General features: G+C 39.3%; 4 protein-coding genes across 4 annotated transcripts; all 4 read right to left on the minus strand.

Annotated features, from left to right (window-relative positions):
- Positions 1–7,069: 7,069 nt before the first annotated feature.
- LOC137944667 (endochitinase EP3-like) lies at positions 7,070–8,157 on the minus strand. Its single transcript, XM_068790384.1, has 2 exons — positions 7,707–8,157; positions 7,070–7,608 (listed from the first exon to the last, which is right to left on the minus strand). The coding sequence occupies exons 1-2, from the start codon at positions 8,122–8,124 to the stop codon at positions 7,199–7,201; spliced, it is 828 nt and encodes a 275-aa protein (XP_068646485.1). The 5' UTR covers positions 8,125–8,157; the 3' UTR covers positions 7,070–7,198.
- Positions 8,158–14,406: 6,249 nt separating this feature from the next.
- On the minus strand, positions 14,407–15,400 carry LOC137944685 (endochitinase EP3-like). Its single transcript, XM_068790406.1, has 2 exons — positions 14,980–15,400; positions 14,407–14,877 (listed from the first exon to the last, which is right to left on the minus strand). Exons 1-2 carry the CDS (start codon positions 15,398–15,400, stop codon positions 14,474–14,476), a joined length of 825 nt encoding a protein of 274 aa, XP_068646507.1. The 3' UTR covers positions 14,407–14,473.
- Positions 15,401–34,087: 18,687 nt separating this feature from the next.
- LOC137944676 (endochitinase EP3-like) lies at positions 34,088–35,243 on the minus strand. The gene is made up of 2 exons (XM_068790394.1): positions 34,785–35,243; positions 34,088–34,682 (listed from the first exon to the last, which is right to left on the minus strand). The coding sequence occupies exons 1-2, from the start codon at positions 35,203–35,205 to the stop codon at positions 34,279–34,281; spliced, it is 825 nt and encodes a 274-aa protein (XP_068646495.1). The 5' UTR covers positions 35,206–35,243; the 3' UTR covers positions 34,088–34,278.
- A 5,037-nt stretch (positions 35,244–40,280) lies between these two features.
- Positions 40,281–60,145, minus strand: LOC137944695 (signal recognition particle 14 kDa protein). Its single transcript, XM_068790417.1, has 4 exons — positions 60,037–60,145; positions 59,487–59,580; positions 59,288–59,397; positions 40,281–40,819 (listed from the first exon to the last, which is right to left on the minus strand). Exons 1-4 carry the CDS (start codon positions 60,037–60,039, stop codon positions 40,655–40,657), a joined length of 372 nt encoding a protein of 123 aa, XP_068646518.1. The 5' UTR covers positions 60,040–60,145; the 3' UTR covers positions 40,281–40,654.
- Between the last annotated feature and the right edge of the window lie 803 nt (positions 60,146–60,948).

Below are 60,948 nucleotides of genomic sequence, written 5' to 3' on the forward strand. Positions count from 1 at the left end.
CATGATTTTGCAACACTGGTCATCGCATCAATGAATCTGCCAGTGTCATTAGGGGATATTTGGTACCTCTTCCTATAAGGAGTAGAAGATGATGCAGACTTGGATTGTTATGATGGCTAGCCTCTTTGTTGCTGCTCATGTACATATTCATTACCACTAGAGAATGGTGAAGGGATCTCGTCAAACAAGGAGAAAGAAATTACTTTCTCCATAAAAAGCAATATGCTAAGTGGACCATTTAATAACAATGGAGATATACGTAAAAAATAACTAACTAAACCCTAAACAAGAAGTTAGCAAATGAACATACCGATAGGCTTTGATGAGAAAGATTCAAAGATAAAATAACTTTTATGAAAATTAACTATCTACCAAGACCTATTTCACACGGTCTGAAATTAAAACCATAACCAATTAAAATTAAACACAAGAATTTTAAATTCAATTAACCCTAAACCCTAACAATTGAAAAACCTAAACCCTAAACACACTGAAATTGTAACTTTATTAACCCTAAAGCCTAACAATTGAAAAGCCAACACATAGAAATTGCAATTTCAATTAAACACAGACATTAAGATTCAATTAGATTACAATTAAACACAAAAAATAACTTTAATAAATCATTAATTGAATTTTTATTTATATTAAATCATCAAAGATTTTCAATAATCAATTAAATTTCACTTAAATTGTATAAATATAGATATTTAATCATCACTTTAATTTCAATTAAACACAAAAATCAAGCATTCAATACCATTCAATCACACATAAATAAAAAAAAAGAATATTGAACATTTATAGAATGGGGGTTAGATTAAAATTCGATTGAGTGTGGTTGAGAGAAATTTTTTAGGGCTTGGGCTATGAGAGAGGGGTGACGAGAGGATGAGAATGAGAAAAAATTTTGGGCTTAGGGTCCGAGAGAGGGGGTGGTGAGAGACAGGGAAGTCGAGGAAAAAAGAGGGAAATCAAAGAAAGAGAGGAGTTGAGAGAAGGTGTTTGGGGAATAGAAAGATTGCGAGAGGAAAGGGTACGGTTTTGAGAGACTGGGTGGAGAGAGGATGAACAGAGGGGAACGAATAAGAAGGATGAGGCTTTTAGGGTTGAGAGGAAGGCATTACGGGCTAGGGCAAGGCCAAGCAAAGGCGATAGGGGGGTAGCGGCCAACTGAGAGGGAAGCAACACGACAACACGATGAGAGGAAGCAACCAGTCGGCGGCGAGAGGAGCGTAGAGAGAGCTGAGAATTGAGAGGGAAGCAGAGAGAGGAACATTGAGCGAGGTGAGGGTTGGGAAGGAAAATATTAAGTTATGGAGCCTAATTAATGCCTCAAGCAGAGCCAGTATGCGGATCAAACTTTGAGGTATGGTCACCATGGGGGTGGGGAGCCACCCTCCCTAGGGGATTCAGGGGTGGAGTCCCTGCCAGGTCTACGATATATTTACTGTTGTTTCATTAAGGTTAGTTTGGGGATTTCACACTTGTATTACGGTTGCCCTATTTTTCTCTTTATATTTGGGGGCATCGTTGTTAGGGTTATCACCCAGAGGAGGATCATCAGTTGCGGCTAAGAGAGGTTACAAACAAATATTTGAGTGTGTATGATTTCTCTTGTAAACTATTTCATCTTCATAGTTAATTACTGCAGTGGTGGAAGACAGGACGTAGTCTCACCTTGAGGCGAACTTGCAAAAATCTTGTGTTCTTTGTGCTTGTTTTTTCTTCTTTTTCTGTGATTATTATTATTGTTCTTATTAGTTTTGAATTAGGGCATCTAATTCCAAACAAGTGGTATTAGAGCTTGGTTTGTGATTGAGAGCAATGGTTGGCAGAGAAGGATCTACACTTGGAATCAACAAGTTTGATGGTATGGATTTTGCGTTCTAGAGGATGCAAATTGAAGATTATCTGTATAATAAAAAGATGCACTCACCACTTTTGGGTATGAAACCAGAATGTATGAAAGATGATGAGTGAAATCTCCTTGATAGACAAGTGTTGGGAGTGGTCCGGTTGACACTATCGAAAAACGTCGCTCATAATGTGGTATTGGAGAAAACCAAAACGAGAATGATGAAGATTATGTTTAATATGTATGAGCAGCCTTCCGCAAATAGTAAGATACATCTCATGAAAAAACTATTTAATTTAAAGATGACAGAAAATACATCAGTGGCAATGCATTTGAATGAGTTTAGCATGATTGTTAATCAATTGACCTCCGTTCAAATCAAATTTGACAATGAGGCTCGTCCTTTAATTCTTTTGGCGTTTCTGCAAAATTGTTGGGTGCCTATGAGGGATGCAGTCAACAATTCTATAGGCAACGAGAAGTTGATCTTTAATGATGTTCGGGATACTATTCTTCATGAGAAAGTTTTTAGAAAAAACTCTGAAGAATCGTCGACTTCTAATTCTGCCCTCAATATTGATACTACGGGCAGGAATTTCGAGAGGAATTCCACCAAGGGCAAAAATAGATGAAAGTCAAGGAACGGAAGGAGCAAGTCCAAATTCGGAAGGAACGTGGAATGTTAGAATTGTGGCAAGTCTTGTCATATAAAGAAGAAGTGTGGAGCACCGAAGAAGGATGAAAACAAAAGTGATGCTACAAATGCGGTGATTGAAGAAGTACATGATGGTTTACTCTTGTTGGTTGATAGCCCTATTGACTCTTGGATGTTAGATTCAAGGTCATGGAGAATTATGTTGCTGGATATCATGGGAAGGTGTATCGTGCTAATGGAGAACCTTTGGATATTGTTTGTATTGGTGATGTCAGTTTGAGGATGTCAAACGGGTCAATGTGGAAACTTCACATGGTGAGAAATGTGCCAAAACTAATACGTAATCTGATCTCAGTAGGGCAACTTGATGATGAAGGTCATAATGTGACTTTTAATAGCGTTGCCTACAAAGTCACTAAGGGAGTCATGGTTGTTGCACGTGGAGTTAAAACTAGAACTTTTTACATCATTTCCAATTGCAGAGACACGGTTGAAATTGCTGATGTTGATACTGATTCTAATTTGTGGCACTATATGGTCGGTCACATGAGTGAGAAAGAAATGAAAGTACTTAGTCCAAAGGGAATCTACCAGGGTTGAAATTTGTAAACAACTGTTTGTGTGAAGGCTGTATTTGTGACATACAGAAAAGGGTTAGCTTTTCTAAGGCTAGAAAAGAGTAAAAAAAAGCAAAATTGGAGTTGGTTCATATAGATGTGTGGGGACCTTCAACTATTACCTCCTTTGGTGGTTCTAATTACTATGTGATATTTATTGATGATGCAAGCAGAAAGGTATGAGTTTATTTTCTAAAAAAGAAATATGATGTTTTTGATACATTCAAGAGATGGAGAACAATGGTTGAGAAAGAGATATATTTGAAGGTGAAGTGCCTGCAATCAGATAATAGAATACATAGATGATGATTTCAAACGTTATTGTGCTAATAATGAAATCAAGATGAAGAAGACAATTCTTGGGAAACCTTAACAAAATGGTATGGTTGAGAGGATGAACAAGACTTCTAATGAGAGTGCTAGGAGCATAAGATTACATGCGGGATTTCCAAAGATGTTCTGGTCTGAGGCTATTATCACCGCTGCCTATTTGATCAAAAGAGGTCTTTCAATACCATTGGATTGCAAAATACCAAAAGATGTTTGGAGTGAAAAAGAGGTAAACCTTTCTTTCTTGAAAATGTTTAGTTGTGTTTCTTATATTCATATTGATTATGCTATTTAGAAGTAAACTTTATGCTAAATCCAAGATATGTTTATTTGTTGGCTATGGTGGTACCAAGTTTGGCTATCACTTACGGGATGACCGAAGTCGTAAGGTTATCAGGAGACAAGATGCGATCTTCAATGAAGGTGCCCTTTATAAAGATAGGTTGGGAACAGATTCTGAGAGCACAAGTAATGAAGCTAAGAAGTCTGAAGTGATTCAGTTGAGAGATCTTCTAGGTATTGAGATGAAGAATATTTCTCAAGAAGACAAGGAAAACATACCCCTAAAAGTAAATCAGAATATTGATAAGGAAAACATACCCCCATAAGTAAATCAGAACATTCCAGTGAATGAACTCAAGAGATCTGCCAGAATTAGCAGACCACCATAAAGATACCCCCCTGCATTGAATAATATTTTGTTGATAGATAAAGGTGAACCAGTGAGACATGAGGAAGTCATGCAAGTTGATGAATCAACCAAGTTGGAGTTGGCCACGAAGGATGATTTGGATTCACTATTATCTAATCAGACATGGTAGTTGTCTAAGTTACCAAAAGGGAAGAAGGCTTTCCAGAATAAATGGGTTTATCGAATAAAAGATAAACATGATGGCAGCAAGCGGTATAAGGCAAGACTGGTTATAAAGGGCTTTGAATAAAAAGAAGGCATTGACTACACTGAGATTTTCTCTCCAGTAGTGAAATTGACTACTATTAAAATAGTGTTTGGACTAGTACCATATGAAGACTTGAACTTAGAGCAGTTGGATGTAAAGACAACTTTTATTCATGGTGATTTGGAGGAAGAAATTTAGATGAGGTCGTCACATGCCTTCAAAACACAAGGAAAGGAGAAAATGGTGTGTAAACAGGTTCCAAGAACTTTTATGGTCTTAAATAGGTTCCAAGACAGTGGTATAAGAAGTTTAACATCTTCATGAGTAGTATTGGTTTCTTGAGGTGCCAGGCAGATCATTGATGTTATGTGAAGAAACTTGATGACTCCTACATTATTCTATTGTTATATGTTGATGACATGTTGGTAGCAGGTGCTTGCAAACAAGAAATAGATAAGTTAAAAAGGGACTTGTCCAAGAAGTTTTCTATGAAGAATTTGGGTGCTGCAAAACAATTCCTTAGAATGGGGATTACTAGGGATACTGATGTCTTGAAACTGTCACAAAAAGAATATGTGAAGAAGGTGCCGAGCAGATTCAACATGAATGATGCAAAACCAATGAGTACTCCTTTGACTAGTCACTTTATGCTATATAAGGAGCAATCACCTTCTATAGAGCAGGAGAGAGCCTACATGGACAATGTGCATTATCTTTCTGCTATTGGCAGTCTCATGTATGCCATGGTGTACACTAGACCAGACATAGCTCTTGCAGTGGGAGTTGTGAGTAGATAACTGAGTCATCCAGGTAAACAATATTTGGAAGCAGCGAAGTGGATTCTCAGGTATTTGAGTGGCACTCTGGACTCGGCCTTACATTTGAGAAAGTCAAACTTGGGATTACAGGGTTATGTAGATGCTGACATGGCTGGAAACATGGTAGGAAGAGTACCACTGGATATGTAAACACATTGGAAGGTAAAGAAGTTAGTTGGATCTTTATGTTGCATAAGATAGTTGGTCTTTCAGCTATTGAGCAGAATATGTCACCATGACCAAAGCTAGCAAAGAGATGGTATGGTTTCAGTATTTCTTGGAAGAATTAGGTCTCAAGCATGCAAAGAATGTGTTGTATTGTGACAGTCAGAGTTCTATTCATTTAGCAAAGAACTTTGTTTATCATTCCAAAATAAAGCACATACAGGTGCATTATCATTTCATTAGATTGGCCATTGAAGATGGAGTATTAGCACTTGAGAAGATTCAAGAGAGTCAGAATCCGACTGATATATTGACAAAGACTCTTATGATTGAGAAACTGAAGTTTTGTGCAACTTCAGTTGGACTTCTATCTGAAGGTTGAGAAGTTGTTTCCGTAGCAAAGGAGACATTGATGATGGATTAGTTTCCTAGTGGAAGATTGTTAAGTTGTGGAGTTTAATTAATGCCTTACACTGAGTTGGTACACGATATATTGACTACTATTTTATTAAGGGTAGTTTGGAGATATCACAGTGGTATTATGGTTGCTGTAGTTTTCTCTTTAAATTTTGGGGCATCGGTGTTAGGGTTATCACCCGGAGGAGGATCATCAGTTGTGGTTGAGAGAGGTTAGGGAAAAACTCTTTAAGTGTGTGCGATTTTTCTTGTAAACTATTTCATCTTCTTGGTAAACTACAACAACGGCGAAAGACAGGACGTAGTTTCACCTTGAGGTGAACATGTATAAATCATGTGTTCTTTGTGATTATTATTATTTCTCTCGTTAGTTTTGAATTAAGGTATTTAATTCCTAACAAAGATAGCAGAGAGTCGAGAGAGATGGATGCAGAGAGCGTAGAGAGTGTCGAGAGAGGGATGCAAAGAGCATCAAGAGAAAGGATGCAGAGAGCGTCGAGAGAGAGGGATGTAGAGAGTGTTGAGAAAGAGGGATGCAGAGAGAGAGAGTCAAGAGAGAGGGAAGCATAGAACTACGAGAGAGCGAGTGAAAGTGAATTGAAAGGGTGAACCCTCGAGTTTCACTTTCACTTTCCCTCGGCATGCACTAATAGGACCGTAGTCACGTTACTGAGATGGACCTTTTGTTTCATAGAAAAATCCTCTTTTTTTAATCTTGTCGATTAAAAGCATTGCCTAAGAGCATTCATATCATGCACAAACTTCCATCTACCCAATTTACTAAACTTTTTCATAACATTTGAGTAAACTACCGAGCTTCGTATTTGTGGTTGTCTCTCTTACTCCTACCTTAGTACAAATATACTCGAATCTAGCCCTTTCATAGGATTTTTTGAGGCTACAGTGATATCTACAAAGATTATCATTGTTACTATCCCTAAAAAAATCATTATTTCCCTATCACTCCATTATCTTCCCCCCATCACTTATTGAACTTACTAACCCTAGTCCACAACCCTCCATTCTAGGACATTCCCAGCCCTACCATCACCTCTTCCCTTTCTTAATGTCAATGGTCATATTGAAATTGTTCTACATACTCTTACCCCATCATCCCCCTACTAGGAGCACGTGCTCTAAAGATAGGCCCCAATCGGTTCTATGTTTTTACTCAAATTTGAGTCTCGCCAAAGCAATGGCAACTCCTTTATTCACTTCTCCTACCTCTGAATGCACCCTATTTCTATTAATTTGGTGCCGTTGGAGTTGGATTTGAGTTTGGGATGGAGACTAGAGTGAAAAGTGGAATTTGGGAAACTACGTCCCTTTATTTCTTCTCTTTTATTCACTATAATCTCATACAGTGGCAGATAGAAGAAAGAGGTACCATATACGGTGGAATCCCCTGGAATGTTATTATGCAAGTAATTTTTCTAGCTCTAACAGTTGAGGTTACCACCTGGACTGACTCCCAGTTGGCCACAGTACTTCTGGAACAACTGAATGCGGCTAGCAGCTTGACCGGAGGAGCCGCCGCATTCGATACTGTTGATGGCTCTGATCGTTGCTCCGAATCCTCGGCCGGACGTTATGGCGGCGTGGACATTATTCATCCAGAACCAGAGTGCCGATTTGAATGACACGATGGGATCAGATGCCACAATCTCCGGATTTCCTAGGCCGTCGAATCCAATGCTCCTTCCGGCAGCCCCGTAGTTATAGTTCCATGTCAGTTGCAGAGGCCCACGTCCGTAGTATCTCTTGTTGGGGTTACACGGGTACTCAGCTTCTCTTTCCCGGTCGCAGTAAGGGTTATTTGGGTCAAGATTCTCTTCAACGAAGCACAATCCTGCGCAACAAGACAAAAACAAATTAAATGTAAAGGTGTATTCTTTTCAAGGACAGACGACATAACGGAAGGAAATGTATGGCAGAGAAGAAACCAACGTCCACTCTCGTGTGAGACGTGAGCGAAGAAAGCGGCAATCTCGCGCTTGGAGTCGTCGGCCGACCCCGCAGTTCCGAAGCCGGTGTAAGACTTGAGGGCCTCTAGAAACGCGGCCCGGGTGTAGAAGCCCCGAGCAGGACAGTCTCCGGTGGCTTCGTTTTTAATTCCGTCGAAGAACGCCTGAGTAACAAGGTCCGGGACTGACACCCCATTGCCACCGGATGGCGCATCGCATGGACCTTCTCTACATCCTAGCCCGCAGTACGCCGTGCCCTTCCCACAATACCCGTACTCGCTGCAGCATAAGTCCGGCGCACACCCGCAATTCTGTCCCAACACGGAGTCCGATAGGAATCCTATTAGAATTCCGGTGAGAACTATAACCGAAAAGGTGCCACTGAGCTTCACGAAGGCCATGGTTTGAGCAAGGGAATAGCAAAATGAAACTAAGACAAGTTTGAAGTTTCCTGTCATTTGAGATTCCGTTGCGTTGAGGTATTTATAGACAGAACGAGATTGCGGTGAGAGAAACGGTTCACAGGCTTGAATCTTGACTCGCAGAAGGCAAGTTCAGGTACGAAACGAAATGGAGAAGATGCCAGCACATTGTGGAGCCCTCGTAGCCCGATCGGTCTAGACTCCGGGGCCATGGACGCAAGCGATAGGATCACAGACTTTGACCTTGACTAAGTAAGAAGCAGCCATGAACAGAGAAAATACCAACGGCAGGTACGCAGGCAACTTGATAAACTTGATGAACAGTACAGACTTTGACCTTGACTAAGTAAGAAGCAGCCATGAACAGAGAAAATACCAACGGCGGGTACGCAGGCAACTTGATGAACTTGATGAACAGTGAAGCCGCATTCATTAATTTCCAGTCAAATCTCCCGGGTGAGTCGGCACTGTGTTGTCCAAAAAGAAAAGTAAATATTTTTCAAAAAAATTTGGGACCTTTTGTTCTTTGCTGAATGATCAATCTTTTCAGAGTTTTCGTTCATCTTGCATGAATTTGGCAACAGATGTACGAAACTGAAAGTGAAAACATGTTAGGTTAGGGAACTAACTTTTTTAGTCACAGGAAAGGTCCTTGGACATTGACATGGAAAACCAGGAATTGTCCTCCTTTTTCGTTCATAATGCTTATTACCTAACTTTATCCTGGAGGTACTTTTCTTCGGTAATTCAGTTCATGTCTATCTTCATTCTGGACTCGCTTTTCTTCGATTAATAAGATATTAGATGCTTTTGAGCTATGAATTGAGATACCAGGTATTGTACATGAGTTGGTTTAATAACACCTATTAAAAATATCAATTAAAAGAAGTGAAAGAAGCTCAGAGTTTTAGACCAAATGTGTAGATTATAGAATCTAATAACACTGTTTTTGCTCTTCCGAATTTAAGGAAGACCTCCATTTCGAAGCCAACGATTGGGATCTACTGCTCCCAATGAATCAGCAAATTGTATTCTTTGCCAATTATAGGAGAAGCATGAGAACAATACAAGTGAGGAGATGGACTTCATTCATGTTATCTCTGTAATTGGTGGGGAACAGTCATCTCTTACTTTCATTAAACCCTCAATTAGAACTCATCTCCTACTCCATTTAACCCTCAATTGGAACTAAGCGACTCCTGTGTGCTATTGGTTAGTAGTAGTGGGTTCAACCCCATTTATGATACATGTGTATCGAGAATAGGGGTGAGCATGGATTCAGACCAGGGTTTAGGTTTTTTAAAATCTGAACCCAAAACTCGAATCCAAAACCCCCTCTCGAAAAAACTCAAAAGCCCAAACCCTAATATTCCATATTTGTTCTTCAATAGCTAATACATACATCTTGCAACTGTTCTAAATCTATGTGCACCTTTTCCTTTTGTTTGAAGGAGGGACCAACCCCACCATGCCCACACGAGGTGGCATGATGAGTCATCACACGAGATGGAGAGGTGGAAGATTTGGTACTCTTCATTGATTAATGTAATTGATTGATCTTCCTTTGATTGATGTAATTTAGCTAATCATGATTGATGTAATTATGGATCCTAAATCTTCATGAATTGTTTCCCTAAATATGTAATGGAAATGGTATTGAATATGGATCTTGGTTGAAGTCTTCAATCAAGCTCTCCTCTTCTCAAATTCGTGGAAGAATATCTCTCCTAGCTTAAAGTCTCTCTTGTCCCTTTTCTCTTCTCTCATCTCTACTCGAGCTCTCTTTCTTTACTCTTTTCTACTCTTCTCCCTCTCTCATCTTGCTCGAGGATTCAAGCATGGGGTCCTAAATTCAACACCCTTAACACAACAATTGTGCAATTTAATCGATATCTCATGCTCATCACTTAATGTGTCTAGTTTAGAGAGATTCTCATTGCCAATTGCATTTAATTTATCTTTCTAAATATTTTCACCAATGAATAGCTTGATCAACTTCTAGTTTTTTTACTAGGGATTAACATTTGACAATTAGCTTATCCACATCATATTCATCGTTTTCAATTTCAAATCATACCTCATTTCCAAGACCATAAGAGCTTAGTTCACCATTTCTTCTTCAGAGGCTTCACTTTCATTTTTTGAACAAGAAATTTTTTTGTGTCATATCTTAGCTTTCAATGACTTCTTTTTGGGTTTCTTAGCTTATTTCTTCTTTAGCTTTGTCTCTTCTTTCTTCTTGAGTGGCCCATTAGCAATAAAGTTATATTTGCTTCCATATTTGAAGCACTTGTTGTTCACCTTTTTGAACTTTTGGCTCGTTTATCATCTTCTTATTGGGTACTCTTTGCTTTTCTTATACCTAGAAAACCTTTTGAATTTTCTACCAAACAAGGCTATGCCATCATCATCCATATCAGATTCACATTAAAGTCATCACTAGCATTTACCAACAAAGCATTTGTTACTTTCTTTAGCATGTTTTCTTCTTTCTCAAATTCTTTTAAGACTCATTTTATATATACGAAAATTCTCCATTAACTCATCAATTGTCACTGGGTTTATAACTCTAGTGTCATTTATGGTTGTAACCTTAAGCATCCACTGCTTGGGTAGACGCCTAAAGATTTTATTCACCTTCACATTTTGTTTGTCAGTGAAGGTAGTGTCTAATAGTGCTAGTTTGCTTGAGATTTCATTCAATCTTTTACTCATGCTCTCAATTGCTTCCTTGGGCTCCATTTTAAACTTTTTCATATACATTTATAAATATATTCATTTTGGTTTCTTTTACTTTAGAAGTTTGGCCATACTTCCTTGCCACTAGATGCACCAATAAGTCTTGAGTTCTACATAGAATATAGAGAACATAGGAGCATGTTCAATGCTTTGTGATTTATGGACACTTTCTTTTAATCCACATTAGTATACTCTCCTTGGGGATTTTTCAACTTCCGTGTCACCTTCCCATTTCATGGGAATGTAGAGCCCTTGAGTAGTATTTCATTCTAAGAGAAAGTGGCAAATGCCAATGAGAATATTTGTTTCCATTAACTCATATCTTATTCTATATTTCTAATAAGAATAATTGTTTCTATCAAACAAAGAGGGTTTCAGTACAGATATGCTAGTGACAAATATAGGGGAAGAATTATGGCTAGATTTTGGTGGATCTTTGATATTCAACCTATAGTTTTTACCAAACTTCAAGAGTATACTTATTCTGATTCTACTTGCAAGGTCTCACAAAGATGAACCTAGAGGAGATCTGAATGACAGTTTTAAAACTAAAGCAATAACTATGAGCAATTTAAACAAGAAATAAGCAATTAACCACTCGCCTCAATTTTTTACAATGGTTCACATTAAATATTTCATATTACTAATCCACTCCTAGGGAGCCCTTGCCCTAGAATTAAAGCATCCATGTACTAAGATTTGCTCAATGACATTTGTTGGAATATATGAATAAGTTGGAGTATCATTGATATAATTACTTTATGTTTTTGGTCTCTTCTGTAATCTTACTAAGGTAAGGGTATAATTGTAATATTAGTACTTTTAGCATCTATAAATAGAGCTTAAGAGGGAGATTTTGGACTAAGTCCTTAACCCAATTTTTTTTTCCTCTTTTCTCCCCAATGCGTGGACTTATCTCTTCTTCTTCCTCCTCTTCATTACCCAAGATGTAATATATGGAGTCTTGAAAATCAACATGGTATCAGAGGAATGATTGATTTTTAGGACCCAGAGCTATGATTTTTTAGGATCCCATCCAATATGTACAATATTGTCTGGTTGTCTTATTTGGCAGACCAAGCCTTTGTCTAAGATGTCTAAGTAATTGTGTTTTTCTATTGGGCGTAAACAAAGACTCCAGAGTTTTGAGTTACTGCTTGTTTAATGAGTATTGTTGAGCACAAGGAAAATCAGATTGCGTATGAAGAAACAACAGACCACCGAGGTTGTGCTTTCTAAAAATCATCTCAGAATTTGGCTCGCAAACTCTGTTTCATGTTGCTGCTACTCCTTATCTGTTGGTTGCATTTTCTACTTTGTACGTTTGCTGCTTTTTATGCTCTAGCTTTGGGTTAATTTTCTGTTACAAAGACCATGAAGCAATAGCTTCTCAGGCCTTTCTGACGTGCTCAAAGATTGTCATATAGAACTCAAAAAGAAGCCTTACACAAAGACGTGAACAACACAGATTTGTTTGTTTGGAAATTTTCTTCTCTCTGGTAAGCTTCTACTTCGTCTATCTTCGTCTTCTTTGTTGTCGGGTAGAAGCAGAGTACGAGAAAGTTGGAGTGATTAGCGAAGTGTGGGAAGACCTCATCAACGACAATAAAACTTAAAAGATGCTAGACTACTAAAGCTTTTGATCCTCTTAATCTGCATTGCTGTTTCAGATGTCCCCATGTGAGATTAAAATTTCTATCTTGGGAGTTGCTATCAATCTTATTTGATAATTGTTGTCGGCATTGGTCCATATGATGAAGAAGTTAAATTACTTAGGAAAATAAAGCACACAATGACTCTGACTTCTTCATCTTATCTTCCTTATCATTCTATTACCCTTTTATTATTTAGCAGCATTTCTTCTGTCATCCTTTATTTAACTCTCGTTATCCCCCTTTGGTGTGTTACTTTGGTTGATTCTTTTTATATATGTGGGTGTTTTTAAGGGTATAATTGTAATATTGGTACTTTTAGATTGAGGGGATTGTTAGAAGATATGAATAAGTTGGAGTATCATTAATGTAATTAGTTTATGTTTTTTGTCTTTTCTTCACTCTTTCTAGGGTGAAGGGTATAATTATAATATTGGTACTTTTAGTATCTATAAATAGAGCTTACAGGGGAGGGTTTAGACTAAGTCCATAACCCTATTCTTGCTCCTCTTTTCTCCTCAACGTGTGCATTCTTCTTTCTTCTTCTTCCTTTTCTTCTTTACCCAAGATGTAATTATGGAGTCCTAAAAATCAACAACATCTAAAACAAAAACCTACTATGGGTTCAATTATCGCACTTGCCCAACACTTAGGACTTATGGCCAACAACTACTAGGTATGCATCCAAGCCTAATTAAGGGATTTTGATCAACTATCAATTAGCTTGATCGAGTCTAGATTGGCTTGCTTGCAAATGCAAGGGTTATTAGTTTATCTAGTCCAAACACAATTAAGCCTCTTGATAAGCAAATGTTACATTCAAACTCAAAAGACAAGATTATACCCAATCCTAAGGTGCTTCTACTTGCAATTCACCACTTTAATGGATTATATTTAAAATAAAAGGCACTCAAAACACTGGAAAGGTGGTAATATAAGGAAGTCTACTAATCAATCACTCAATATGAAGATGTTGAGCCTAATGTGATATGAAAATCAAATGACAAATACTTAATAATCAATAAACCATTTACTGAAAACTGATTTCAAAATCCAAACACTGAAACACTTTGCTTTGACTAAAAATCTTTGCAAATTAGCTTCTTTTTTTAGTTTTTGAGAGGGGCTATAACTTGCAAATCTCAATGGAGGCATTTGGGGGTTTTGAAATTCATCGAGGCATGGGTATCAAAATATTTGGGGTGAGTTTGGTTTATATAGCATGAATATCAACATTCAAAAACTACTTGTTACAAGTGGATAAGGTTATTTTTTGTATTTTGTAAATGAGAGATTCAACTAATGCTTCACTCGCTCTCAACACATATGTGTTATTTTGACTATGTAGAATAACTTGTCATGATGTTGCTTGATGTTGATGATATTGTTATTACTAGTGTTGATACAATTATTATTCAAGAGTTAAAAAGTTCATGTTACATCCTTTTTCTAAATGAAGAATTTGGACTTGTTGACCTATTTTTTGGGGCCCGGAAGTTCGCTCTTTGTCACTAGGGTTATTTGTGTCATAAGAGAAAGATACCTTATAATATAAAAAGATAGAGCTCTCGGATAATTATATCCCTGAAACTCCTATTGAACTCAATGTTAAACTCTGTTTACATAGGGTGAACCCCTTTCTAATTACATTTTATATTGGTTGGTGATTGGTAGTCTTGTTTATTTGAGATTGAGCCACGAGACGTTAGCTATGTTAAACTTGTTCTTCATAGATACTCTGATGCTGATTGGTCTGGCAATATCATTGATCGACACTGTACTATTGGTTTTCTATTTTCCTTGGTGATTCTTCAATTTCGTGGAAATTTTTATGTGAGAGAAGTTCCACTGTGACTGAGAGTGATTAATCTCTTGAAGCTACCATGGAAGCAGCTCAGTTTATTTCATCTGCTTTATTTAGCTTACAGGTACATCCTCTAGCACCGCAGGTTCGGACCAGTGCTCACACCCAACTGGTTACAGTAGCGAGTGAACAACTGAACTCGACTATTCACAGCGCCCGTGTTCCCACCTCCGCACTCCCCGCCATTGATGGCTCTGATGGTAGCTCCGAAACCCTCGCCTATTCGGGAATGGACTCTATTCATCCAGAACCAGAGCGCGGTCTTGAACGAAATAACGGGGTCTCTGGCCACAGTCTCGGGAGCACTTAGTCCGTTGAACCCGATGCTCCTTCCCGCAGGCCCGTAGTTGTAGTTCCACGACAACTGAAGCGGCCCACGGCCGTAATAGCCCTTTCCCTGTACGCATGGGTACTCTCTGTTGCTCTCGTCGCAGTAATCCCTGGAGGGGCCTCCATTTTCTTCGATGTAGCACATCCCTGTAGATACAGAAAGAAGAGTAAGTAAGATTGCTTGTTTGAGCTACTTTCAACTATATACCTCCTCTATCTAAAGATGCGGCGACAAGATGGAACGCTTACGTCCAGTTTCGTGGGAAACGTGAGCGAAGAACGCGGCAATCTCGCGCTTGGCGACTTCGACCGAACCCGTACGACCGAAGTCGGGATACGAATCGAGTGCATTGAGAAAGGCTGCCCGGGTGTAGAAGGTGCGGCCGGGACAGTTACCAGATGCTTCATTTTTTATCCCATTGAAGAACCCTTCAGTGACTACAGAAGAGACAGAGACGCCGCCGCCGCCTGGACGGGTGCACGGGCCCTGCTGGCATCCTTCACCACAGTAGGCGTCGCTCGTTCCACAGTAACCGTACTTGCTGCAACAGAGGTTCGCAGCGCAGCCGCAGTTCTGGCTCACGACTGACTCCGGCAAGAACCCGCCGAGGAATCCGACCAAAGCGACGGCGAGAAAGATGGCTCTCATTCTGGGTGCTAACAGTAACATGAAGAGAAAAGGAAGGATGGGTGAGTTGTACACAAAGAGATCACCTCTACTTATAGCAGCTGAAACAGAGAAAGACAAGAGAGCAGTGGAAGACCAAGACTTAACTTGGGCGGCAGCCGAATAAATTGAACGAGTCAAGAGTGCACATACTCAGTAAGATCAAAATTGAAGCAGAGTCTAGAGTCTCCCTTCCCTGTTTTCATTCGTAAAGTCAAGCTCTTATTAATGTCAAGCTGTTAAAATTAAAATATAGTCTTATCTAGTGAAGGGAATTTTACAAAATTACCCTTTTTTAAACAATATTAACAAAAATAACCAACTTCCAAACTTAATATTAAAAATACCAAACTTTAACAGTGTGTATAGTCCTAGATTACAAATCAGCTTCCTTACGTCACAACACATCAACAACCAAAAGACTTAATGCCATATGTCATCATGTCACCACATCATCAGACATGTGTATAACATATCATTATGACACATCATCAACAACTCGCATCAAGACTCCTTTTCCGCAAACCTTTTTTATCCTAATTTTCTTTTATTATTGATATAAGTTTTTTTATAATTTAAAAATATTATAATAAATAAAATCTAGTTTTAAAAATCTTACACATTTCATTACCTTCTATTTAATATAATAAAAAATAAAAAAATCTTTATTAATTATATAAAAATTATTTTCTAATGTAATCAATACCTTACGTTCTCGGTGTAAGATATTATTTAATGTAATACAACATTTTTTTAAATTTTAATTTAGTTTTAAAATATCTTTTTTGGTATATATTTACTACCACATATTAAATTTATATATTAATTATTTAAAATATATTCTATTCAATTTAATACATTTCATTATTGATTTAAGATATTATAAAAAAATTTTAAAATGAAACAAAAAATTAAAAATATTTTTTCAGCACATGTTTCATTACCTTCTATTTATTTTAATAAAATATAAATTCTATATTAATTAATTAAAAATCTTATTCTAATATTTTTAGCACCTTTCATTATTGATTTAAGATATTTTATAATTTTAAAATATATTATGAAAATATTTATTTTTAAAAAAATTATTTGTCGGTACATGTTTTATTACCTTCTATTTTCAATAATAAAATATAAAAAAATTAAATTAATATTATTTAATAAAATAATAGATGAAAATAAAATAAATAATGAAAAATACGATTTTTGAAAACTAAAATATGATTTTAAAATATTTTAAAATTTTAAAAATATCTTAAATCAATAATTAATGGTATTAAATAGAATAGAATATGATTTTTTAATCAATTAATGTACAACTTATATTTTATTAAAATAAATAGAAAGTAATATACCACGTACCGACAAAAAAAAAATTAAACAATGGGATATTATCAGGTTTGGAATATAACACGTCAGCCAATTTGTGAAATATAGTTTGATTTATCCGGTAAACTTTTCAAAATTTAACAGGTGATTTTTTTAGTGCCTTTTGCAAATACAATGGACCACCAATCCCAAAAAAATGTGGTACATGTTTATAGCAATGGAATAGATAGTATCTTCCTATGGTGAACATAATACTTGTAAAGGCAAACATATATGCAATCTTTTGTTTGTCTGGAATATTTTCCATGGACACCTGCAAACATAATCGCCACAAACACAATCACAACTACTATAATAATTCATGTATATTCCTAAATGTCATAAATACAAACCTATCTTCAATCATAACCTATTTTCAATCACGCCCTTATTTTCAATTATAACTTATCTTCAATCACATAAGGGGGGGGGGGGGGGGGGGCGCGGTCTGGAATATTTTCCATGGATACCTACAAACATAATCGCCACAAACACAATCACAACTACTATCATAATTCATGTATATTCCTAAATGTCATAAATACAAACCTATCTTCAATCATAACCTATTTTCAATCACGCCCTTATTTTCAATTATAACTTATCTTCAATCACATAGAGGGGGGGGGTGTTTTGGTTAGTCCTCAAAGAACTTAAATTGAAGTGAAAAATTAAATTGAACTTAAATGAATTGATTCAACTTCAACTCATCTTTGGGTGTTAGTGTAGACCAGTTCAAGTGCACTAGAAAACAGATTCCAGTATTAGTGCCCCCAAAAGAAAAGTATGATATAAAGAAGAGAATGAGTAATCTTTTATAATATACTTAAATAGAATATATACCTAAACAGATAATTAACCAAAATAAACATGGTTACTACACTTATAAGTGATTTAACGTATAGTATTAAAATATATTGAACTTAAATGAATTGATTCAACTTCAACTCATCTTGGGTGTTAGTGTAGACGAGTTCAAGTGTATTAGAAAACAGATTCCAGTATTAGTGACCCCAAAAGAAAAGTATGATATAAAGAAGAGAATGAGTAATCTTTTATAATATACTTAAATAGAATATATACCTAAACAGATAATTAACCAAAATAAACATGGTTACTACACTTATAAGTGATTTAACGTGTAGTATTAGAATATATTAATATCCTAATTAATGAAAAACTATATTATATTACTTAATGATTATAGTTTATTATAAATTAAAACAATAATCACATGTGACTAGAATAAATTATTTAAAATAAATAAAAAAGTTAAAATAACATAAGTGAATATAATAAATACATATATTAATTTATCAATAACATAATATATATTTTACATATTATTAATTAATAATATATTAACAAAAAATGAAAAACTAATGGTTTAATTAATTGGATAATTAAACCAATTATGACGATGGTTTAATTTTTCCTAACTTAGGAAAAATTAAACATAGTCTTCCTTAGCGCACGTCGTCTGCCTCAGCGGTAGGCCAGTGGGCAATAGCGACAGAGGCGACGCTCCGACAGTATACCGAGAGGGAGAAAAGAGAAACCAGGAGGCCGATAGGGGAAGGGGGGAGGGGGGGGGTGGTGTTATGCTCCTAGCCAATGCTACCTACCCAAAAGACCGGCCTGTCAGGAGCGGAAGACATAGGTACTTAACCCAGGACCATAATATCACACCCATCATCGCGAGGCCGACGCCCACGGCGGCCTACACTGGAGACGGCCCACTTCTGACAACAACCCACTCTAGCGACGACCCTAAGGTACGGGAACACACTTAGATCGCCCCTTCCGCTTATAGCGATGGCCCATGGTGGGGTATTACACTCTGGTCACCCCTTCCGCTAGGTCACCCCCTCCGTACAGGGCTACACACCTCCACACGCCGCTTGCAGCACACCGGAATCGAACCCGAGACGTAGCGCTAGCTCTAATACCAAATGTTAAGCACCTAGCCAACACTACCCACAAGACCGGCCTGTCAGGAGCGGAAGACATAGGTACTTAACCTAGGACCATAACAAGGGAGGCCGAGAAAGATGAGAAGTCGGGAGGCCAAGAGGCTCTGCGACAAAGGCTCGGCCTCCCGTGCTCTGTGACGGAGGTTGAGATGGAGAGGAGAGGGAGGCCGAGAGGGAGGAAGGCCGACGGGGGTCGGGGAAGAGGGAGGAGAAAAAAAAAACTTTGTTGAAGGATCGCGGGGGGAGAGGGGAAGGAGCAACGCTCGTCACACGCTTCAATTGGTTGATTCGCAAAATAGGTATGAATCGGCTTTCCCCAATTTCTGCCTGAGCGAATAAAGTGGTATAATCTCACTTCAATGTAATTCATTCTACACTAACGCCATTATTTAATGAACTAAGTAATGTGGGGGGAATTCATTCCACTTCATTGTGGACTAACTGCCCCATCATGTCTTAAATCATTTCTTTAACAAGTATGACATAATCATCAATATCCATTTTCATCCACATCCACACACCTTATCTTCAACCACAAAACCATTTTCATCCACATTCCCACATCGTACCTTCATTCACAATCCTACACAACCATATCCATTCACACCCATATTCTCCACATCTATGTTCATCAACACAACAATCACAAAAACAAGTCTTAACCATCATGGCATTCATTAAAAATATATAATCACCTAATAAGTGTTACAATGTCATAATTTAAAAACATCATTAATACAAACCACTTGTCCCAAAGTCAATAGTGCACTTAAAACTTATTACTACAATTCACAATAACAAAAATTAAGCCAATTGAGTAGTTCTTCCACTGTCATCCTGATAAACATATCTTTCTTATTTGGTGTCTCCAACCGATCAGGAGTGCGATACTTCAACTCTGTTGATAGGTTTGGGATGTCCAGGAAGGCTTCGTACCATGGCAGTTTGGTATTGACATCTTTAGGCTTGTAAACCTCCCTAAATGACTCAACAATATTCTTCATTGCATCAACTTCAACTCTGTCAGTAGGTCTGGGATTTCAAGAGGGCTTCGTACCATGGTAGTTTGGATTTAACATCTTTAGGCTTGAAGACCTCCCCAAATGACTCAGCAATATTTTTCATTGCATCAATGAATTTGCAAGGGTCATTGTTGTGTTCCAGGGCCCTAGCACGAGTTACGCGACGGAGGCAGGGATCACCTTGCCATTTCTGAGTCGAATCTGGCCACCGAGACCTCCCTGGACGACCTATGGTGTCGATTTGAGGGAGATGAAGGTCGGAAAGGGTTTACGGAAGCCGAAAGTGATGATGGAAGAAAAAAAGCAGCAAGAGGATGCCAGAGAGAGATTAGGGCTCGTCGCCGGGAGCCGTCACCGGGGGTTCCAAGGGAACGCCGACCCTGGTTCGAAAGGGAGAACTCAGATCCCGATTAATTCTCTTCCCCCTTTTCATTCGTTCCACGGACCTTAAGTTAAGTCCGAAAATTCAAATTATTACAATGTTGCCCTACGGCTTCCATAAGGGTGACTGAAATTAATTTAAATTACAATTACGCCCAAGTCCCTTTTCTGGCCCCTAATTCCCCTGCATCTTATGTCTGAGTCAACTCACCTCGTCGCCTCTAGGTGACCCGTCCTGCTATCGAGTCCACAACATCACTCCCCCCCTTAAAAACGAGGTTGTCCGCAATCTCGAACGTGGGGTAAGCCTGCTGGAAAATATCAACGTCCTCCACGTAGCGTTGCTGGCGTCGGAGTGGGTCCACTGAACTAACACCTCCCTGCGGTGGGCATTCTGACGAGCATTTAAAATGTGGTGTTGCATGAGGGATAACTGACCTTCTTCCATGGGTGGTAGAGATGGAGTGCGTGGATGATCACTGCCCTTGACTGGCTTGAGAAAGGACACATGGAAAACATCATGGATCCGCGCTTCTAGGGGGAGGTTGAGTTTGTAGGCTACCTCACCCACCCGCTGAGAGATGGCGAATGGCCCAAAATATTTGGGCGATAACTTGTGCCTGCCGCCTGCCATGGATGACTGTCTGTAATGCTGAAGTCGCAACCAAACCAAGTCACCAACGGGGTATTGAACATCTCGGTGGCCTTGATCATAATACTCCTTCATTTTGATCTGGGCCTGCCACAAACGAAGGTGAATAACCACGAGCAACTGATCCCTCTCTATCAGAGCAGCGTCAACTGTGTCCACTCTGGTGGACTCTGGAACATATGAAAGGAGCTGAGGGGGGTCCTTGCCGTATACAACCCGGAATGGAGTCTCCTGTAAAGTCGTGTGGAATGAGGTATTGTAAGCATATTCTGCCCAAGGAATGCAGTCAACCCACTGATGTGGACGATCGCCTAGTAAGCATCGGAGGTACATTTCAATGGTGCGGTTGAGAACCTCTGTCTGGCCATCGGATTGAGGGTGATAGGCTGAGGAAAAATTCAACTTGGTGCCGCATAGGTGGAATAAATCACGCCAAAATTGGCTTGTAAAGATGACGTCCCTGTCACTGACGATGGACTCGGGAATGCCATGGAGCCACACGATGTGAGTAAAAAATGTTTTTGCTACGGAAGCTACGGTGTAGGGGTGTTTCAATGGAAGGAAGTGCTCATACTTAGAGAACCTGTCCACTATAACCAGAAGAACAGACTTGCCATATGACTTCGAAAGACCTTCAATAAAATCCATGGAGATATCGGACCAAACCTGAGTGGGAACCTGGAGGGGTTGGAGGACCCCGGCGGGGCTCAAATGCTCGGCCTTGTTGCGCTGGCAGACTGTGCACGCAGTGACATAGGCAGTAACAGATGACTTCATACTATCCCAATAGAAATCCTTCCTGAGGCAGAAAAGAGTCTTCTGGATACCCTCATGATAACTGTTATGATAAGCTGAGAGTACGGCAGCAATGATAGGAGAGTCTGGGCTCAAGTAAATGTGGTGCCGGTAAGTAATAACACCGTCACGAACGTGCCATACAGAGGGCATGTGGCCTGCCGTGATTTTCTAGCTTAATGCTTGCAACTCGGAAACTGAACTATGCTCGGTCTTGATGGTTTCCAGCAACGTAGGAGTGGGCTGACTAATGGCATGCAATTGAGCTAAAGAATCAGATCTACGAGAGAGAGCATCAGCAACTGTATTCAACCGGCCCGCTCGATGTTCCACAGTGAAGTCGAACCCCAGTAACTTACTGATCCATAATTGTTGGGGGAATGTAGAAATACGCTGATCCAATAGATATTTCAAATTAAAATGGTCAGAGCGGATGGTAAAATATCTCCCCCATAAATAAGGGCGCCAGTGGCGCACCGCCTTGGCTAGACCAATCAATTCTCTTTCATAGGCGGCCAGTTTATGTTGGTGTAGCGGAAGCTGTCGGCTGAAATAGGCGATAGGGAGGTTGGCTTGTAGCAGAACCGCTCCTATGCCACCACCTGAGGCATCACATTCCACTATAAATATTTCCCCAAAATCGGGTAGCCGTAATACCGGGGCAGTCGCCAGTGTTGTTTTCAGATTCTGAAAGGCGGTGGTGGTCTCATCATTCCACTGGAAGGAGTTTTTACGCAACAGATTGGTCAACGGTGCGGCGAGGGCTGCATAGTCCTGAATGAATTTGCGGTAATAGCCCTCTAAGCCCAGAAAACCCTGCAAAGCTGAAATGGTGCTCGGTACTGGCCACTGGGTAACAGCTGAAATTTTTTCTGGGTCCACTGTAACCCTGATTGCTGTAATAAGGTGTCCCAAATAAGTAACCTATTGGCGCCCAAAGGTACACTTTGTTCTCTTCAAATAAAGGCGGTGAGCTCGAATAAGTTGAAAAACCTTTTGGAGGTGTTGCAAATGTCCTGGCCAGGACTTGCTGAATATGAGAATGTCATCAAAAAATACAAGAACAAATTTTCGGAGATAATCCGTAAATACCTCGTTCATCAATGCCTGGAATGTGGAGGGGGCGTTAGATAGGCCGAATGGCATGACAAGAAACTCGAAGTGCCCGTGATGAGTACGGAAGGTTGTTTTCTGAATATCTGGACGAAACATATGGACTTGATGATACCCCGAGCACAAATCCAACTTTGTGAAAAATTGGGCCCCAAATATTCATCTAACAATTCATCAACCACCGGAATAGGGAATTTGTCCTTGACCGTTTTGGAATTGAGTTCTCTGTAATCCACGCAAAATCTCCAAGTCTGATCATGTTTCTTGACAAGGAAGACTGGGGATGAAAAAGGGGACGTACTCCTCCTGATAATTCCCTGTTCTAGCATAAGCTTACACTGTCGCTCAATTTCATCTTTCTATGAATGAGGATAGCGATAGGGCCTCACTACTACCACCTCAGAGTCTGCCTTTAAACAAATCCTGTGGTCACATCTTCATAGTGGAGGAAGTCCCGTAGGTTCCTAGAAAACATCAGAATAGTGCTCCAGTAAATCTTCCAATGACGCTGTCCAGGGGGGCTGTTTCTGGAGTAGATGCAATTGCAGGTGAAAATCTGTCTTGCTCCCCTGTAACTGTAATTGTTTGTCTGCCCACTCAAACGTCATAGTTAATGCGGCGAAGTCCCACCAGATTGGTCCCAAGGTTTGCAACCACTTAATGCCAAGAACCATATCAAAGCCAACTAAAGGAATAATTAGAAATTTTGCTTCAAACTATGTACCTTCCACAGAGAATAATATGGCCTTGCTGATTCCATAACTCAGAAGTTTCTCCCCATTGGCCACTGACACGGAGGCCACAGGGCGAGGTTGCACGTGCAATTGTAATTGCTGGGCTGCACTGCTGCTAATGAAGTTATGGGTGCTCCCAGAATTAACCAAACTGAGGAGAGGCTGATCATTGATGATGACGCACAACTGCATAGTTTTAGTAGATTTGCCTGTTATTGCGTGCAATGAAATTTCAGGTTCTGGCTCTTCCTCTACCTGCTCTGTGGAAATGGGCTCTTCCTCCTCATTATCGTCCCCTTCCAACCAGAATAGTTTCTGGCATTGATGCCAAAAAGTATACTTCTCATCACAGTTATAACACAACCCCCTTGATCTACGGTCTTCCATTTCTGCTCTAGACAATTTTTTTATAAATCCCGGTGTAGGCTGAGCAGCCTTAGGCACTGGAGAAGAGCCTGCAGTGGTGTTGGATCGCCATGTGCTGCTAGGGCCCGACCTGTGTTTGGCCAAGGTTTACGATTCTGGATTTTCTGTTTTGCCTCTAGAGTGCGGGCTAAGTTCATTGCTCGGGCTAAATCAGATGGAGCGAGGAGCTCAACCTCCAACCTCAGTGATTCTGATAAACCAGCAGTAAATAACCCCACCTATTAGTCCACCCGGACTATCTTACTGGCTCTGGCCAATTTTTCCTGAAATGCCCTCTGATACTGCTCTACTGTGCCCATCTGACGCAGCAGGACTAGGTCCCCTAATGGATTATCGAGCAGGCGATCCAAATTGAATCGTGCATGATTCCTTAAACTCCTCCCAGCGATGTTCAGATTTTCCATTTCGAGTTGGTGGTCCCATAGCTGGGCTTCATCGAGCATGTGGAATGTGGCTATTCGAACCTTCTCAGTTTCTGCCATTCTTTGATGGGAGAAAAATTTCTCGCATCTGTATAACCAAATTAAGGGGTCCTCGAATCCCTTGAACATAGGAAAATCCAACTTAGTGTATCTAGGGATGGTCCCACCCCCAGACCCCGAGCTCACACCATTTTCTATGTGATCACTTCGACCCATACAGTGGTCTCCCTGCCTTGCCGCAGGGCTCCTCCTTTCTTCACGAGGAGTAGGGTTTCTTACCCCAAATAACTCATCGAGTTTTTCAAAAATCTGTTGGATTTGAGCATTTACCTGAGACCCTCTGCTGTCCATCAAAATTGCCAGACGTCCCTCGGTTTCGTCCTGGCTCGCTTGAATCATGCCTCTGACGGTAGATACCCAATTTTCGCTATTCGACAGTTCTCCCATTTCGGCCTACTCTGATACCAAGCTGTTGTGTTCCCGGGCCCTAGCACGAGTTACGCGACGGAGGGAGGGATCACCTTGCCATTTCTGAGTCGAATCTGGCCACCGAGACCTCCCTGGACGACCTATGGTGTCGATTTGAGGGAGATGAAGGTCGGAAAGGGTTTACGGAAGCCGAAAGTGATGATGGAAGAAAAAATGCAGCAAGAGGATGCCGGAGAGAGATTAGGGCTCGTCGCCGGGAGCCATCACCGGGGGTTCCAGGGGAACGCCGACCCTGGTTCGAAAGGGAGAACTCAGATCCCGATTAATTCTCTTCCCCCTTTTCATTCGTTCCACGGACCTTAAGTTAAGTCCAAAAATTCAAATTATTACAATGTTGCCCTACAGCTTCCATATGCGTGACTGAAATTAATTTAAATTACAATTACGCCCAAGTCCCTTTTCTGGCCCCTAATTCCCCTGCATCTTATGTCTGAGTCAACTCACCTCGTCGCCTCTGGGTGACCCGTCCTGCTATCGAGTCCACAACAGTCATCAATGGACATTTTGGATCTCTTTCTACAACGAGTTAAAGGTGACGGGTTACCTCTTCGAGACTGGTCAAGTGCCGACTCATTCCCGCTAAAGAATGGCGATGAAATATCCCTAACTACATTGACATCCTCGAACTAGTCCATTAGTGGCCCTTTTGGCTCACGAAGGAGATTATCGCCCAGATCTACACAAGTTTGACTTGTTGTCCCAATGGCTATGGAGTTTCCATAACCAAAGACAATTGGTCTAAAAGTGGGCACCCTTCATGTCTATACTTGTCAGCATCTCTATGCTACAACAAGGAAAAGGACATCTTTTAGAAGTCTTGGAATAGAGTTTAGTAATGTGAAAAACATACATAATGTTTTGTAGTACATAATGATTTACTGACCTTAATGTAGTCTTGCCATACAGAATGACTTGCAATAACTTGTTGTGTGGTTGCATCCTAGCCGAACCCACTAGTGTTGAGACAGCTCGTTACTGTTTGGTAATTTTTTTCCATGTTCTTATACAATTTTTGAACTACTCATAAGTTTTTTTATTCACTGCGTTTTCATTGAACTTATTGACACAATCCCAAAAAACATCATGCTTCCAAACCCCACTGGGCAACTTGTTGCCCATATTGACCTACTCAACCAAGAGATCAAGCATTCTATTGTCTTCTTTGAAGGTCCAAATGTCAAACAATTGAGCATTTTACTGTCTTCATCGAAGGTCATATATAATCTAAACCCTAAATCTCCTCATGGAAAAAACTTAATCAAACCACCTTAATTAGACTCTCTACCCGTCCTAGTAACTAGGGACACATGGACCCACAATAAAACATTGAAAAAAATACCATGTCGTGGATATTTATAACACCCAAATCTCCTCACCACATGGCAAGATCATTCCATAGCACTTCAAAATTATTCAACAACATTCTATAACATTTAAATTAATCATAGTAATTCCATTAGAGGTGACTAGTCCTAACAATACAAAAACACACCCAAGTCAAAATTCACCGAACACCCCTGATAGAGCCTCATATGACTTTGTAGTAACTATAAACCATACCTCGCCAGTGATGGGGGTTGGGTATCGTTGGCTAACGGCAGCCCGTGAAGGCAACCTAGCCTAGTTTGAACTGGACTCAACCCACCCTCCATTTCCCAACAAACTCTTAATCAGACTCTCTACAGATCCTAAACCCTCAACCCTATAGACCCCAAACCCTACACCCTACACCCTTAAACCCTAAACCCCAACCCCAAACTCGAACCTGCTAACCCCCTTGAAAACCTCAAACCCTATTTTCAATTAACCCTAACCCTAATTACAGAAAGTACAGCCTAATAAACCAAAACCCTAAAAACCCTAAGCCCCAAACCCCAAATTAAACCCTAAACCCTAACCCCTTAAAACTGCCAAACCCTAAACCCTAATTTCTATTAACCCTAACCCTAATTCCAGAAAGTACACCTAAACCTAAACCCTAAACACCCTAAGCCCCAAACCTGAAATTAAACCCTAAACCCTAACCCCTTAAAAACCCAAAACCCTAAACTACTAAACCCTAATTTCTATTAACCCTAACCCTAATTCAAGATAGTACACCCAAATAACCCTAAACCCTAAACCCTAAAAACTCTAAGCCCCAAACCTAAAATTAAACCCTAACCCCTAACCCCTTGAAAACCCCAAACCCGAAATTGTGAAACCCTAATTTCTATTAAACCTAACCCTAATTCTAGATAGTACATCCTAAAAACTCTAAGCCCCAAACCCAAAATTAAACCCTAAACCCTAACCCCATGAAAACCCCAAACCCTAAACCCTAATTTCTATTAACCCTAACTCTAGAAAGTACATCCTAATAAACTAGTAACCATAAACCTTAACACTAAAAATACCATTAATCATACCCTATATAACATAAACCCTAATCCAAAACCCGAAATTATACCCTACACATGAAATTAAACACTAATTACCATAAATCCCAAAATTATATAGCAATTAAACAATCAATATAGATATTGCACATAGAAATTAAATAAAATGAAATACAACAGTAAATTAAACTAAAAAACAATAAAGTTTAGGGTTACCTTCTGAAATTTGGGGAAAATTAAGGCCCAATGGGGGAATCGAAGCTGAATGGGAAAACTTGAGGGAAATTGAAGTACAATTGGAGAAATCGATGCCAAAATGGGGGGAAATTAAGGAAACCAAAACCGAAATAGGAAAATCGAAGAAAATCAGGAAGATTTTTTGGGGAAAAGAGAATGACAAGCAAAAGAAGGGGGAAAAAGAGAGGTAAAGGCTAGAGGAGAGGAATGTCGGAGACAACATAGAGGGGAGGAAGGTTAGAAGGGGAGAGGCAACACTGCTACGGGCTGAGAGTGAAAGGAAGATGAGAGAGGAAAAAGAAAGTCACTCTCTAGCGAGAGCGAGAGGGAGATGGAGATGGGAGGCCGAGAGCGAGAGGGAGAGGGAGAAGGAAGAGGGAGAGTGAGTGTGAGAGGGAGAAGGGAGAGCAAAGAGCGAGACCAGGTGTGAGAGGGAGAAGAGAAAATGAAGAATGAGAGAGAGGTTGGGAGAAAAAATTTGGGCCCGACGAGTTTGGATGAACCAAAATTTTGGTAGGAATCCTGATTCACCCACTTTACTGCGGGTTCAAGTAAACAAATCATGTAATCATTTTTACTTGAACTTGAACCCGTGGTGCGCTAACCCCCCCTAAAGTGTTAGCACAAGAACGGCAGTTAATTTGTCTTTGCAGCAAAATCATAGTAAGATTTTTTCCCTGAAGCATATTCAAAAACATCAAGTGTCCAAAAAAAACATTTGAAAACAAAAACTTGAAGCATTACCAAGTTTACCAACGACACTACTGAATCAATTCAAACAAAAACCTGCACAGTTAAGAAATGCAAAAGCACCAAAAAAATTTCTTAGTTGATTATACATGCATATGACACCTCTTTTCCCATGAGACTTGAACCTAAGACCCGATACTAGAGATCTCCCATGTAACCATTAAATCAAATACCCAATCCACACAAAAAACAAAATACAAAACAAAACAAAACAAAAACAAAAAAAATAGTCCAACCAAAATACCACATGATTCTGCAAAATTGTATATTCACAATGCTCTCACTACATTTGAACCACAGTTCAAAGAATTACAACTCTTAAGAGCTTCTAGTAGCTTGCATTTCCCAGTAAATCCAACGGAATCCTACACCTGAATTCTCAACTACCAAAAATAAGAAAAAACGAAATGAACAACAAGCACTATGACTTCATTGTGTATGCCTTCTTCACATCCCCCAGCTGCTTCTTATCCCCTTTTGAAGTCTTCTTCTTGTCTTTTCTCTCCCTCTTTTTTAGAGCGTGCATATGAGCTCTAAGAATTGTTGGATAAAATGCTTGAAACCGTAGATGCTCCTTTGCAGAAGAAAGCTGAACAATGCAAGCACACAAAAAGAAGAATTAAAACCTTGAATAATTGAGTACGGACAGAGACCCTTTCCTTCTAAAATGACTTACTGTAGTCTCAACTAATAAGCTCAAGATCTTCCAAGTCTTAACAATTGTTCAACCATTCACCCATTAATAACCCCTCTCTTACCTAGACAACTAACTTGAAACACATAATGTACATATAGACCACAATATTGTAGGGGTTCTTACCAACCCATACTTTCCTTACATCCAGGACCAACCAAATAACCCAACTCAAGACATTGAATATGCTCAGGGCATATAACAAAAACAAAACCATGCTTAGATTTGCTCCAGTACCTTATTAAAGTTTGGTCTGGGCCCATTCTGGAATAACTAGCAGAATTTAGGCGACATTTTCCTCCAGAAATAAACCCAGGGTCTCCCTTCACACACTAACAGCCCTTTAATGCCAATTGGCCTAAGACATGGAGCATGCAAACACGCCAGAAAACTATAGGCCCTAACATAAAACAGATTCCATCATATTGGACTAATAAACTAGACATAATTTATGAAGCCCAATGTTAAAATACTATTAGAGAGATATCTAAAACTAAGCCAAAACTTAGGCCCACAATTGGAAATTACCCAAACAATAAATTAGATGCATTATGTAAGCATGAGCAGTTTTAACTTTCCTTATAGCATTTCTTGGTTGGTTCCATACTAATGGCATATACCATCAACTTTTAGAGGTCAATTAACAATAAACCACAAAGTGAAGCCTCACACACTATTACATAACACCACCATCATCTTTCATTTAAAACCCGATACCCAGCCTCAAACTTTTAGAGTTGACTAAGTTATCAAAAAAGTGAAGATCCTCTAACTAGACTCTTTCTCTCAATGTGAGTCCTCCCTTTCTCTTATCTTTTTCTTTTCCTCCACTTTCTCCTTCCAAAATTCTTTCTTTTTCTTCATTTTACATGGTATCAGAGCAATCAATCTGATTGATATGGATTTTAAAGAAAGAATCCTCTTCACCTCAAGCCAACAAATTTCCCAAGAAGGGTAATTTCACAAATTTGTTGCTAACTGAAGGAAAAGACCCAAATTTTTTAATTTAGTTGTGTCATAACCCTAGGATTGATGGTTGTGTTGTCAATTGAACAACTTTATGTGATATTTGTGCCCCTTAAGGGTTGTTAGGGTTTTTTACCCTCTTCGTGCTAGTGCACCCTTCATAGACCCTATGTCTGCCTGCATCATAAGCATCATGTCTACCATCAATCCAAGTTAACTACTTGGGATGTTGTTTTATTTTGTGGATTAGTGCATAGTGTTAGTGAAACTATACCAATTGGAGTGTGGGTACCCTAATTATTTCATGGTGAATGGGAACCGCATTACTTACACAGGCTAATTCTATGAGTTTTTTTTATCTTGGTGCATCTAAATAATATTTTAGCGAGTGTTGTGGAGTTGTTTGTTGGAAATTGATTAATGGCAGACGCCAATGAAGTGGTAACACTTTCAGAGGCTCAAGAAGTTCATAGTCCAAGGAGTCACACACTACTTAGATAGCCTCTACCAAACTGAATGGAAGAACCTCTATTAATTGGTCCAGATCAGCTCAAATGTTACTTAAGGCCAAAAGAAGGCAGAAATACATAAGAGAGAATCCCTTGGTCCTCCTAATGAGGACTGGGAAGTTCAAGATACTCAAGTCATGACTTGGTTGATCAATAGCATGGACTAATATCTAAATGAACAAATGAGCGTAATACATCAAAAGAAATATGGGATATATTGAAGGTTGTTTGTTCCCAAGAAACAAATTTGTCAAGAATATATGAGCTTTATGCAAAGTTCTTTAGTATGACCAAGGGTCATCAAAGTGTAACTCATTAATTTACATACAGATAATCATTGTGTCATCTCCCCATCCCCAAATACGGGTGGCATCAAGGATTGAAAGAAGTCTCATAAGTTTCAGAGGCTTCATCATTCTTTAATGTTCTCCTAAGATTCAAGTCCCAAACACATTAATTTTTATTTTTGGTGAATCAATTTTGAACAAATGTTGATCCCCAAGCCACTCTATATATCCGTCGAAAAGCACTTGCCAAATTTGTAGTATCACCAACCCATTTTATCATGCCAAAAGGAAGTGATAGTCTTACTTCTAACATGTTCTAAATTCATCATCAAAATGACCCCAAAGCTTGCAAATAGATTTCCACGGGTTTAATGCATGGTTTGGGGGACGAGGAGGCAGAAGCCACATGTTATAATCATATGTATCTTTTTGTTGCAAAATATTTAGCAATACCTCTCGTGTCCAAATTTCCACAACCACTTTGATCATTTGCTTAGTATTGAGGCCACCCTAAGACTTGGGTATATAAACTATTTTCCAATTAAATAAGGGACATTTTAATTCATTTGAAGTCCACTCTCCCACCCTCACAAAGAATTTTCTCCCAATGCTTTAATAATGCTAGCTACAACTGTCAAGCAAGGGATAAAGGAAAAATAAGAGATTGGAAAGGCTGTGAATGTAGATTTTTTTTCTCGCCTCCATCCATCCTCATCTTCAGCTGCATCTTCACAGCCAACATCATGCACTATAAGGCATAGTCAGACTTACAATCGTCTTGTGCCTTCATGCTTTGTGGCATACACCCATCACATAGTCACACTCTAATCTCAAATCAAACTATCAAGTTCAAGTTACTAAAGCAAAAATAATTCCAAAAAAAACAGGGTAAATGAGATCTTAGTAAGAAAAACATGAATGAGGCATGTCACCAACCACATGCATTAATCACTAAACCATTGGATTAATCCAATAAAAAAAAGAGAAAGAAAAATGACAACAACGGAACTAACAACAATGCAAACTCTAGATTCCATAAGCGATGCAGAGAAAATTAAGCCCACCTACCTATATTACATAGTTTCTTTTTTTTTAAAAAGGTGTGTATAAACTATTAAAAGAAGATAGAAGTACAAATCAAACCTTAGGAAAGAGGGTCTTCCTCCACAACAAGGTGTTGGAGTGAAATATCCGCCTTAGTCTGAATGTCAACTAAAGGATTAGCAAAACGAGGAATGTGCTTCCAAGTACGATTCAAAAGGGAAATTAAATTACAAATTTCTAAGTACATGTCCCAGTGATGCCACGGTGGTTTGATGGAGTTTGCACACCAATTACTGACAACCTTTGAGTCGCCTTCGAAGCTGTGGGCCCGTGAACCGGTTATAAAAAAATTGAATTCCGTTCAGCAAGCCCGAGAGTTCTACTGTAGTGGAGTCAAAGATACCAAGAGGGTCCGTTAAAGAGAAGAGGTGATCACCATTTGCATCATGGACAACTCCTCCATATCCCACAGGGCCAGGGAAACCAAGAACACTGCCATTTTCCTCTAAAATTTGAATATTACATAGTTTCTTGTAAACTCTATAACAAAACCCAAGATATTTTGTTGAATGGGAAAATATCCCATAGCGAAAAATGGGAAGAAATGGTAATTGATTATAAGGTTGAGTAATAGACCTCCTTAGTCATGGTATCAAAGGAATATAGTCTTGATAATGAGCCCGTGAAGCACTCATTCTTTATTTTTCTTTTTAACGTAGCAACCTTCTAGAGAAGGGGATTTCAGCATTTGGTACTAATTGAAAGTCAAGGTTTGATATTTCTTATTTATTTTCATGCCATAACCCTAGGGTTGATAGTTCATGCTGCCTATTGAGCAATTTTATGCCTAATTAGTGCCTCAAAAGGGTTGTAACTTGGGACCATCCAATCAAAAGTGGCACAACGTCCTAACCCTATGCTTGGTGCCTGCAACATCTTCAAGGAGACTTACGTCAAACAATTTCTTACTATTTTTTATTGCTTAAGACTGCAATTAATCTTGTTGAAAGTGTTATTGATGCAGGATGAGGCATGAATTTGAATTTTCGTATCTGAATGTCAATTAATTGTTGGAATTAGAAAGAGAAAGAAAAGAGAATTTGGAATGAAAAATAGGAGAATTGAAAAGAATAATTTAAAAGAAGAATAATAGAGAAGAAAGAAGAAGAAGGAGAAGGAGAAGAAGAAAGGGAAGGGGGAAAGAGAGAGACCATAAATAGGGAGATTTTATTAATTCATTTTCTATGCTATTTTCAACATCTTGTTATAGCCTATAAATAACTAAAATTTAAATTTAAATTCAAAATAGATAAGATCAATATCTGATCAAATCCAATAAAATCAGGAAAGATAAACTACAAATAAAAATTTAAATTTAAAATTTAAAATAGATAAGGTCACTATTTGAACAAATCCAGTAAAATCAGGAAAAATAAAATCAAATCAAAATAATTTCAACCATATTTTTGCCTCATATACCATGATTAAATGTCTAAGTTTGATATCATCAAAATTAGAACAGTTACAAGAATCATGAGCCTTCTTCCATGTAAGATTTCATTGGCGGATTTTCGCTGCTACATGTTATACTTGCAAAAAAATGTATTTTGTGTCAAATCTAACATATTTAGCTACTACATGAATTTATTGAGGGCAGAGATTCAAAATCTTTGCCCATAAAGTCGAATTTTTGCAAGTCAAGCCTACTGTTCTACTTGCAAATATTTATTTTCACGGGTAGAAATTTCATTTATAAAAAAAAAACTTACCTCTTTGTCCATGAAATTTTAAATTTAGTGAAGAGAATTTTAATTTTAAAAAATAATTAATTTTATTTATAATTGTTTCCCTATAAAAAAATTTATATTAATAGAAAATGAAAAATATACTAATAAAATAATAATAAATAAATTAATGAAATTACATATACTCAATGTAGTTAAAAAACTATTATAAAATATGCTTGTTAACAAATTGAAACATACAAAAATATACATCTAGACAAAATATGAATCTATGCAACATCATGTAAATGAGGGATTCAACAAATGCTTCACTCGCTCTCAACACATATGTGTTATTTTGACTATGTAGAATAACTTGTCAAGATGTTGCTTGATGTTGATGATATTGTTATTATTAGTATTGATACAATTATTATTCAAGAGTTAAAAAGTTCATGTTACATCCTTTTTCTAAATGAAGAATTTGGACTTGTTGACCTGTTTTTTGGGGCCTGGAAGTTCACTCTTTGTCATTAGGGTTATTTGTGTCACAAGAGAAAGATACCTTTCATTTAATAGAAGTCAATGTTAAACTCTGTTTACATAGGGTGAACCCCTTTCTAATTACATTTTATATTGGTTGGTGATTGGTAGTCTTGTTTATTTGAGATTGAGCCACGAGACGTTAGCTATGTTAAACTTGTTCTTCGTACATACTCTGATGCTGATTGGTCTGGCAATATCATTGATCGACACTGTACTACTGGTTTTCTATTTTCCTTGGTGATTCTTCAATTTCGTGGAAAATTTTATGTGAGAGAAGTTCCACTGTGACTGAGAGTGATTAATCTCTTGAAGCTACCATGGAAGCAGCTCAGTTTATTTCGTCTGCTTTATTTAGCTTACAGGCACATCCTCTAGCACCGCAGGTTCGGACCAGTGCTCACACCCAACTGGTTACAGTAGCGAGTGAACAACTGAACTCGACTATTTACAGCGCCCGTGTTCCCACCTCCGCACTCCCCGCCATTGATGGCTCTGATGGTAGCTCCGAAACCCTCGCCTATTCGGGAATGGACTCTATTCATCCAGAACCAGAGCGCGGTCTTGAACGAAATAACGGGGTCTCTGGCCACAGTCTCGGGAGCACTTAGTCCGTTGAACCCGTTGCTCCTTCCCGCAGGCCCGTAGTTGTAGTTCCACGACAACTGAAGCGGCCCACGGCCGTAATAGCCCTTTCCCGGTACGCATGGGTTCTCTCTGTTGCTCTCGTCGCAGTAATCCCTGGAGGGGCCTCCATTTTCTTCGATGTAGCACATCCCTGTAGATATAGAAAGAAGAGTAAGTAAGATTGCTTGTTTGAGCTACTTTCAACTATATACCTCTTCTATCTAAAGATGCGGCGACAAGATGGAACGCTTACGTCCAGTTTCGTGGGAAACGTGAGCGAAGAACGCGGCAATCTCGCGCTTGGCGAGGTCGACCGAACCCGTACGACCGAAGTCGGCATACGAATTGAGTGCATTGAGAAAGGCTGCCCGGGTGTAGAAGCTGCGGCCAGGACAGTTACCAGATGCTTCATTTTTTATCCCATTGAAGAACCCTTCAGTGACTACAGAAGAGACAGAGACGCCGCCGCCGCCTGGACTGGTGCACGGGCCCTGCTGGCATCCTTCACCACAGTAGGCGTCGCCCGTTCCACAGTAACCGTACTTGCTGCAACAGAGGTTCGCAGCGCAGCCGCAGTTCTGGCTCACAACTGACTCCGGCAAGAACCCGCCGAGGAATCCGACCAAAGCGACGGCGAGAAAGATGGCTCTCATTCTAGGTGCTAACAGTAACATGAAGAGAAAAGGAAGGATGGGTGGGTTGTACACAAAAAGATAACCTCTACTTATAGCAGCTGAAACAGAGAAAGACGAGCGCAATGGAAGACCAAGACTTAACTTTGGGCGGCAGCCGAATAAATTGAACGAGTCAAGAGTACACAACGGCACTCTTATCTTCAATCCACAAAACAATTTTCATCCGCATTCTCGTATCGTACCTTTGTTCACAACCATATCCATTCGTACGCATATTTCCACATACATATACATCGACACAATAATAACCCAACAATCACGAAAACAAGTGTTAACCATAATAACATTCATAAAGATCAATAGTCACCTAATAAGTCTTACAATGTCATAATTTAAAAATATCATTAATATAAACCACTCATAAAGATCAATAGTCACCTAATAAGTCTTACAATATCATAATTTAAAAATATCATTAATATAAACCACTGGACCCAAAGTCAATAGTGTTGCCCTTCCATTGATATCCTGATAAACGTGTCCTTTCTTATTTGGTGTCAACCAATCAAGAGTACAATACTTCAACTTTGTCAGTAGGTTCGGGATTTCCAAGAGGGCTTCATACTATGATAGTTTAGTGTTGACATCTTTGTGCCAGACTCATTCCTGCTAAAGAATGGTGATGGAATATCCCTAAGTAAATCAACATCCTCGAACTCGTCCATCAGTGGCCCTTCTGGCTCACGAGGTAGATCATCGTCCAGATCTACACAAGTGGACTTGTTGTCCCCATAGCTATGGAGTTTCCCACAACCAAAGACAAATTGGTCATAAAGCGGGCACCCTTCACATCTATACTTGTCAACATCTCTATGCCCCTACAAAAAAAAAAACTTTTTAAAGTCTTGGAATAGAGTTTAGTAATGCGAAAAACATACATAATGATTTACTAACCTTAATGTAATCTTACCATACAAAATGACTTGCAGTTACTTGCTGTGTGATTGCATCCCAGCTGAACCCACTAGTGTTGAGATAGCTCATTACTGTTTGGTAAGTTTTCTTCCATGTTCTTGTTCGATTTTTGAGTTGCTCACAAGTTTTTTTATTCATTGCGTCTTCATTGAACTTATTGACACAGTCCCAAAAAAAAATCATGTTCCAAACCCCATTGGGCAACTTGTTGCCCATATTGACCTACTTGACCAAGAGATCGACAGTTCTATTTTCTTCTTCGAAGGTCCAAATGTCATATGATCAAGCATTTTGTTGTCTTCTTCTAGCCATATATAATTTAAACCCTAAATCTCTTCATGGAAAAAACTTAATCAAACTCTCTGCCCGTCCTAGTAACTAGGGACACATGGAAACACATTAAAACATTGAAAAAAATATCATGTCGTGGATATTTATAACACACGAATCTCCTCACCACATGGCAAGATCATTCCATAACACTTCAAAATTATTCAACAACATTCAACATTTAAAAATTAATCATACTAATTCCATTATAGATGATTAATCCTAACAATGCAAAAACACACCTAAGTCCAAATTCAACGAACACCTTTTGTAGTAGAGGTGGCTTCCAACCGAGCAGGCTCAAGCTTGGCTCGATTCTGGTTCGGTTCGATTCGGTATACCCAATTCTTGAGCGGAGTTCGAGATCCATGATCAAATCGTTGAAATTAACGAGCCGAGCTCGATCGAATCAAGGTTCGGCTCGAAAGCTCGCGAGCTAGGTCGTTAATTTAACAAGCGGAGGGGGATTCGGGGGAGTCAGGACCGAAGCATCGAGCAGAGCGGTAGCGAGAGCGAGAGCAAGGGGGGGGGGAATCCTTCCTCCCTCGTCACCACCTAGCCCCTCTGACCCCTGTTGTGGCCGCCCCTATTGCCGTCGACAGCTACCTCGCCGGCCGCTTTCTACTGTCGTTCGATTTCTTCCCCCTCATCTGCCTTCGCCTTTGTTTCCGTCGCAGCTGTTATCCTCGATGAAATTTTTCCTCGACGTCATTCCTCGTCTTTGTGGAAAACCAGAACCAGCATATTACCTAAGTTAAGGGGAGAAATAATCCCCCCCCCCCCCCCCTTTGCGCGCGCACGAAGATGAATTCGCACGTGCGAGATCATCAAGTGACAAAAAAAAAAAAACTTTTTTTTAAACTCTCCTTCCTCATTGCTCTTGAAAAAATTAAAAATAAATTTTAATAAAAATAAGTTTTTAGGGACTACTAGTGTCTCATGTTTTTAAACATTTTCTAATTGAAAATTCTTATTAAAAAAATCATATAACTTTCTAAAAAAGATTTTCCTACCAAGATGGGCTAGAAAACCTAGAGAAAAGTTTTGAAGAAGTATTTGACAGTTAAAGTTGTAATACTTTTAGCATGAGGCAATTTTCATAGTAATTTTGTATTTGACATTTTATTTGATTAAAAAAGTATTGATAAGTATAGTAATATATTAGATTGATTATTAATTTTTATTTATTTCCCTAGAAGAGGCAATAAGAGGTCCATTTAAATTTCCTAAAAAAAATTAAAATATTTCTAGTAATTTTTTAATAAGTCACTAATAGTAATAGGATTTTATTTAAAGGTTTTTTGGAAATATGTTTCATAGGAAAAACATTTCTAATTTTTCCTAGAATATAAATTTTCAACTAGGGACACTATGGAGGCCATAGTAAATTTATGGCCAGATTCAAAAATTACAAAATAAGCTAGACAACATTTGGAGTAAAAAAAATTAATATTGGTGCATTCTAATTCATTATTGAAATTCAATCCTGAACCTCCCCTATCATTTTTTTTAAATGTATGCATAATTTTATATATAATTTATTTGACATATATTTTATATAGAGTATTAAATGTAGGTTAAACTCGAACTCAGCTATAACTCGAGCACGAACTCGGTTAAAATTATTAGGCTCGAGTTCGATTACAATTTTAGGTTCGAGGCTAGGGTCGGCCGAGCTCGAGTTCAAAATATTTAAATCAAGCTCGGCTTGAACAAGGTTCGGACTCAGCTAGATTCGATGCCACCCTTATGTCCAATTTTAAGTAGAGGTCATTCCCAATTTTATGTAAAATGTATGCATAATTTTATATACAATTTATTTGACATATATTTTTTGAAAATTTTTAAAAGTATGTTGGAGCACGAACTCGAGACTTGTATTTTTTCAAAAGTTTTAAATGAATGTTGAAGCTCGAGCTCGGCTCGATAACAATTTTGGCTCGAGCCTAGGCTCGATTCAAGCTCGAGTTCGAAATAGTTAAATCAAGATCGGCTCGAACATATGCATGTTCGGGCTCAGCTCGGATCAATGCCACCCCTACGTGGTAGAGCTCTATATGACTTCACATACACTATGAACCATACCTCGATAGCGATGGGGGTCTGGTTTGGATGGCTAATGGACACCAGTGAAGGCGACCCAGCCTAATTTGAACCGGACTCAACCCACCCTCCATTTCCCAACATACTCTTACTCAATCTCTCTACATACCCTAAACCCTACACACTACACACTACACCTTAAACCCTAGCCCCAAACCTGACACTGCTAAACCCCTTGAAAACCCCAAATCCTGAACCCCTAAACCCTAATTTCGATTAACCCTAACCCTAATTCCAAAAAGTGCACCCTAATAAATCTAAACCCTAAAAACTTTGAGCCCCAAACCCTAACCCCTTGAAAATGCCAAACCCTAAACCCTAATTTCTATTAACCCTAACCTTAATTCCAGAAAGTACACCTACTAAACCTAAACCCTAAACCCTATGCCCCAAACCTGAAATTAAACCCTAAACCCTAATTTCTATTAATCCTAACCCTAATTCCAGATAGTACTCCCTAATAACCTAAACCCTAAAAACCCTAAGCGCCAAACCCAAAATTAAACTCTAAATCCTAACCCCTTGAAAACCCCAAACCCTAAACCCCTAAACCTTAATTCTATTAACCCTATCCCTAATTCCAGAAAGGACACCCTAATTCGAGAAAGTACACCCTAATAAACCAGTAAATATAAACCTTAACACTAAAAATACCACTCACCATACCCTATACACCATAAACCCTAATCCAAAACCCAAAATTATACTCTACACACAAAATTAAACCCTAAACAACATAAACCCTAACCCTAAATCCCAAAATTATACAACAATTAAACAATCAATACAGATATTGCACATAGAAATTGAATAAAAGGAAATACAACAATAAATTAAACTAAAAAAAATTAGGGTTTAAGGTTACCTTCTAAAATTTGGGGAAAATCAAAACCTGATGAGGAATCGAAGCCGAATGGGAAAACTTGAGGGCAATCAAAATAGAATCAAAAAATCGACTCCGAAACTAGGAAAATGAAGGAAACCGAAACCGAAATGGAAAAATCGAAGGAAATTGGGAAAAAAATTTTGGGGAAAAGAAAATGAGAAGTGAGAGAAGGGGGAAAAAGAGTAGAGGCTAGAGGGGAGGAATGTCAGAGACGACGTAGAGGGGAGGAAGGTCGAAGAGGGAGAGGTAACGCTGTTGTGGGCCGAAATCGAGAGGGAGATGAGAGAGGAAAAAGAAAGCCACCGAGAGCGAGAGCGAGAGGGAGATGAGAGAGGAAAAAGAAAGTCACCAAGAGCAAGAGGGAGAGGGAGAGAGAGAGGGAGAAGGAGATGGGAGGCCAAAAGGGAGAAGCGAGAGAGTGCGAGTGCGAGAGGGAGAAAGGAGAGCAAAGAGGGAGCGGGAACCAGAGGGAGAAGAGAAAATGAAGAATGAAAGAAGTGTTACGAGAAAATTTTCGGGCCCAACGAGTTCAAGTGGATGAACCAAGATTTCGGTGGAAATCCTGATTCACCCACTTCATTTAGGAGCGGGTGCAAGTGAATGAACCATATAATATTTTCAGTTGAACTTAAACCTGTAGTGTGCACTTAACCCCCCTTAAAGTTTAGCACAAGAACGGCAGTTAATTTGTCATTGCAGCAAAATCATAGCAAGATTTTGTTCCCTGAAGCACACTCAAAAACATCAAGCGTCCAGAAAATACATTTGAGAACATAAACTTGAAGCATTACCAATTTTACCAATGACACTGCTGAATCAATTCAAACAAAAACCTGCACAGTTAAGAAATGCCAAAGCACCAAAAAAAATTCTTAGTTGATTATACATGCATATGACACCTCTTTTCCCATGAGACTTGAACCTAAGACCTGATACTAGAGATCTCCCATGTAACCATTAAATCAAAATACCCAATCCACACATAAATAAATAAAAAATAGTCTAACCAAAATACCACATATGATTCTGCAAAATCGTATATTCACAATGCTCTCACTGCATTTGAACCACCGTTCAAAGAATTACAACTCTTAAGAGCTTCTAGCAGCTTGCATTTCCCAGTAAATCCAACGGAATCCTACACCTGAATCCTCAACTACCAAAAATAAGGAAAAACGAAATGAACAACAAGCACTATGACTTCGTTGTGTTTGCCTTCTTCACATCCCCCAGCTGCTTCTTATCCCCTTCTGCAGTCTTCTTCTTGTCTTTTCTCTCCCTCTTTTTTAGAGCGTGCGTATGAGCTCTAAGAATTGTTGCATAAGATGCCTGAAACCGTAGATGCTCCTTCGCAGAAAGCTGAACAATGCAAGCACACAAAAAGAAGAATTAAAACCTTGAATAATTGAGTACGGACAGAGACCTGATTTCTATTCATGCAACAATTGCTTTAACCAACATGCAGATAAAATATATCCAAGACAGAAAAGAAAACTCAATAAGAAAACCACAACTGCAGTGAAATGAGCTCCTACTCACTATTTTACCGCATATATTTTAGGGGGAAATGGGCACCTCCATGTTCTTCTGTTCAAGATAGACCCTTTCCTTCTAAAATGACTTGCTGTAGTCCCAACTAATAAGCTCAAGATCTTCCAAGTCTTAACAATTGTTCAACCATTCACCGATTAATAACCCCTCTTACCTAGACAACTAACTTGAAACACATAATGTACATATAGACCACAATATTGTAGGGCTTCTTACCAACCCAAACTTTCCTTACATCCAGGACCAAACAAATAACCCAACCCAAGGCATTGAATATACTCAAGGCATATAAATAAAACAAAACCATGCTTAGATTTGCTCCAGTACCTCATAAAGTTTGGTCTGGGCCCATTGTGGAATAACTAGCAGAATTTAGGTGGCAATTTCCGCCAGAAATAAACCCAGGGCCACCATTCACACACTAACAGCCCTTTAATGCCAACTGGCCTAAGATATGGAGCAAACAAACACGCCAGAAAACTATAGGCCCTGACCAAAAACAGATTCCATCAGATTGGACTAATAAACTGGACTTAATTTATGCAGCCCAATGTTAGAAACATAGTACTATGAGAGAGATATCCAAAACTTAGGCCCACATTTGGAAATTACCCGAACAATAAATTAGATGCATTATGTAAACATGAGCAGTTTTAACTTTCCTTATAGCATTTATTGGTTGATTCCATACTACTGGCATGTATCATCAACTTTAACGGGAGAGAAAAACATCTAGCATTACCCAGCCTAAATTATTCTTTCCAACATGTATAGCCACTGAAATTCAAAACAGGTAGAATGAAACAATATACTTTGAATAAGAAATTTCCGTACCACATTTCTTGTCAAACTCTCCCTAAGAAAAGGTCATTTAACAATAAACCACAAAGTGAAGCCTCACACACTGTTACAGAACACCACCATCATCTTTCATTTAAAACCCAATACCCAGCCTCAAACTTTTAGAGTTGACTAAGTTATCAATAAAGAGAAGATCCTCTAACCAGACTCTTTCTCTCAACGTGAGACCTCCCTTTCTCCCTCTTTTCTTAGCTTTTCTTTTCCTCCACTGTCTTCTTCTTCCAAAATTCTTTATTTTTCTTCATTTTACACGGTATCAGAGCAATCAATCTGATTGATGTAGGTTTTTAAGAAAGAATCCTCATCCCCTCAAGCCAACAAGTTTCCCAAGAAGGGTAATTTCACAAAATTGCTGCTGATTGAAGGTAAAGGTCCAACTTTTTTCCATTTATTTGTGTCATAACCCTAGGATTGATGGCTGTGCTGTCAATTGAACAATTTTATGTGATATTGTGCCCCTTAGGGGTTGTTAGGGTTTTTTTACACTCTTTGTGCCAGTGCACCCTTCATAGACCTGTGTCTGCCTGCATCATAAGCATCATGTCTGCCATCAATCCAAGTTAACTACTTGGGACGCTGTTTTTTGTTGATTGGTGTAGTGTTAGTGAAACTATACCAATTGGAGTTTTCTATGAGTTTTTTTTATCTTGGTGCATCTGAATTATATTTCAGCGAGTGTTGTGGAGTTGTTTGTTGGAAATTGATTAATGGCAGACTCCGGTGAACTAGTAACACTATCAAGAGGCTCAAGAAGTTCATAGTCCAAGGAGTCACACACTACTTAGATAGCCTCTACCAAACTGAATGGAAGAAGCTATATTAATTGGTCCAGATCAGCTCAAATGTTACTTAAGGCCAAAAGAAAGCAGAAATACATAAGAGAGAATCCCCTGGTCCTCCTAATGAGGACTGGGAAGTTCAAGATAGTCAAGTCATGACTTAGCTAATCAATAGCATGGACAAAAATCTAAGTGAACAAATGAGCCGTAATACCTCAAAAGAAATATGGACATATTGAAGGCGGTTTGCTCCCAAGAAACAAATTTGCCAAGAACATATGAGCTTTATGCAAAATTCTTTGGTATGACCAAGGATGATCAAAGTGTAACTCAATAATTAACATACAGACACTGGCTGATAATGGTGATCATACATTGGAGAGAGTATATAATAGAGTTCTTCAGGCTGAAGGAGCCATGAAAAATGGTAAAACTCCAGCTGGTTCTGATGTTGCCATTAATATTAATAGATCTGAATCGTCTAGAAGTTGACGAGGAGGATTTGGGAGTAGAGGCCATGGGAGTGACAATGGAGGTGAAGGTAGAGGTTGTATAGATAGAAAGGGTGTGCATTGTGGTAGATCCAATCATTTCTCAGACAAGTGTAAGGATAAATTTGGAAACCCTGTCTGGGTTAATTTTAATGTTTCTATAGAGAGTGGAGAAGTGACTAATAGTGAAATTGGATCTTCAGGGAGTACCCAGGATACATTACAAAAAATATTACAGCAATTGGGTCAGCTAGCATGACAAATAGTGAAATTATTCTAGCTTCTCAGGCACAATCAAATCCTCCAACTACTAATACCACAATAGCAAGTTCAAGTATATCTACACTTCATGTTTCTTCTGCATCCTCTTAGGTAATAGACTCTGGTACCTCCAGCCATATGTCATGTATGTCTTATATTTTTTCAAATGTGTCACCATATTCATTTCATAAATCAATTACATTGGCTGAAGTTTCTACTTGTTGTAAAGGGGATGTTCACCCTTCATCTGGTATTTCCTTCATGTCTATGTTGTATGTTCAAATTTTCCTATCGACTTACTGCCAATTAGCAAACTCACTCAATCACTTAATTGTTCCATCACATTTTTTCCCTCTCAATGTGTGTTTCAGGACTTGCAGGCGAGGAAATAGATTAGTTTGGGGTATGAGAGAGATGGGCTGTACTATCTTGATGTTGTCCTGAAGAGAAGTCAATTGCATTAAATGTTGCATTTTCACCTTAAATATGGCATTTGCGGTTGGGTCATCCATTAATATTTTAGCTCTGTCAATTTCTTCCTACTATTCCTTTTGATACTTCTTTTGATGGCCTGTCATGTCAACTAGGGAAGCACCACCACAGTTCATTTCCTCTAAGTAGTCAATAGAATCAATGTCTTATTTCTTCAGTATATTCAGATGTATGGGGTCTATGTCAGCTTCCTAGTTCTTTTGGTTACTAGTATTTTTTAACTTTTATAAATGATTATAGTCGAGTGACTTGGATATACCTCCTTCAGGAGAAAATAGAAGTATTTGATGTATTTCTCAAATTATATGCTGAAATAAAAACACATTTTGGTGCTTTTATTCATTTTTGTTCAGATAATGGATCAAATTATTTGAACAAAAAACAATTGGTCCAACTTAAGTCTGGACCAATTTGATGCACATTATTCATGACTTCTAGGGCATTTTAGTATGCCATAGAGCTCCCTCAATAGGATTATTGTCAAGGTGATAACCACAAATATGAGAGTACAAGTAAGGCACAGTATAAGATTCAAATGGGTCCCACTTCCAAATCATTGTGTCATCTCCCCATCCACAAATACGGGTGGCATCAAGGACTGAAAGAAGTCTCATAAGTTTCAGAGCCTTCAACATTCAACACCCCCCCCCCCCACCACCACACACACACACACACAAAGAATTTTCTCCCAATGCCCTAATAATGTTAGCTACAGCCGTCAAGCAAGGGATAAAGGAAAAATAAGAGATAGGAAAGGCTGCGAATGTAGATTTTTTTTCCTCGCCTCCATCCATGCTCATCTTCAGCTGCTTCTTCACAGCCAACATCATGCACCATAAGGCATAGTCCGACTTACAATCGTCTTGTGCCTTCATGCTTTTTGGCATACACCCATCACATAGTCACACTCTAATCTCAAATCAAACTATCAAGTTCAAGTTACTAATGCTAAAACAATTCCAAAACAAACAGGTTAAATGAGATCTTAGTGAGAAAAACATGAATGAGGCATGTCACCATCCACATGCATCAATCACTAAACCATTGGATTAATCCAACAAAAGAAAGAGAAAGAAAAATGACAACAACAGAACTATTAAACTATTAAAAGAAGACAGAAGTACAAATCAAACCTAGGAAAGAGGGCCTTCCTCCAGAACAAGGTGTAGGAATGAAATGCCCGCCTTAGCCTGAATGTCTGCCAAATGATTGGCAGAACAAGGAATGTGCTTCCAAGTACAATTCAAAAGGGAAATTAAATTCAAATTTCTGAGTACATGTCCCAGTGACGCCACGGAGGTCTGATAGAGTTTGCACACCAGTTAATAACAACCTTTGAGTTCATTTCAAAAATAAAAAATAAATAACAACCTTTGAGTCGCCTTTGATGCAGAGTGAGCTCGTGAGCCGACTAGAAAAAATTTGAATTCCGTTCAACATGCCCAAGAGTTATGCTATTGTGGAGTCGGAGATACCAAGAGGGCCCGCAAAAGAGAAGAGGTAATTACCATTTGCATCATGGATAACTCCTCCATATCCCGCAGGGCCAGGGCAACCAAGAGCGCTCCCATCGAAGTTAAGCTTGAAGTGGCCCGATGGTGGAGGGCCCAGATAGCCTTGATCGGGGGGCGAGAGGGTTGTCTAACAATTTCCTCTATAACAAAACCCAAAATCTTTTGTTGAATAGGAAAACGTCCATAGAGAAAAATGGAAAGAAAAGGTAACGGATTATAAGGTTCAGTAATAGACCTCCTTAGTCATGGTATCAAAGGAATAGAGTCTTGATAATGAACCTCTGAAGCACTCCTTTCTTTTTTTTAACATAGTAACCTTCCAGAGAAAGGGATTTCAGGATTTGGTACCAACTGAAAGTCAAGGTTTGATTTTTCTTGTTTCTTTTCGTGCCATAACCCTAGGGTTGATGGTTCATGCTGCCTGTTGAGCAATTTTATGCCTAATTAGTGCCTCAAGAGGGTTGTAACTTGGGACTATCCAATCAGAAGTCGCACAACGTCCTAACCCTATGCTTGATGTCTGCGACATCTTCAGCGACATCTTTAGCGAGGCTGACGTCAGACAATTTCTTGCTGTTTTTTATTGCTTAAGACTGTAATTAATCTTGTTGAAAGTGTTATTGATGCAGGATGAGGCATGATTTTAATTATCATATCTGAATGTCGATTAATTGCTGGAATTAGAAAGAGAAAGAAAGAAAATGGAGAGGAAGAAAAGAGAATTTGGAATGAAAAATGGGAGAATTGAGAAGAATAATTTAAAAGAAGAAGAATAGAGAAGAAAGAAGAAGAAGGAGAAGAAGAAGAAGAAAGGGGAGGGGGAAAGGGAGAGACCATAAATAGGGAGATTTTATTAATTCATTTTCTATGCTACTTTCAACATCCTGTTATAGCCTATAAATAACAAAAATTAAAATTTAAAATTCAAAATAGATAAGATCAATATCTAATCAAATCCAATATAATCAGGAAAGATAAACTAAAAATAAAATTAAAATTTTAAATTCAAAATAGATAAGGTCATCTGAACAAATCCAATAAAATCAAGAAAGATAAACTACAATAAAATAAAATAAAAATAATTTCAACCATAATTGGTGGATCACTGGGGCCCAATGCGTATACTGGTATCCCCACCAGTTATGCATATTACTGGTTGAAGTTCGAGTTTTTTGTCAAAGCCCTAATTGTTGAGGTGGGACACACATAGCCTGCATAGACATCAAAACGTGTTGACTATAACCTTTGACTATGTTGATTGTCTTTAAGGATAATTTTTGTGAGATAATAACTCCCACAAGAAAATTTGGAAGTTCTAAAGTGAAAATAACTATCCTGATCACTACAGAGAAGTTAAATGGTCAGAATTACCTCAGTTGGTCTAGTAAAAATATATCTATCTAAAAGATAAACAAAAGTCAGTTTATTAGAGATGATTCACCAGTTCCTATTACAGATTACTGGGTAGTTGAAGATAGCCAGGTCATGACCTGGTTACTTACTAGTATGGACTCCAAATTGAGGAGTCAGATCATGAAGTAAAAGACAACTAAGGAAATGTGAGTGTCTTTGGAAGCCTTGTATGTGCAGAAAAGCAATTTGTCTAGGATGTATGAATTATATGCTAAACTATTTAGTCTTAAGAGAGGTGAAAGAACAATGACTGATTACTACAATGAGTTGCAGGTATTTTGTAGGAAATTAGCATTTTTCATTTTTTCACCATATATGAAAAGGAGCTTCGGAAACAACAAAGGCAGATACATTTCGCTAAGTTTTTGGATGGCTTGGGACCAGAATTTGACGCAGTTCGAGCTTACTTACAAGCCTCTATGACGTTTCGTCACTCTTTAAGCCTTTAACAGAGTTAACGTGCAGAGACAGCAGCTACATCCAAGGATAATAAAGAAGCTAAAGGTGTAGATGCAGCTGCACTTAACTCTCAAGGACACTCAAAATTTGTATGAGGTCATCGTGGAAGTGGTAGAGGCAGCGGCCGTGATGGCTGTAATAGAGAGAGAAGTCATAGTGATAGTAAGAGTGATAGAAGGTGCTCACTGTGGACGCACAAACCATTTTGCAGATAAGTGCTAGAACTAGGTTCGGTAAGCCAGCATGTGCCAACTCTTCTATTTAGGATAGTACTGAGACCTCTTCCAGTCGAGCAACGGTATATAACCTGGTGCCCCTAATGAGTTGCAGGAGCTTGCCCAGCACATTGCTCAGTTGACTTTAGCGTCCTCCTCCTCGACATCTATAGCTCAGTATACACATCCTACAGCCACTCTTGCCAATTCAAGTACGTCCATTTTACACCTGAGTCATGGGTATTCATGGGTTATTGATTTAGGTGTTTCATACCATATGTCAGGTATGTCATCCTTATTCACCGATTTTAGTTAATTTTTTATTCTTTAATATGTTACCCTTGTTGATGGGTCTGTCTCTTTTGTTCATAGGTCTAGTCAACTCACAAAGTCCATGCATTGCTCAGTGTCTTTCTATCCTACTCATTGGGTATTTCATGATATCACGATGAGGAGGTATGCACGGGAAAGAGGAGGATTATATCACCTAGAAGGCTTCCCACAACAAATTTTATATGTTCTACAAGCTATAGTTTCACCCTTCCTGTGGCATTCACGACTAGGACATCCTTCTCCAACAAAGTTGGTTCAACTAGTTCCTAAATTGTCATCCAGTTTATCATTTCAGTACGAGTCATGTCAACTGGGAAAGCATCATCAAATTTCATTTCCTTAAGTCAAACAAAAAATAATAGTTTATTCAAGATAGTTCATTCCGATGTATGGGGACCTTGTCCTGTTTCTAGTGTTTTTGTTTCTAAGTATATTGTTTTGCTTATGGACGATTTCAGTCGTAATACTTTGGTGTATCTCTTATTGGAGAAATCACAAGTGTTCAATGAATTTCAGAATTTCTATAATGAAATAAAAACCCAATTTGATGCATCTCTTTGTATTTTTCATACTGATAAAGGGTTGGCATTTATGAATCAAAATTTTGATATCTTCTATCATACTCGTGAGATAATTCATCAATCTTCATGTGTATTTACTCCACAACAAACCGGAATGCCTGAGAGAAAAAATTGTCCTCTTCTAGAAGTTGCGTAGACAATGTTAATCCATATGCATGTTCCCAAGTCGTATTGGGGTAATGTTGTAATTACTACCTGCTTTCTTATAAACAGGACGCATTTTTCAGTACTTGTAGGAAAAATTCTTCTCCAAATACTAAATCCAACAGCTACACTATTTTCCCTCTATCCTTGTACTTTGGATGTGTATGTTTGGTTCCTCTACTGATAAATTGTCTCCTCGCACACTCAAGTGTGTGTTTCTAAGTCATTCTTTTACACAGAAGGGACACAAATATTTTTGCCCTTCATTTAACAAAACATTTGTATCTACTAATGTGACATTCTTTGAGGATGTTCCTTTTTTCTCTGCCTCCCACAAAGAATCTATCTCTTGAAGATACAGGTACAATTGCTCCTACTCCAGTGAAAAATGTTCCTAGCCAAACACCATCTATTATTTCACCAAAGCCATTACCAGTATAGCAAAGGAAAATTGGTCGAACACCCATCAATGTTTCCTCTTTCTCGCCTATACCAAGATCCTCTTCGTCTACAACTTCTGAGGTAAGTAATCTAGACTTTCCCATTGCTCTTTGTAAGGGTGCACGCATGTCCACTAGATATTTGTTAACTCATTATGTGTCTTTCAATTCTTTGTCAAGTCATTACAAAGAATTTGCTATTTCGTTGTCTTCCTGCACCATTCTTTCTTCAGTGCAAGATGTCATGTTGTCTCCTTAGTGGTATCAAAGCCCAGGTTGTGTGTGCAAGCTGTTGATTTTCAGGACTCCATGGATTTAGCTCATAGAGAAAAAGAGAAAGGGACTCATTGAGAGAAAACAAGAGGAAGAAGAGGTTATGAACTTGATTTCCTAACCCTCCCCCTGAAGCTCTATTTATAGATTAATGAAACTACTGTATTACAATAAGACCCTCGAACTTAGAGTTTAGGGTGTAGGGTTTTAACCCTGGAACTTTAACTTAATTACATCAATGTCAGCTCTATGAGATGACCCTTTATTTAACATTTTGCCATCATTGTATGTGCCTGTGGACCTTCCCCTTGATCTATGGGCCTTGAGCCTATCTTCCACATCTCTTGGATGTGTGGGTCTTCCTTGGTCTTATGGGCTTGGGCCCATCTTCTAACACACTTGGATATGTGGGCCTTCCTTGGTCGTGTGGGTTTGGGCCCAATCTTCCAACACTCCCCCTCAAGTTGGGGGTGAGAGAACAGCATGAACTCCCAAGTTGCTGCAAATGATGTATAAAATCTTTTTATGTATAACGTGGCACATCTTCCAACACTCCCCCTCACGCTAGTGCTCTCGTTCATGAGACCCAGCTGGCATAAGAAAAGTGAGAGTAAAATCACTTCAAGTCGTATGACATTGCTCTTAAATCCAATCAAATAACTCATGTTGGATGTTCACCACACTCCTATATTTTGTAGGTAGTGTCACTCCTATTATTGTAGGTAGTGGGTCTATACGCTGTTCGGAAGTGTAATAAAGAAACTCCTCCATCACCGTGTCCCTCCACATGACAACGACTCTCAAATGGTAGGAGTAATAACTGCCAATTCATGGGGGTATAACTTAGAGTTAATAATAAACTCTTCCACCACGGTGAAATAACATAGATGTCCTTACGGGTAGTGGATGTAGTAATAAGCTCCTCCGTCTCGGTAATGTAACGTATATTGAGGCCACCTCTTCTTCAATAATAATATCTCATCCAATGAGTTATAATAGCAACAATTGTAATGGGCTTTAGCCCATATAACACGAACCAAAATAATCCTTGTAAAATTATCCAATGCAAATATCTATACCAAATAAAATGCTGACCAAGGAATAATCTGTCAATTCTTCAAAAATAATAATCTAGCCAGAGAAAAAATTTACTGAGTCACACCGAGTTAAATAATAGATCATATATCCGAGTCGTGGCAGAAATATGTATAAGCTTTGGTCCAGACACGTATACCGAAGCAGAAAATAAGTGGGCCAAGTTAGGTTGACCCGGACCTGAGTTGACCCAGACCAAGTTAACTCAGCAGAGCATAGGCTGAGCTAGGGTTGCTGGGTCACTGAGTTAACTCGGCCCAGTCTAGGTTGCAATCAGGCACTGAACCGGCGGGTTTAATTTTTCCTAACTTAGGAAAAATTTATCAACTCCTGTGGCCGAACACAGCTTCCGTCTTCCTCCCCGCAGTCGGCCGAACAAAGGGACAGCAGCTTGGAAGAACGAAAAATGCTATCTCCGGAAACAAGCATAAAAAATTAATCAGGCAACAGGGTCGTCTTCCCCGCGCGGCTCTGAACAGAGCGGCAGTCATCTTCTTCGGTAAGAAAACAGAACTACTGCAGTGGCATCGACACCATTCAATGATAAATTAATTGCAGTTGTGTTTGTAGCTGCTGTCAGAAACACCATGGGTGTCTGACGTCTCCAACCAGAACAAGTAGCTTATCAATTCAGCATGAACACTAACTAGCAGCGGAAACATCACATGAATCAGCAACAGCTTCTCATGCAAACTTCAATCCCAGCAGCCACACCAAGGTCACACCTCATCTAGAGATTACAACCACGTCAAATAGACAACAGAAGCATGGTGATAAGTAGCTGCTGCACATGCCAAGTGTAGATAGGGGCAGTCATTATACAAGGATGCCAGCAGAGTTGTCTTCCCGAAGATAATAAAACATGGGTATTTGCCGAAGTTTTTGGCTGGGGAAATAATCCAGTGAACTGAAGATCTTCAGCAGATAAATCAGATCAGCAATTTCCAAAGATAAGAGATCCGTTAGAATAACTCGGAAGAAACAGCAGAGTCGTCTTCCCCGCTTCCGAAATTTCAGCAGACTAAAATCAAAATCGGATTCAGTAAGCCAGGTAGCAGAGATATCGTGAGCTAAGCAATTTTTCGGAATTAAGCACCAAATGCCCGCTGGTGAAGCTCCCGAATAACACTGTCAGACAGAGGGTTATGAACCAGGAAGATCAAACTCGGAAATACGAGTAGCAATGGATATCTCAGCAAACTGGTGTGGCTCGGTTTCAACTGGCAGCAAAACAATTCAGCACTAGAATACAGAAACGGAAACTTTCCAAACAGGAAATTTCCGAAATCTGTTGTTAACCAGCAAAGAGCAGAGACTTCCGAAAACAGCAACGATAATCGAAAAAATTGTTACGATATCTTAAAATGTATATTAGATATAATTTATGTTCATAATTGTTGTATAATTTGGGTTATGTACATAGGGTTATTAAATTAGGCTTAATGGGTTAGGTGGCATTGTATTGGGCCCATGGGCCATTTTGTAACAGGAAAACCTAAAGCTTAAATACATAATAAAAGGGGGAAAAACCCCAACGGGAAGAATTTATCTTTCGTCTCTCGGGTTCGTTGTCTTCGCCAAGAAACCAGAGAGCTCAACGCTCTCTCTCGTTTGGTGGTTTGGACCGTTCTGTCAGTCCCGTGAGATAGTGGTGGTTTCGTCCACCACCGTAGGAGTTGTGAGCTCGCTGTGCCGTCAGCCTGTCTGATTCGTTGTCGGAAACAAACATTGACATGGTATTAGAACTGGATTCGTCCGAAGAATGACAAAGCATCTCCATCCGAAGGTTTTCCGCCCGAAGTATCCCTGTCCGACGACTCTGATTTCGGCAGCGCTTTTGGGGGTTGTCGGAAAACACCGTCTGAGCTCGGAGAAGTCGTCGGAAAAGCTCCAACGGGTGGTTCCGTTGCCGGGAAGGGGGTTCTCGCCGGGAAAGGAGTTCTCGGGGGAAGGGGAAAAGAAAAGGTTCGTTTTTTTTTCCGCCCTCTGTTCACATATGATTAAGAGGAAAATTATTTGCATAAGGTCATTCTGAAATTTTCAGAAACTTTGGGGGCCGATTTGGAATTTCTGAAGGTTTTGGGGTAAATTTAGAATTTCTGATATTTTGGGGGCAGATCTGGAATTTCTGATATTTTGGGGCCAGATCTGGAATTTCTGAAGGTGTGAGGGTATAGTTGGAATTTCTGAAGGTGTGGGGGTATATTTCGAATTTCTGATAGTTTGGGGGCAGATCTTGAATTTCTGAAGGTGTGGGGATCTATTTGGAATTTCCGAGTAGTGGGGGTATATTTGAAATTTCTGATATTGCGGGGGTAGATCGGGAATTTTGTTGGATCCGATCTTATCATGTCAACAGACCAGTTAGATTTCTCTCCTATTCGGTTCACGGGCAAGAACTACGGTGCTTGGGAATTTCAGTTCCGGTTATTTGTTCAGGGAAAGGATTTATGGGGTCATATTGATGGGAGTGATCCGGCACCTGGCGATGATGACGCATTGTCAAAATGGATCATCTTGGATGCTAGAGTCATGACATGGATACTTGGATCCATTGAGCCTCATCTAGTCCTTAATCTAAGGCCCTACAAAACTGCAGTAGATATGTGGAATTACCTTCACAAGATTTATCGTTAAATCAACACGGCCCCTCGATTTCAAGTTGAATATGAAATGGCAAATTTCACGCAAGGCAACCGTTCCAATGAATAATATTTCTCGGGCTTCCAAAATCTATGGGCTGACTACACTGACATTGCTTATGAGGATGTCCCTGTTGCTGCTCTCTCTGTTGTGCAAGTCGTACATGAAACCAGTAAAAGGGATCAATTCTTGTTGAAGCTCCGTCAAGAATTTGAGATTGCTTGGTCACATCTGATGAAACGTCATCCAGTGCCATCACTGGATGCCTGTTTGAGTGAACTTCTCAGGGAGGAGCAGCGCATTGCTACTCAGGCTGGCATATAACATCGAGTCCAGGCTGATATCTCGGCTCCTGTAGCTTATGTAGCACAAGGAAGAAATAAGGGTCGGGACACGAGTTCTGTTCAGTGCTTCCACTGCAAGGCATATGGTCACTTTGCTCGAGAATGCCCCAAGAGGTCCTGTAGCTAATGCAAGAAGTTGGGTCATTTCATCGCAGTTTGTCCTACATGCCCTGAAAGGAGGAAGAATACAACTTATCATGCCTCCACTGGTACTACGAGTTCTGCAGCATTGCCGCCTGCCGTCCCAGTCACTACCATTCCAGTTCCTCCAGCACTTGCAAGTTCAACCACCCTCACTCCTGAAATGGTACAACAGATGATCATATCTGCTTTTTCTACTTTTGGTATCTCAGGTAAGCAGAAACTTTCTACTCAACCAAGGTATTTTGATTTCGGTGCCTCTAACCACATGACCAACAATGTTGTATCTCTTTCGAAAGTCAGAAAGTATGATGGCAACCTGTACATCAACACTGCTGATGACCACAGTCTGCCTATCAGTGTTGTTGGTGATCTCTCTCCATCTTTAGCTGATGTCTTTGTGTCTCCTGACCTATCGACAAACCTTTTGTCTGTTGTTCAATTGGTTGATAAAAACTGTAATGTTCAGTTTTCTCGCTCTGGCTGTGTTGTGCAGGATCAAGCTTCGGGGAAGGTGATCGCGAAGGGGCCTAAAGTGCGCAGGCTATTTCCACTTTAAATCTTTCAATCCACTGTTATTCCACATTCTCATGTACTTTCTTTTGCTTGTAATGTTGTTGGGTCTGGCACTAAGATGTGGCATAAACGTCTAGGCCACCCAAACTCAGTTGTACTTCGTACATTGTTTAAATCGAGTTTATTAGGCAATCAAGACTGCACTTCTCTTGATACTTATTTTGACTATTCATCATGTAAACTTGGCCAAAGTAAATTTCTACCATTTCCGCATCATGCCTCGCATGCCTCCCACTGCTTTGACCTTATTCATAGTGATGTCTAGGGAATTGCTTCTGCTGTCTCACATGCACAGATTAAGTGCTTTGTCACCTTTATTGATGACTTTAGTCGATTTACCTGGGTCTACTTTTTACGGGCTAAGTTTGAAGTTTTTGTCGTTTTTAAGAGGTTTCTTGCACTCATTGAAACACAATTCTCTACTCACCTTAAAGTACTCCGCTCTGACTCTGGAGGCGAGTACATGTTGGCGGAATTCCAGGAATTTCTTCAAAGCAAAGGCATTCTCTCTCAGCGTTCTTGTCCCTCGACACCACAACAACATGGTGTTGCTGAGCGAAAAAATCGTCACCTTCTTGATATGGTTTGCACCCTTCTCATTGAATCATCCGTTCCTCCTAGGTTTTGAAGCTCTCTCTACCTCCGTTCATTTAATCAACCGCCTGCCCTCGCCTATCTTGCATCATGTCTCTCCCTTTGTTAAATTATTTGGTTATTCTCCGTCCTACACTGATCTTCAGACGTTCGGTTGTGTTTGTTTTGTGCATCTACCTAATCATGAACACAGCCCAATCAGTTATGTGTGCATTTCTTGAGTATGTCGGTTCTCAAAAGGGCTATGTTTGCTATGATTCCTAGGCGCATCGAATCCGTGTTTCTTAGAATGTGGTCTTCTTTGAAAATCAATATTTCTTTCCATCTCAAGTTACTCTACCGCCTGCCACTCTGTCTAGTTTGGCAAGCTTTGATGAGCCTCACCCCACAGCATCGTTGCGCCCTCCTCATCCTGAGCTGGCGCTTGCTCTTCATCCTTCCTCTGCTCCTGCTCCCGCTCCCATCACTCTTCGCAGATCCACGCATCGTTCTTACCCTCCTGCCAAGTATAGTTTTCCCTCCCCTGTATCTCTGGTAGCTACTTTGTCTTCTATTTCCATTCCTTCTGGCTATAAACAGGTTATGGCACATGAGTGTTGGCAAAAGGCAATACAAACTGAACTACAAGCGCTAGAGGAGAATCACACCTGGGACATTGTGGCTTGCCCTCTTACTATTCGGCCTCTTGGGAGTAAATGGGTCTTCTCTGTCAAGCTGCGTTCAGATGGATCGTTGGATCGGTACAAAGACTGCCTTATGGCCCTGGGGAACAGGCAGGAATATGGGATTGATTATGAGGAAACTTTTGCACCAGTTGCCAAGATGACCACAGTCCGTACTATCTTATCCATTGCAGCATCTCAATCCTAGCCACTGCATCAGATGGATGTGAAGAATGCCTTTCTCCACGGTGATCTGCAGGAAGATGTCTACATAAAGCTTCCCTCAGGTATGTCTACATCCTCTCTTGATCATGTATGCAAACTACATCGTCCTTTGTATGGGCTTAAACAAGCCCCCGGGCTTGATTTGAGAAGTTTCGTGGAGCACTTATCCTCCACAAGCTTACCCAAAGTCAGTATGATTCATCTCTCTTCTATCATAAGTCTGCCGCAGGCATGGTCATTCTCTTGGTTTATGTGGATGACATCATCATTATTGGCACCGACTTTGGACTGATTACCACGCTTCAGAAGGTGTTGCATGCCACTTTTCATATGAAGGATCTTAGACAACTCACATACTTCTTAGGGTTGGAGGTACATCACACACCCAAAGGTATTTTCTTAAACCAACATAAGTATATTCAAGATCTTATTACTCTCGTTGGGTTGGAGGACACATCTTCGGTGGCTACCCCTATGGAGGTCAATGTCAAATATAGGAAAGATGAAGGGTCTCCTTGATGATCCGACTATCTATCGACAACTGGTCGGGAGTCTCATATACTTGACTACTACTCACCCAGACATCTCCTATGTTGTTCATCAGGTCAGTCAGTTTATGTCATCTCCTCGGCACCTTCATCTTGTGGCAGTTCGGCGCATCATCCGCTATCTGCGCGGCTCCCCTGCTCGTGGCTTATTCTTTCCTACAGGCTCCGTGCTACGTCTGGTTGCCTACAATGATGCTGATAGGGCAGGGTGCCCTGATACCCGCTACTCTACTACAGACTAGTGTATGTTTTTAGGGGATGCACTGATTTCTTGGAAATTTAAGAAACAAGACCGGGTGTCCAAGTCATCTACCGAGGTCGAGTATCGTGCTATGTCTACTACGTGTTCTGAAGTTATTTGGCTCCGCAGTCTTCTTGCTGAGCTCCAGTTTTTTTAGCCCTCATCTACACCGCTTCATGCAGATAATACAAGTGTTATCCAGATTGCGGCCAATCCGGTTTTCCATGAGCGCACCAAGCATATTGAGGTTGACTGTCACTCCATCCACGACACTTTGGAGCGCCAGGTAATATCTCTTCCGTACATTTCTTCGGATCTTCAAGTGACCGATGTCTTCACCAAAGCATTGTCTCAATGCCGACATAATTTTGTTGGTTGAAAAATTGTTGTTGGTTGACTCACCAGCATCAATTTGAGGGGGGATGTTACGATATCTTAAAATGTATATTAGATTTAATTTATGTTCATAATTTTTGTATAATTTGGGTTATGTACATAGGGTTATTAGATTAGGCTTAATGGGATGGGTGGCATTGTATTTGGCCCATGGGCCATTTTGTAACAGGAAAACCTAAAGCTTAAATACATAATGAAAGGGGGAAAAAACCCAACGGGAAGAATTTATCTTTTGTCTCTCATGTTTGTTGTCGTCGCCGAGAAACCAGAGAGTTCAACGCTCTCTCTCGTTTGGTGGTTTGGACTGTTTCGTCAATCCCGTGAGATAGTGGTGGTTTCGTCCACCACCGTAGGAGTTGTGAGCTCACTGTGCCGTCAGTCTGTCCGATTCATTGTAGGAAACAAACATTGACAAAAATCTCATTCTTAAAGAGATACGTATCTGCCGTTAATGAGGTGTCCAAGCAGCAAAACAAACTGAAACATCTGCTTCTAAAAAAAGCATTATCTGATTGGCAATGTACAACAATAGTAATACGATCTGTTGGATACAAAAGTGAGAGCAGAGAAACTCTAGACAACAGCAATGGCAGAAATGGCCACCTCCCTTCCAAAAATAACAGAAGACAAACGAAAAACGATCATCAACCTCCCTTCTAAAACTCCTCCGATGAAAAGTAGGAAAGCTCCAATAGGAAATGCGGACGAATATGCGAAAGCGATGCGGATTCGTATCATCAAATATACGGCCGGATGGCCGAAAACTAAAAAGGTAAAGAGGCACAACTCCAGGAAAGAGAAGACAACAATGACCATTAATAAACAAAAAAACATAGTAATGAAACGAGAAATCACAAAGAGCTGAGCAGCAGCAAAAGCAAAAGAAAAAAAAAACAACACTGTGTAAAACCATAATACGAGTCCTGAAAATCAATGCTCTGATACCATGTTGATTTTCAGGACTCCATGGATTTAGCTCATGGAAAAAAAGAGAAAGGGACTCATTGAGAGAAAACAAGAGGAAGAAGAGGTTATGGACTTGATTTCCTAACCCTCCCCCTGAAGCTCTATTTATAGATTATTGAAACTAATGTATTACAGTAATACCCCTGAACTTAGGGTTTAGGGTTTTAACCCTGGAACTTTAACTTAATTACATCAATGTCATCTCTATGAGATGACCCTTTATTTACCATCTTGCCATAATTGTATATGCTTGTGGGCCTTCTCCTTGATCTATGGGCCTTGAACCCATCTTCCACATCTCTTGGATATGTGGGTCTTCCTTGGTCTTATGGGCTTGGGCCCATCTTCCAACACACTTGGATATGTGGGTCTTCCTTGGTCGTGTGAGCTTGGGCCCTATCTTCCAACACAAGCCGAGGCCTTTGTGCTCCATGAGATAGGAGTTTGCATGTTATGGGCTCTATAAGGTAGAAGTTTAAGTGTTGTGGGCTCCATGAAGTAGGAGTTTGTGTGCCTCATTGAAGGAGTTAAAGAATAATCCCACATGAATTAGTGAGTACAAAGATCATGGATTTATTAGTTGAAAAAGAGGTGTCTTATCTTGGCTAGTCATTTTGGGATGGTATGTGGACCCAACTTCACATGATATCAAAGCACGTACTTATACGTGAACCTCCACCCAAATCATCCACATGTAGAGCTACAAAAGAGGACCTAAACGTGAACAGAAGTGTTAAAGAATAGCCTCACATGGATCGGTGAGGACAAAGATCTTGAATTTATTAGTTGAAAAGAGACTTCCTAATTTGGCTAATCATTTTGGGATGAGCCTTAGACTCAACTGCTCGCATCTCCAACCCATTATGCATAAAGCCTGGACGTGAGGGAGAGTGTAGAGTGGAAAAATTCTCACACTCAAAAATGGGAATAAAAGGTAATGGGTTATAATGTTGAGCAATAGGCCTCCAAAGTGGCTAGTCATTTTGGGATAGAGTCGAGCTCAACCTAAAATCACAACATCTTTATTAGATACTGCTTGCCCTTACAGCTCATAGTTCATGCATCCATCACATGACTTTCTTGATAAAAAAAGATCAATAAGTCCATATCTGCCTTGACATTATCTCAATTAAACTTATGTGATCCAACTGAAGTTGTGAAGTTGGCATATACCCTGCTCAGCATCTTTTTCTCTCACTTAATAATAGAAAGGAAAATGAAAAGTCAGGGCCAACAGAGAAAGAAACTATTGCAAGACCTTTTTCTTATAAGTACAATCTTTAGTTTTAACATTTCCTGTTTTCAAGCAATGAGAGAATGAAACATGACAAGACATAAAACATCTTTGCCCCAGGTTAAAGTCTCTATCCCAGGCATGCTCAAGGTACAAGAAGATGACATTTGCCTAAGACCGCAAAAAATCCACTCTCGAGTGACGTGATGGGCACAATGATTTTTTTTGTTTTGTTTTTGTTTTTTGAATAACAGTTGAAATATAAACAAGTAAAGAGGGGGTCCACACCGAACAATGTTCAAATATCAAACAAAAACTAGCCAGGGAATAGAGAAAGATAAAAGCGTGTCATTACCGAGGTGGAGATGGTCTTTGTACCATCAGTCGCACGAACCAAACATCTATATTCGATTTCAGACCCTTGAGTCTCCAATTTCTGCCTTGCAGCTTTACTCTTCAGTGAAGCTAAAGGAAAAGAATAACAAACTCATACCAGTAAGGCACCATATTTAAAATGAGTCAAGAAGAAAAGAGTTTCTAACACATGAGATTACATCGTTTTAGAGTGACCCAGACGGACCCCTTCTCCTGGCTACGCTCGTACATGTTTGTCAGCTCACTGAGAAATGGATCAGGTTGCAAGAGAACCTACAGAAATCATACCATAGCAAAGAGATAAGTTTACAGAATTGCCCAACAGGAAAAGCCAGCAGGGAAACGAAAATAGATTGCAAAAGATGGAAATGCTCAAAGTCATTCGAAATCTCCCTAACGCCCACACATGATTTAAAGAAACAAACCCAAATTTTAAGCAGCAAAATTACAGGGAGCAAGATCAGACACCAAACAAATATGAATGGATTGAAAATCTCGCTTGCTCGATCACGAACTCAGATATCAGCCAGATATCAAGCGAGTTCGAGATCGAAAAACAGTTTAACTTAGAGACACTGAAGCCCCCGACCAAGGCAAGTTTAGAAGGCAGAAAACAAAAAAGAAGGATCCACGAGCAAAATTAGACGCAAGCCGACCAGATAGGGACACAAAATTTAAAGGCAATTTAAAAACAGCAAATACAGAGGAAGATCAGTGGAAGCCGTTTACCATGTTTGCGAATTTCTTCTTCTCAATCGAGCCTCGTCGAGTCTGTAATGAAATACGTCCCAAATCGGGCGCCCCAGCCGGCGCGCTTCTGTTATGCTTCGAAAGCAATTGTTAGTCTTTGGGCTTTCTAGTTTAGTATAAGATTAAAGACTCTTGTACCTTGGGCTGCCTCAATGGAAGGTCGCCCGTCTCGTAAATCCGATACGTATCGGATAGTACGGTTACATCTCTGCCATGTCGGGTCGTATAATGCAATCTTGCAGGTTATGGTCCGATGCAAAAGAAATTCTAAAAAATATTTTTAAAGTGTTAAAATTTTAAATCAGTTCATTTGCTTTATATGCATATAGAGATTTAAAAAAAAAACACTTATACTATATATATATATATATATATATATATATGAGATACATCCATTTTGTAGCTTAGTGGCTAAGGTTGTGTTTGGAACACAGAAAGTGGAAAGAAAAGAAAACAGGACGAGAAGAGAGAAAAAATAAAAAATATTCTATGCACATAAAAAATGAGAGAGAAAATAGAAGAGAAATATAGTTTCTCTTGTTTGGATATATATAAAAAATAAAAATAAAATAAAATTAGTAATATTTTTAAATTTTGATGATTAAAGTTTTCTCACTTTTTTTTTCTCTCCAAATTCTCTCATTTTTGTGAGAGAATTTATTAAAGAGAGAAAGTGATTTTATCTCTTATTTCTTTTCTCTTAATGATTTTCTGCTGCAAAACAAAAAAGTACCTTTCTCTCCCCCATTATTTTCTTTTCTTTTCTATGGGTTCCAAACATGCCCTTAGAGCATACAAAACATAAGCCTTAGACTTTATGTTAGTCATTCATTTAACAATATTAATTTATTTAGAAATACTAAGTAATAATCTACTCAAATTTACAAACTT

The sequence above is a fragment of the Aristolochia californica genome, unplaced genomic scaffold (assembly GCF_029961685.1).
Source record: "Aristolochia californica isolate CCGP_79_NKW_82.1479 unplaced genomic scaffold, dmAriCali1.0.hap1 SCAF_1, whole genome shotgun sequence".
Taxonomy (NCBI): domain Eukaryota; kingdom Viridiplantae; phylum Streptophyta; class Magnoliopsida; order Piperales; family Aristolochiaceae; genus Aristolochia; species Aristolochia californica.

Excerpts from the sequence above, each read along its gene's own strand:
- LOC137944695 (XM_068790417.1), bottom strand. Across the intron at positions 59,398-59,486 it reads CTGGGTCACTCTAAAACGAT|CTTCACTGAAGAGTAAAGCT; the intron begins GTAATCTCATGT and ends CTTTTCCTTTAG. Across the intron at positions 40,820-59,287 it reads CAAAGACCATCTCCACCTCG|CTTTCTGCGAAGGAGCATCT; the intron begins GTAATGACACGC and ends TGCATTGTTCAG.
- LOC137944667 (XM_068790384.1), bottom strand. The coding sequence starts at position 8,124 with ATGGCCTTCGTGAAGCTCAGTGGCACCTTTTCGGTTATAGTTCTCACC. Across the intron at positions 7,609-7,706 it reads CGTCTCACACGAGAGTGGAC|GATTGTGCTTCGTTGAAGAG; the intron begins GTTGGTTTCTTC and ends CTTGTTGCGCAG.
- LOC137944685 (XM_068790406.1), bottom strand. The coding sequence starts at position 15,400 with ATGTTACTGTTAGCACCCAGAATGAGAGCCATCTTTCTCGCCGTCGCT. Across the intron at positions 14,878-14,979 it reads CGTTTCCCACGAAACTGGAC|GGATGTGCTACATCGAAGAA; the intron begins GTAAGCGTTCCA and ends CTGTATCTACAG.
- LOC137944676 (XM_068790394.1), bottom strand. The coding sequence starts at position 35,205 with ATGTTACTGTTAGCACCTAGAATGAGAGCCATCTTTCTCGCCGTCGCT. Across the intron at positions 34,683-34,784 it reads CGTTTCCCACGAAACTGGAC|GGATGTGCTACATCGAAGAA; the intron begins GTAAGCGTTCCA and ends CTATATCTACAG.